The 72089-nt window shown below is 40.9% G+C and overlaps 2 protein-coding genes across 2 annotated transcripts; both read right to left on the bottom strand.

Moving 5' to 3' along the window:
• Nucleotides 1–17987: 17987 nt before the first annotated feature.
• On the bottom strand, nucleotides 17988–63308 carry LOC126199351 (protein C19orf12 homolog). Its single transcript, XM_049936212.1, has 3 exons — nucleotides 63189–63308; nucleotides 62913–63090; nucleotides 17988–18988 (listed from the first exon to the last, which is right to left on the bottom strand). The coding sequence occupies exons 2-3, from the start codon at nucleotides 63070–63072 to the stop codon at nucleotides 18747–18749; spliced, it is 402 nt and encodes a 133-aa protein (XP_049792169.1). The 5' UTR covers nucleotides 63073–63090; nucleotides 63189–63308; the 3' UTR covers nucleotides 17988–18746.
• Nucleotides 63309–64604: 1296 nt separating this feature from the next.
• On the bottom strand, nucleotides 64605–70388 carry LOC126199675 (uncharacterized). Its single transcript, XM_049936603.1, has 2 exons — nucleotides 69705–70388; nucleotides 64605–64697 (listed from the first exon to the last, which is right to left on the bottom strand). Exons 1-2 carry the CDS (start codon nucleotides 70386–70388, stop codon nucleotides 64605–64607), a joined length of 777 nt encoding a protein of 258 aa, XP_049792560.1.
• Nucleotides 70389–72089: the final 1701 nt, after the last annotated feature.

Raw genomic sequence — 72089 nt, 5'->3', positions numbered from 1 at the left:
TATGGTGTTCTGTACTACATCTACAACTGTGGTCCTCATTCACAGTAACACATGTGCTGGTGTGCACATAGTCCAGACAAATGGTGATTCTTGTAGCAGTCTTTTTGACAAGATTTCTATACTGATACCGAGTGATTCAAAAAGAAAGAACAGATTTCAGCTGTTTATTACAGGCAAATTCGAATTACAAAAGACAGAAGCACATTGCGCATGTCGCTGGATGGAGGAAAGTTCAAAGTTTTGACACAGCTGCATTGTTTTTTGAATGTAGCAACATGGGGACTACACTACAAGGGAATCATTTTATGTGTTGGAATTTGTGCAAAGTCAATCAATTTTTCAAATGGAACGTGTGTTCCGCTGAAGATCCAACAAGAAGCTGCCTCTACACAAGCAGATTTATGACTGGCATAAAAAATTCTGATGAAAATGTTGAGCATACCCAAAATGCAGTCACATGGAGCCCTCAGAAATCCACAAGATGGGCAGGCCAGGAACTTCAACTTCCAAAATAACTTTGTAGTGTATTCTGAAACTACACTTACATACGAAACCTTACGAGTTGCAATTACTGTAGTAATTGCATCCCGGCGACCATAACAGAAGGTATGCATTTTGCATTTCAGTTCTTCAGGATATGGCAGGGGATACTTTTCCCGAATGACTCATCTTTTTGGACGAATCGACGTTTCATCTATCGGGTAAAGCAAACCGTCATAATATAAGAATTTAGTGGTCACAAAATCATGGAATCGTCATCGAACATGAAAGAAATTCATTAAAAGTGAATGTGTTTTGTGCCATTTCTGTTCACAAAATTTATGCACCTTCCTTTTTTGCAGAGGAATGCCATACCTGGACTATGGACATGCTGCAAAACTGGTTCTTTCCTCAAGTTCATGGAGATTCCAATGATTTCATTTTTCTGCATTATGGTGCTTGCATCACTTTCACCTGGAAGTGCAGCGTTACCTCAAGATCACCATCGCACAATGTTGGACTGGCAGAGGTAGACAACAAGAACTTGTTCATTATTTTTGGTCTCACAGGCCACCAGACGATTTGTTTCTGTGGGGGTACATAAAAGACACAGTCTTTGCCTCACCTATGGCACCTACTCTTCAAGAACTGAGAAATTGAATTGTTAAACCTGTCAATTCAACAGTGACCTGCTGAGAAAGCTTTGAGAGTTCCTCAATCCAGTGACGTGCAATGTGTTTCTATCTTTCATAATTTGTCAGTAGTAAACAACCAAGGCACATTCTTTCTTTTTGAATCACCTTATGTGTTTTATAGGGTGCTGAATCCGAATTTTCAAAGTTAACTGATCATTAACTGCACTCAAGTTTTGCCAAAATCAACTGCATAATGTGAATTTTAATTGTTTCTCTGCTGACTACACTTTCACTTGGTTCAAACATGTCTAGGCTGAGTCCTACAGCTTTCACTTCATCACCTCTACCCTCGCCTCTATTCATTTTCTTAGCAATCACACGAGTCCACCAAAAAAATAATTAATTTCACAAATAGTTTATAATTATCTTTTTTTTTCTTATTCGTGTCCCTTGTCATTGTAAAGTCCTCTATCAATTCATCGGGTCCATCATTGTTGGTAGTATCTTGTCACTGTTGATACGACTTTTTTGGGGAGCTCTGAGTCTTCTTTCTTCAAGTGATTATAATTTCATTTATATATAAACTTCAAATACACATATCATTGTCCTTTCTTCTCTTGCAACTGACAAAACTTCCTTGTCAGTCAACAGATCCCAGCTGACGCTCACACTTGTAACATTACCCTCCCACACACCATTAAATTTCTCTGTCTCTGCAAAAGTTTCGAAAGCTTCAACAGGCATAAGATTTACAAAAGAAAAACTTCTTACTTATCTTTATTTTCTCTTGTTGTTGGCTGCAGTTGTTGCATCTAGGGGTACATTTTTTAGGCTGAAATTTTTAGTTTGTGGGTTCCAGTTGAACTGAATAATTGATGAAATTCATCCTGTTGCTATGACTTTCTTTTTATTTTATCCCATTCCTCTAAATCACACTGACTTTACAATCTCCACTTCAGAACACAAATTCACACTGTTATTGTCAAAAGTATAAAAATGTCTGTTTCCATCAGAGGCATGCCCACTACTCCTTGCATTCTGCGGTACTCACAATATTCCAAACAGTTTATTGTCCTTTGAATCAATACTGTACATGACATGCACATGGTGATGCACAAACATACATTTGATGTTGGACATCGTGATAATTTGCTGGCATGAAGTAACATGCCAAAAAGTTTACACAAACATGAGCTTACATACATATTTTCTGAGAAGTTATGGACACACAAATTACATACTTATATGAATATAATAGAGGGAAACATTCCACGTGGGAAAAATATATCTAAAAACAAAGATGATGTGACTTACCAAACGAAAGTGCTGGCAGGTCGATAGACACACAAACAAACACAAACGTACACACAAAATTCAAGCTTTCACAACCAATGGTTGCTTCGTCAGGAAAGAGGGAAGGAGAGGGGAAAATGAAAGGATGTGGGTTTTAAGGGAGAGGGTAAGTAGTCATTCCAATCCCGGGAGCGGAAAGACTTACCTTAGGGGGAAAAAAGGACAGGTATACACTCACACACACACACACACACACATATCCATCCACACATACACAGATACAAGCAGACATTTGTAAAGGCTTTATAAAAAATTCTGTAAAGTACAGAAGTTTCGACCAGTTTGACCACTTAAATAAAGAAAACGATTTTGAGGCAACTGTAATCGAAATTCTACAAGAAAATATAATCATAACATGTATCTATCGTTCTACAACAGGCAATGTATGTCTTCCTAAAAAACCTTGAAATACTCCTAAACAAACTTCACCAAAACAAAAAGGTACTAATTTTATGTGGTGATTTCAATGTTGATTTCCAGTCTACCGGGTGTTTTTAAGCCTTTACAAATGTCTGCTTGTGTCTGTGTATGTGCGGATGGATATGTGTGTGTGCGAGTGTATACCTGTCATTTTTTTCCCCCTAAGGTAAGTCTTTCCACTCCCGGGATTGGAATGACTCCTTACCCTCTCCATTAAAACCCACATCCTTTCATTTTCCCCTCTCCTTCCCTCTTTCCTGACGAAGCAACCATTGGTTGCGAAAGCTTGAATTTTGTGTGTACGTTTGTGTGTCTATCGACCTGCCAGCACTCGTTTGGTAAGTCACATCATCTTTGTTTTTAGATATAAATTACATACTCAGTTACACATTTGTATTTTAGTGCTATATTCCTCTAACACACATACACAACAGTACCTGGTTGGATATTCTTTCTGCACTTAATTTCCTTAGTAGCAGATGATACAGATCCAAGATTTTTGCACATACTTGCATTAATGTTTTACTGTTTACAAAATTCTTTGCTGCAATTTGTTTCATGTTTCTTTCCACCCATGTGGAGCAGAAATTCACTTGCACTGTAGAAACAAAGATCAAGTAGGAATGATTTTAATTTTTTATTAAATAGTCAGGGACTTACTGTTTTTTTATTTCTGATGGCAGGCTATTGTATATTTTAATGCCGTTGTTGAAGGGAGAGTTTTTAAAGGTGGAGGTGTACATTTCTTAAACATGGAGTTCCATTTTCTGTCTAGTACCACAGTCATGGACATTTAAATTTTTATTAAATTTTGTATTATTACTTTTTACAAATTTGCATAGTTCTGGTATATACAGGCTGCCAAGGGGTAGGATGAGCAACATTTGGAAGAGAGGTCTGCAGCTATCAGTCGGCTTTGCCTTGTTCATTATTCTTATAGCTTTCTTTTGGGCGAGGAGAATCATATGGGCTATGCGTAGAGTCTTCCAAGAACATAATACCATACTGCATTACAATGTGGAATTGTGCATAGTAGGCTGTGTGAACAGTTTCTGGGCTTGTGCAGTATGTAAGGATTTGTAGGGCATAGCACACTTGGTTTAGCTTACTATTAGTTTTATTAATGTGTGTTTGCCATTTGAGATTATCCTGAATCCATAGGCCTAGAAATCTTGTTTCTGTATGTGGGGATATCTGCGAACCGTGTAATTTCATATCAGGCATAATTTTATTTGATCTTAGGTGGAAGTTTAGGTAACTGGTTTTCTTTGTGTTAACTATGAACTTGTTTTTCTCAAACCAATCACCAAGTTCGTCTATATTTCCATTTATGGCTTCTTGGAGTTCATGTTCATTTTTGCTTGTTATGTGGTTACTGGTATCTGCGAAGAGTGTAGTGGTGCTGGCATTGATGTTTGATGGTAGGTCGTTTATGTACACAAGGAAGAGCACTGGTCCAAGTATTAAGCCTTGGGGCACACCTTGTGTGATATTGCAATAGTCATAGTATGTTTTGATATGTCCTTGGTTGTTATGTTTTATTGACACTTTTTGTTTCGTATTTGTCAGGTGAGCTGAACCAGTTTAGTGGGGTGTCTCTGATGCCATATGACTCCAGTTTGTTGAGAAGAATCTTGTGGTCTATGACATCCAATGCCTTGGACAGATCTAGGAAGATCCCAACTGCTTTTTGTTTTTTGTCTAGAGCATATAGGGTGTAGTGTAAATACTCATATATGGAAGTTTCTGTGGATTTGTTTTTTCTGGAACTGTGCTGGGCATCAGATAGCATCTGGTTCTTATCATGAAAGTTATTAGTCTTTAGTGAACTAGTTTCTCCAAAAGTTTACCAAACACAGGTTAACAGCGATATGGGTCTGTAATTTTCTCCATTGAGTTTTTCACCTTTCTTAAAGACTGGGATGACTTTAGCCACTTTCATGAATTTTGGAAATGTACCTGCCATCAACGATGAGTTGTACACATTTGAGAGTGGGAGAGCTATTTTGTTTATGCGGTTTTTTATGATTTAATGTGGGATGTCATCGATTGCAGATGAGAATTTATTCTTGAGGTACTTTGCACTTAGTACAATTTCTTCAGGAGTAGTTTCCCAGAAGAAAATAGATTCTACAGGAGTTGTTATTTTGTTTTGTCTGTTGGGTGTGGGTTTGTTGAAGCTTTGTAACAGATTTTTACAATATTTTCATAGTAATTGTTGAAGATATTTGCAATTTCCTGTGGATTAGTAACTGTGGTGTTGTTGTGGATCAGGATAGTGTTTTCATGGTTACGTGGCTGTTGATTTGTTTCGTTCCTTAAAATATTCCACATTGCCTTGGTTTTGTTTGAGGATGTTGCCACATAGTTGTCATTTGCTGTTTGCTTTGCTAGTACTATAACTTTTTTTAAGGATTTTGACATATTGCTTGATGTATCTTTCTTCAGATGGGGTGGGGATGGTGTCGTTACTTTTTAGATACTTCAACAGATCTCTCTTCCTTCTGCAGGATATCTTTATACCAGTTGTTATCCATGGCTTCTTATTGGGTTCTTTTGATGTGGTGCATTTGAGTTTAAGAGGAAAGGCAATACTGAAGTGATATAGAAACGTGTTTAGAAATGATTCCATTTTGTTGTGTGTATCATCTGCTTCATATACTTTGTTCCATGTTTCTGCAGCTAAGGAATCGTTTAAGATTTTCATGTTTTCATTGCTGTAGTTTCTTACTTTAGTTGTGTATTTGTTGTTGCAGTCTAAGGGGAGAACATTTGTAAGGTATAGGACTTGGCCACAGTGATCACTATAGCCTGTATCCAGAGGTTCGACTCTGTGGTAGGGACAGTTTACAAATATCTGGTCGAGTGTGGTTTTGGTGGTGTTTTGGGATTCAGACTGAATGAGTTAATGAGATTCAGTAGGGATCCTTTCACACACCCGGTAGACTGGAAATCAACATTGAAATCACCACATAAAATTAGTACCTTTTTGTTTTGGTGAAGTTTGTTTAGGAAGACACATACATTGCCTGTTGGAGAACGATAGATACATGTTATGATTATATTTGATTCTAGAATTTCGATTACAGCTGCCTCAAAATCGTTTTCTTTATTTAAGTGGTCACACTGGTCGAAACTTCTATACTTTACGGAATTTTTAATAAGTATGGCAGCACCTCTACCATTCTGGCTTTTCCTGCAGTAGTGGGAAGCTAATGTATAACCAGGTATGCCAGCTGAACTAATTGGGTCTGGTTTCAGCCAATGTTCTGTAATTCAAATGACATTTACATATTGCAGGTCTGTTGTGAATAGGAGTTCGATTTCTGCAAGCTTGTTTGTTATTGACTGCACATTTTGGTGGTATATGGAGAAGTTGTATGTATGTGGAACCGACGGCTCTTTTTTGTTGCCTTTGCGGAGGTAGGGGGCTTGGCCATAAAATTTTTCTAGATTTAACATCCTACCGTCATTGGCATAACCTGTATGGTTTACACTGGCTTTGTCTTTGGGTGCAAGGTTTTTTAGTTATGTTTTGTTCCTTAAATCTAAGAGGTATTATAGGACCGCTTTGCCCTTTCTTTTGCTCTACAGATTGTGATATTTGATTTGCAATTTCTCTTCTGCCAAGGTTGTTCAAATGGAACCCATGTTCTGTGTAATGTTCTCTGCAAAATTTGCAAGCTTCAATTACGATGACATTTGCAAATTTTGAACAGAGTTTATAGATTTGTGAGTTTGTGTTTGTTACATCTGTGTTTACACGCGACCTGTTTGGAATGTCGTGTCTAAATGGTACGTCAACAAGGAACACTTTCTTTGATGAAATTCACGGTAGTTTGTTTCTTAGTGTTTTTAGTAGATTCTGGCTGTTGTTGCAGGCGACGTCGTTTGTTCCTGCTGCAATTACAACAATGTCAGAGATGCATGTTTTTGGAGAGTTTTGATCAATGTTTTTTATGACAACACTTGCATTTGCTTGGGGATAGACGTAACCAAAACTTTGAATGTGGTCACCTTCATTTAGAAATTTCGATATATTGCGGGCTTGGCTGTCGCCCAAGATGACTGCCTTAAACTTTTTTTCACTCATTTTTTGTTTTTCACGGAATTTCGTAAACATTTCCACTTTGTTTTGGGGATCATCGGAGGGTAAACATGGATTTGAAAGTTGTGTTTGCGTCGTTTTCTGACGTATGATTGTCTTACCTGGTATTAGACCTGGTTGCTCTTTACCTTTTGAGCTGATGTTGCTACATAGGCTTACATCATTACTGGAGCGATTGATTGTAGCACTAAAATCACATTCCTTATTTCCAGTAAGTCTAACAAGCTTGTTATTTCTGGTATTCCCAACACACGAACACAATACACGAGTATTTTGTTGATCACTATCCACTGTAGCCATTTTCTTCTTTATTTCTTCATGTTCCGAGCATGCCGCAGTCAGTTCTTCCCTTAAAGCATCATTTTTCCCTTCCTGGGACGCCAACAGAACCTCGAGATTCCTCACTGTTATGTACTCGGCAGACAGTTTGTCCTTCAGTATTTTGAGTTTGTTCAAGAGATCCTTGTGTCCAGAGTGTATTGCAGCTAGTTCTTCTTTTAATGCGGTAATTTCCTTTTCTTGAAGGGTTGTGGAGACTTTTAAATTGTTTTCTGCTAAATGTTTGACACACGTACGGCATTGCCACTGGTCTCCATCGTTTATGAATTGCAGATTAATTTTGACGCACTTATCGTGACACCAACAAGTACATTCCATGCACAGAATGCATCTTGCTACCTTTTTCGAGCATATGTTGCATACGGAACGGTCACATAATAACAAAACCGGGAGACGATCTTTTTCACTACCCTTCCGTGGCGCCATTTTTGTTACAAAACAAAAGAGTTTACAAGCTTTCTTGACAACGGAAGAATCATCACCAAGTTATATTATTTTGTAAATGAATCATATACAAAATCATATGAAATTCTTATATAAAAACAAAGATGATGTGACTTACCAAATGAAAGTGCTGGCAGGTCGATAGACACACAAACAAACACAAACATACACACAAAATTCAAGCTTTCGCAACAAACTGTTGCCTCATCAGGAAAGAGGAAAGGAGAGGGAAAGACGAAAGGATGTGGGTTTTAAGGGAGAGGGTAAGGAGTCATTCCAATCCCGGGAGCGGAAAGACTTACCTTAGGGGGAAAAAAGGACAGGTATACACTCGCACACACACCATGTATCCATCCACACATATACAGACACAAGCAGACATATTTAAAGACAAAGAGTTTGGGCAGAGATGTCAGTCGAGGCGGAAGTGCAGAGGCAAAGATGTTGTTGAATGACAGGTAATGGGTTGAAGGTGTTGATCTACGTAGGCAGAGATGCGTTTTGTGGGGGCTTGGTAACCAGCTACAATGGGGTGGCCGGGTTGATTGGATTTGTGAATAGGAAGAAGGTAGAAGGTAGGGGTGCGGGGTGTCGGTGGGGTCAGGAGGTTGATGGAGTCAGGTGAAAGGTTTTGTAGGGGGCCTAAGGTTCTGAGGATTCCTTGAAGCTCCGCCTGGACATCAGGAATGGGATTACCTTGGCAAACTTTGTATGTGGTAATGTCTGAAGGCTGACGCAGTCCCTCAGCCACATACTCCCGACGATCAAGTACCACGGTCGTGGAACCCTTGTCTGCCGGAAGAATGACGATGGACCGGTCAGCCTTCAGATCACGGATAGCCTGGGCTTCAGCAGTGGTGATGTTGGGAGTAGGATTAAGGTTTTTTAAGAAGGTTTGAGAGGGAAGGCTGGAAGTCAGAAATTCCTGGAAGGTTTGGAGAGGGTGATTTTGTGGAAGAGGAGGTGGGTCCCGCTGTGACGGAGGACGGAACTGTTCCAGGCAGGGTTCAATTTGGATAGTGTCTTGGGGAGTTGGATCATTAGGGGTAGGATTAGGATCATTTTTCTTCCTGGCAAAGTGATACTTCCAGCAGAGAGTACGAGTGTAGGACAGTAAATCTTTGACGAGGGCTGTTTGGTTGAATCTGGGCGTGGGGCTGAAGGTGAGGCCTTTGGATAGGACAGAGGTTTCGGATTGGGAGAGAGGTTTGGAGGAAAGGTTAACTACTGAATTAGGGTGTTGTGGTACCAGATTGTGTTGATTGGAATTTTGAGGTTTTGGAGGGAGTGGAGCTGGAAGTGGGAGATTGAGTAGATGGGAGAGACTGGGTTTGTGTGCAATGAGAGGTGGTTGAGGTTTGCTGGAAAGGTTGTGAAGGGTGAGTGAGTTGCCATTCCCGATGTCCAGGTGGAGCTTCAAGGAATCCTTAGAACCTTAGGCCCCCTGCAAAACCTTTCACCTGACTCCATCAGCCTCCTGACCCCACCGACACCCCGCACCCCTACCTTCTTCCTAAAATCCACAAACCCAATCATCCCGGCCGCCCCATTGTACGAGGGCCATTCAGAAAGTAACCTCCAGTTGATTTAAAAAAATACACCAAATTAAATAAAAATATTTTAATATATACATCTTACAACTAAATCTTTGCACTATTTTTCTACATAGTCTCCATAGCGATTGAGTTACTTATCGTATCTCTTCACAAGCTTTGAAATTCCTTCTGCATAAAAATCACCCGCTTGTGCCTGGAGCCAGCCTGTGACCGCATCTTTGAGCTCTTCGTCGTCATCAAACCGCTGTGACCCGAGCCATTTCTTCAAATGCATGAAGAGGTGATAATCACTTGGCGCCAGGTCTGGGCTGTAAGGTGGATGGTTGATAACGTCCCACTTGAAGGACTCAAGAAGGGCCGTTGTTCTGCGAGCAGAGTGAGGACGGGCGTTATCGTGCAAAAAAACGATACCGGAAGTCAGCATACCACAGCGTTTGTTCTGTATAGCCCGTCGTAACTTTTTTATTGTTTCACAGTACACGTCTTGATTAATGGTCGTACCACGTTCCATGAATTCAACCAACAACACCCCTTTGGCATCCCAAAACACCGTTGCCATCAGTTTTCTGGCAGAAAAATCTTGCGAGGCTTTTCTTGGTTTGGTAGGCGAATTTGAATGTGCCCACATCTTTGATTGTTCTTTTGTCTCAGGGTTCACGTACTTAATCCAGGTTTCGTCACCGGTCACGATTCTGTTTAACAATGGTTCTCCTTCGTCCTCATAACGTGACAGAAAGTCTAATGCAGAGGCCATTCTTTGAGTTTTGTGGTGGTCGGTAAGAACTTTGGGCACCCATCGTGCACAGAACTTACGGTAACCCAATCTTGCTGTCACTATCTCGTACAAGAGAGTCTTAGAAACCAGTAGACAACTCCGACATTGAGAAACGTCGATTTTCACGAACTTTTGCATCAACTGTCTGAACGAGTTCGTCAGTCACCAATGATGGTCAACCACTCCTCTCTTCATCATGAACGTTTTCTCGTCCACTTTTAAATAAACGTACCCATTCACGGACAACTCCTTCACTCATAACTCTTGGTCCGTACACGGCACAAAGCTCACGATGAATAGCTGCTGCAGAATATCCTTTGGCTGTAAAAAACCTTATGACAGCACGCACTTCACATTTGGCGGGGTTTTCTATTGCAGCACACATTTCAAACTGCCACAAAAACTAAACTAGCGGAGGTACGACGTTCACTCGACCACGGCTTGATGCCGACTGACCTGTTGACTGCGTGAACGCACAGATGGCATCGCTACTCCCCCCACAACCCGCACTGTGACCAATCGGAGGTTACTTTCTGAACCGCCCTCGTAGCTGGTTACCAAGCCCCCACAGAACGTATCTCTGCCTACGTAGATCAACACCTTCAACCCATTACATGCAGTCTCCCATCCTTCATCAAAGACACCAACCACTTTCTCGAACGCCTCGAATCCTTACCCAATCTGTTACCCCCGGAAACCATCCTTGTAACCATTGATGCCACTTCCTTATACACAAATATTCCACACGTCCAGGGCCTCGCTGCGATGGAGCACTTCCTTTCACGCCGATCACCTGCCACCCTACCTAAAACCTCTTTCCTCATCACCTTAGCCAGCTTCATCCTGACCCACAACTTCTTCACTTTTGAAGGCCAGACATACCAACAATTAAAGGAAGCAGGGTCTGCTTGTGTCTGTATATGTGTGGATGGATATGTGTGTGTGTGCGAGTGTATACCCGTCCTTTTTTCCCCCTAAGGTAAGTCTTTCCGCTCCCGGGATTGGAATGACTCCTTACCCTCTCCCCTAAAACCCACATCCTTTCGTCTTTCCCTCTCCTTCCCTCTTTCCTGATGAGGCAACAGTTTGTTGCGAATGCTTGAATTTTGTGTGTGTGTTTGTGATTGTTTGTGTGTCTATCGATCTGCCAGCACTTTCGTTCGGTAAGTCACATCATCTTTGTTTTTAGATATATTTTTCCCACGTGGAATGTTTCCCTCTGTTTTTTATATACACTCCTGGAAATGGAAAAAAGAACACATTGACACCGGTGTGTCAGACCCACCATACTTGCTCCGGACACTGCGAGAGGGCTGTACAAGCAATGATCACACGCACGGCACAGCGGACACACCAGGAACCGCGGTGATGGCCGTCCAATGGCGCTAGCTGTGCAGCATTTGTGCACCGCCGCCGTCAGTGTCAGCCAGTTTGCCGTGGCATACGGAGCTCCATCGCAGTCTTTAACACTGGTAGCATGCCGCGACAGCGTGAACGTGAACCGTATGTGCAGTTGACGGACTTTGAGCGAGGGCGTATAGTGGGCATGCGGGAGGCCGGGTGGACGTACCGCCGAATTGCTCAACACGTGGGGCGTGAGGTCTCCACAGTACATCGATGTTGTCGCCAGTGGTCGGCGGAAGGTGCACGTGCCCGTCGACCTGGGACCGGACCGCAGCGACGCACGGATGCACGCCAAGACCGTAGGATCCTACGCAGTGCCGTAGGGGACCGCACCGCCACTTCCCAGCAAATTAGGGACACTGTTGCTCCTGGGGTATCGGCGAGGACCATTCGCAACCGTCTCCACGAAGCTGGGCTACGGTCCCGCACACCGTTAGGCCGTCTTCCGCTCACGCCCCAACATCGTGCAGCCCGCCTCCAGTGGTGTCGCGACAGGCGTGAATGGAGGGACGAATGGAGACGTGTCGTCTTCAGCGATGAGAGTCGCTTCTGCCTTGGTGCCAATGATGGTCGTATGCGTGTTTGGCGCCGTGCAGGTGAGCGCCACAATCAGGACTGCATACGACCGAGGCACACAGGGCCAACACCCGGCATCATGGTGTGGGGAGCGATCTCCTACACTGGCCGTACACCACTGGTGATCATCGAGGGGACACTGAATAGTGCACGGTACATCCAAACCGTCATCGAACCCATCGTTCTACCATTCCTAGACCGGCAAGGGAACTTGCTGTTCCAACAGGACAATGCACGTCCGCATGTATCCCGTGCCACCCAACGTGCTCTAGAAGGTGTAAGTCAACTACCCTGGCCAGCAAGATCTCCGGATCTGTCCCCCATTGAGCATGTTTGGGACTGGATGAAGCGTCGTCTCACGCGGTCTGCACGTCCAGCACGAACGCTGGTCCAACTGAGGCGCCAGGTGGAAATGGCATGGCAAGCCGTTCCACAGGACTACATCCAGCATCTCTACGATCGTCTCCATGGGAGAATAGCAGCCTGCATTGCTGTGAAAGGTGGATATACACTGTACTAGTGCCGACATTGTGCATGCTCTGTTGCCTGTGTCTATGTGCCTGTGGTTCTGTCAGTGTGATCATGTGATGTATCTGACCCCAGGAATGTGTCAATAAAGTTTCCCCTTCCTGGGACAATGAATTCACGGTGTTCTTATTTCAATTTCCAGGAGTGTATATATATAAAGAGCTGGCAGGTCGACAGACACACAAACAAAAACAAACATACACACGAAATTCAAGCTTTCGCAACAAACTGTTGCCTCATCAGGAAAGAGGAAAGGAGAGGGAAAGACGAAAGGATGTGGGTTTTAAGGGAGAGGGTAAGGAGTCATTCCAATCCCAGGAGCATATATATATATATATATATATATATAAACAAAGATGATGTGACTTACCAAATGAAGGTGCTGGCAGGTCGACAGACGCACAAACAAACACAAACATACACACAAAATTCAAGCTTTCGCAACAAACTGTTGCCTCATCAGGAAAGAGGGGAAGGAGAGGGAAAGACGAAAGAATGTGGGTTTTAAGGGAGAGGGTAAGGAGTCATTCCAATCCCAGGAGCGGAAAGCCTTACCTTAGGGGGAAAAAAGGACAGGTATACACTCGCACGCACACAGATATCCATCCACACATATACAGACACAAGCAGACATATTTAAAGACAGTATATCTAAAAACAAAGATGATGTGACTTACCGAACGAAAGCGCTGGCAGGTCAATAGACACACAAACAAACACAAACACACACACAAAATTCAAGCTTTCGCAACTAACTGTTGCCTCATCAGGAAAGAGGGGAAGGAGAGGGAAAGACGAAAGGATGTGGGTTTTAAGGGAGAGGGTAAGGAGTCATTCCAATCCCGGGAACAAAGATGATGTGACTTACCAAATGAAAGTGCTGGCAGGTCGACAGACGCACAAACAAACACAAACATACACACAAAATTCAAGCTTTCGCAACAAACTGTTGCCTCATCAGGAAAGAGGGAAGGAGAGGGAAAGACGAAAGGATGTGGGTTTTAAGGGAAAGGGTAAGGAGTCGTCCCAATCCTGGGAGCGGCAAGACTTACCTTAGGGGGAAAAAAGGACGGGTATTACTCGCACACACACACACACATATCCATCCACACATATACAAACACAAGCAGACATATTTAAAGACAAAGAGTTTGGGCAGAGATGTCAGTCGAGGCGGAAGTGCAGAGGCAAAGATGTTGTTGAATGACAGGTATGAGTGGCGGCAACTTGAAATTAGTGGAGATTGAGGCCTGGTGGGTAACGGGAAGCGAGGATATATTGAACAGCAAGTTCCCATCTCCGGAGTTCGGATAGGTTGGTGTTGGTGGTAAGTATCCAGATAACCCGGACGGTGTAACACTGTGCCAAGATGTGCTGGCCGTGCATCAAGGCATGTTTAGCCACAGGGTGATCCTCATTACCAACAAACACTGTCTGCCTGTGTCCTTTCACGCGAATGGACAGTTTGTTGCTGGTCATTCCCACATAGAATGCATCACAGTGTAGGCAGGTCAGTTGGTAAATCACGTGCGTGCTTTCACACGTGGCTCTGCCTTTGATCGTGTACCCCTTCCGGGTTACAGGACTGAAGTAGGTGGTGGTGGGAGGGTGCATGGGACAGGTTTTACACCGGGCGCGGTTACAAGGATAGGAGCCAGAGGGTAGGGAAAGTGGTTTGGGGATTTCATAGGGATGAACTAACAGGTTACGAAGGTTAGGTGGACGGCGGAAAGACACTCTTGGTGGAGTGGGGAGGATTTCATGAAGGATGGATCTCATTTCAGGGCAGGATTTGAGGAAGTCGTATCCCTGCTGGAGAGCCACATTCAGAGTCTGGTCCAGTCCCGGAAAGTATCCTGTCACAAGTGGGCACTTTTGTGGTTCTTCCGTGGGGGGTTCTGGGTTTGAGGGGATGAGGAAGTGGCTCTGGTTATCTGCTTCTGTACCAGGTCGGGAGGGTAGTTACGGGATGCAAAAGCTGTTGTCAGGTTGTTGGTGTAATGGTTCAGGGTTTCCGGACTGGAGCAGATTCGTTTGCCACGAAGACCTAAGCTGTAGGGAAGGGACCGTTTGATGTGGAATGGGTGGCAGCTGTCATAATGGAGGTACTGTTGCTTGTTGGTGGGTTTGATGTGGACAGACGTGTGAAGTTGGCCATTGGACAGATGGAGGTCAACGTCAAGGAAAGTCGCGTGGGATTTGGAGTAGGACCAGGTGAATCTGATGGAACCAAAGGAGTTGAGGTTGGTGAGGAAATTCTGGAGTTCTTCTTAACTGTGAGTCCAGATCATGAAGTTGTCATCAATAAATCTGTACCAAACTTTGGGTTGGCAGGCCTGGGTAACCAAGAAGGCTTCCTCTAGGCGACCCATGAATAGGTTGGCGTACGAGGGGGCCATCCTGGTACCCATGGCTGTTCCCTTTAATTGTTGGTATGTCTGGTCTTCAAAAGTGAAGAAGTTGTGGGTCAGGATGAAGCTGGCTAAGGTAATGAGGAAAGAGGTTTTAGGTAGGGTGGCAGGTGATCGGCGTGAAAGGAAGTGCTCCATCGCAGCGAGGCCCTGGACGTGCGGAATATTTGTGTGTAAGGAAGTGGCATCAATGGTTACAAGGATGGTTTTCGGGGGTAACAGATTGGGTAAGGATTCGAGGCGTTCGAGAAAGTGGTTGGTGTCTTTGATGAAGGATGGGAGACTGCATGTAATGGGTTGAAGGTGTTGATCTATGTAGGCAGAGATACGCTCTATGGGGGCTTGGTAACCAGCTACAATGGGGCGGCCGGGATGGTTGGATTTATTAATTTTGGGAAGAAGGTAGAAGGTAGGGGTGCGGGGTGTCGGTGGGGTCAGGAGATTGATGGAGTCAGGTGAAAGGTTTTGTAGGGGGCCTAAGGTTCTGAGGATTCCTTGAAGCTCCGCCTGGACATCAGGAATGGGATTACCTTGGTAAACTTTGTATGTGGTGTTGTCTGAAAGCTGACGCAGTCCCTCAGCCACATACTCCCGACGATCAAGTACCACGGTCGTGGAACCCTTGTCCACCGGAAGAATGACAATGGATCGGTCAGACGAAAGGATGTGGGTTTTAAGGGAGAGGGTAAGGAGTCATTCCAATCCCGGGAGCGGAAAGACTTACCTTGGGGGAAAAAAGGACGGGTATACACTCGCACACACACACCTATCCATCCACAAGCAGAATTGCTTGTGTCTGTATATGTGTGGATGGATAGGTGTGTGTGCACGAGTGTATACCCGTCCTTTTTTCCCCCAAGGTAAGTCTTTCCGCTCCCGGGATTGGAATGACTCCTTACCCTCTCCCGTAAAACCCACATCCTTTCGTCTTTCCCTCTCCTTCCCTCTTTCCTGATGAGGCAACAGTTTGTTGCGAAAGCTTGAATTTTGTGTGTATGTTTGTGTTTGTTTGTGCGTCTGTCGACCTGCCAGCACTTTCATTTGGTAAGTCACATCATCTTTGTTTTTAGATGTATTTTTCCTACGTGGAATGTTAACAAAGATGATGTGACTTACCAAATGAAAGTCCTGGCAGGTCGACAGACACACAAACAAACACAAAATTCAAGCTTTCGCAACAAACTGTTGCCTCATCAGGAAAGAGGGAAGGAGAGGGAAAGACGAAAGGATGTGGGTTTTAAGGGAGAGGGTAAGGAGTCATTCCAATCCCGGGAGCGGAAAGACTTACCTTATGGGGAAAAAAGGACGGGTATACACTTGCACACACACACACACACACACACACACACACACACACACACACACACATCCATCCACACATATACAGACACAAGCCAGGTGGATGGATGTGTGTGTGTGTGCGAGTGTATACCCGTCCTTTTTTCCCCCTAGGGTACGTCTTTCCGCTCCCGGGATTGGAATGACTCCTTACCCTCTCCCTTAAAACCCACATCCTTTCGTCTTTCCCTCTCCTTCCCTCTTTCCTGATGAGGCAACAGTTTGTAGCGAAAGCTTGAATTTTGTGTGATGTTTGTGTTTGTTTGTGTGTCTGTCGACCTGCCAGGACTTTCATTTGGTAAGTCACATCATAAAAGAATTGTTTCTAGAATTCTGTGATGTCTTAAACAGAAATAACTGATTTAGATAAGGTGAACTTACAACCAGATAGCTGCACTTGTCAAGGATATGATGGTGGTGTGTCTACGAGTAGCAAACACTCAGGTATTCAATCAAGAATCACTGAATGGTTCCCAAATGCTGAGTTTATACAGTGTTCAATACATAATTTAAATTTGCCACTGAATGGTTCCAGTTTTATGAGAAGATACAATGCATTTATATTTTCTTTAGCGCTTCTGCAGTTTGATGGCAACAAATAAATGAAACTGTTGCAACTGACAGATATGTTTTGATGGCTCGGAAGAAACTGTGCCAAGCTAGATAGTCTTCCAGATTTGATTCTTTGTTAGCAATCAAACAGAATTTCATACAAATTTTAAAGAGTAAAAGGAACACAGAGAGAGTAGCATCAAATTTAATAAAAAATATGGAAATTTTTTATTTTGTCATGAATCTCATATTTTAAAGTTTTGGAAAATATGAATCTACTGCATTTCCCTGATGCTATATGGAGAAAGTCTCTCAACTTATTCAAACTGCAAGAAGCAACATAGTCACCTTTAGAAACAATGTTTCCATAATGAAATAATTTCACAAAACTTTTCATCCCATTTCACTCCCTTATACAGCTAAATTTCCAAAAACTCTGAAATACATGTTTTTCTATTTGTAACTGGGAAGACAAATACCAGTTTTCATATATGTAGCTTTACAAATACTTCAGTAGTTTAAAAAAAAGTTTCACCCTCTATTTCAAACCCAAAGGGCTAAATTTTCAAAAATGCTGAAATGATTATTTCTTTATTTTTGACTGAGAAACCAAATACCAATTTTCATAGGCCTGGCTTCGAAATTGCCTCAATAGCAACATATTTTCAAAAAACATTTGATCCTCTTATTTCACCCCCTTAGGGGTGGACTTTTGAAAAATTGCTTCTTAAATGATGCCTACAACTTACAATCAACACCCTCTGTGGATTTCAGGTCTCTGTCTTTCGCTGTTTGGACTGGGCTTTTTGAATATTTTGATAAGTCCCCTCTGTTGTTGATGTGGAATAATTAACAACAATGTAATGAAGGATCACGTTCAACACTTACTGTAAATAGCAAAACAATGTTTTGCTTACCATTTGGATAAGAAACTTTCACTACAAATTAACGAAGAGGGCTCACAGAATAAAATTCTCTAATGTTAGAGTGCAGCAGAGATTTTAGAGACTGACAAACTAATTTCTGAATTTCATTAATTTATTTCCATGGTACTGGCAATATTAATCTTATATTGCAGCACTAGATGACATATTATATCAAATATAAAGACAAACTATCACACACTAACTCATTTTCCTAGCTAATGCTGAAAATAAATTTTATAGCAACCTCATTTGTCATACTTATTACAGTCCATATCACATTCTGATATGTGTAACACTGATCACACAAAAATTAAATTCTGTGAAAGTAATACATTTCTATATATGGTAAAGCTATGCAACACAGAATAATTCCTAAAAGATACATGAACACGATCAAATTACTGGGTTGTGCCTTTTGTAAAAATGCTGACACCACTATTTTATTGAAGTAAAGTAGACAATCACTGTATTCTCAAAATGTAAATTCCCATGGGTGATATGGCTAGATAAAAACATCATTTAGTGACTGTTTTAAATAAAAAATATAAATTATTTACACACAAAAATGACAATAACATTCTTCAGTTAAAATGTCCAGACTGGGAGGCCATGGTCGATGTATAAAATTTCCACCTAACGTTTCGTCTCCAACTGCGGGAGACATCTTCTGAGGTCGTGCGGCTACTGCCACTGAGGCTGCAGGTACTCTCGCATTTATAGAGCACATAGAGGGCACCACCATTCGTCACATGATGCCGATGTGACATGACCACGGCCTCTCAGCCCAGAAGTTTTAACTGAAGACAACACTGGCTGTGAAAGCCTACATTGTATGACAATAATATAGTTTGATTTTAAACAAAAAAATGATACTACTGAACATAGCTTGGACCAGTTACTTCTACATCTGTGTTCTCAGAAAATTTACTACCAACTGTAGAACAGTTTTTGACAGAGTTCTGTTACCGACAATCAATGTCGCAAGCATAACTGCATCTTCTACTCTAATGTCATTAATAACAGCCCGAACAGATCTAACCAATTCTTCCTTCTGGTGAACACTAAGGTCTTCCATTAATATTTGTGGGAGAGGCTTGAAGTTGTTACTCATAATATAGGCTGTGATTCCACCAAATGTGCTGCCTGGAAATAAAAATATACAGTTTAATTACATCCTTCCACAACATAAAGCAATGTTTAAAAACTGCAGCACGTGTTTTTATCAAGAAAACAGTTTAAATAACACTGTGCTATCAATATGACTGAATCTGTTACAGCAACCTGAAATCAACAGACTGTCCTTTCAAGTATTCACACAGCATAGCACATAGATCATGTTCAAAATGTAACAAATTTTTAGTCACAGAGGAGCTAGAAAACTGAACTTCTAATTTTTAAAATCAGTTCATCGACAACTAAAAGGAGAACAGTAACTATATAAATATCTTCTGACATTATAGAAAAATTCCAAAGTGCACATTACTATTGCATAACAAAGCATGCCTTTTGGTTGTAACAATGAGAAAAATACTGGAATGAACCGTAATTTCACCAAATGTACAACTTATTTATCTATAGTGATGTTGCAATCTAAGCCTGTCATTAGCCAGCAGCTATATTTTTGTGCTATCCTGTGTGTTTCTGTTGTATAATAAAACAAACTAACTTAATAGAATAAACCTATTTATTGAAAGGTTATGGTACTCATCTAGAGAATGTCCAGAACCGAATATAATGCAACCAACATTTTGTTTTTTACACACCATGACATTTGAAGGCAGACCGGGGACAATATGGCAGATACATGCAACAATTTATTTGGTTGTTGCTGTTGATATATGATAGACTGACGGGCTGTACCTAAGGCCAATCTTGGCCTCAGGTACAGCAGACCAGGACACTCTCATGACCTATGAGTGTCTCAGTTTAGTAGAAGCACTGAGTCATTGTACCTCACAGAGAGCACACACACACACTTATCTGTAAGGTTATATCATCCCAGCTGGTTAACCGTAGAGGTGCATGCTTCACCAATGGTGGGAAACTACCCATGCACTATCATGGATCTTTTTCTTTCTTTTTTAAATTCTGGAACTGGATGCCACTCTTGTCGCTATGAGCTTCAGTTACTGCAAGAGACAAGAGTTGTATACGCCACTGTCTGTGAATATGTAAAGACAGTTAAATGTGCTTTTGTGTTTTAGTTTTTACGTATTGTGTTTCTGAAATGGTGATGGAGAATCAGCTCACTGTTTGCCTAGGCAAGTGTGTAGAACTGCTAGAAGCCAGACAGAGACTGGCTAGTGTACCAGTACAACAGCCTTTAATTTGGCAAGATGAGTGATACAGGTCTGGCTTGTCTCTCAACTTATTGTGCAATACAAGCAGGTTGTTCTAAACTGTATTTTAAAGTTTTTGAAGTTTTGCTGACAAAGTAACACCCAACAAGCAGTAGCAGAACACTATTTGAAAGTTTTTTTTGTATAAAATGCAACTGAGGAATCAGCAAACAATGTATACACCGTAGCAATGCAAATTATCAAGATATCCTTCATGGGCTCCTTCAAACAAGTATCTATTACACATGTGACATGTGGAGTTTGTGTGGCTAAGAGAAATGCTATCCACAATACACCTGAAGTCTTTCAACTGCAACCATGGATGTTAAAATTTAGTAATCCATTTGGCATGCCAGAGCTCTGATAACCTTGTGCCCAGCCTGAGGTTTTGATTACTGAAGTCAGACCTCAGAATTAGCATTCCATTGACTAAATAAAATAGAAACTGATCACAACTACATTTTAACACACCATAGCACACCATACTCTTGATACATCCTGAAAGTTACACCTCTGTTGAAAATACTGAAACAGATTTTGTGACATTCTTGATCAGTCATTTCTATAACACCGGGAAGGCGTATTCTCACATAATGTTGAATGTTACTCATATAATTCATTTATCAGATGTATGTTTGTTAGTTCACCATAATGTTAAATCACACAAGGAGTATAGGTAGAAGAAATGTCGAGCTGTTGAAACACAAAAATGAACACATAATTTGTTAGCTATCAAATGAATTCTTCAACGAGCTAGAGTATGTAAACTTTGTGCCAAGTGTGAGGAAGAGTTGAGGAGGGGAAGCCACTGGCTCAGAGGGTGTCAGCAAGAGCATGGGATAGGTGGGAGAGGCAGTAGGTGCATGGGACAAATTAGCAACACAAGAGAGCTGGAAGCTGGTGAGTTCATACAGTGCACAATGACATGAGATGTGGGCTGAGAGGGGATGACAGGACAGAAGAGAGATTGTTGGCTAGAGGGTGTTGGTGCAGTGGGTTATTAGAAAGTTGTCACTGGGAGAATTACGAAATAAGAGTATTTCAAGGCTAAAACCCATCTGCCTGGATCAGAAAAGATGGTGCTGGGATGGATCCAGATGGCATGTGTTGTTAAGCAGGCACTGAATGCTAACATGTAGTGCTCAGCAGTGTGTTTTTGACAATGGAGGTGGACCTGCCTCTGGCGTTGTTGTTCTGGTGGTCTTCAGTCCAGAGATTAGTTTGATGCAGCTCCCAATGCTACTCTATCCCGGGCAAGCTTCTTCATCTCCTAGTAACTACTGCAACCTACATCCTTCTGAATCTGCTTACTGTATTCATCTCTTAGTCCCATTTACGATTTTTATCCTCCACACTGCCCTAAAATACTAAATTGGTGATGCTTGATGCCTCAGAACATGCTCTACCAACTGACCCCTTCTTCTGGTCAAGTTGTGCCACAAATTCCTCTTCTCCCCAATTCTATTCAGTACCTCTTCATTAGTTACATGATTTACCCATCCAATCTTCAGCATTCTTCTGTAGCACCACATTTCAAATGCTTCTATTCTCTTCTTGTCTAAACTACTTATCATCCATGTTTCACTTCCATACAGGGCTACACTCCATACAAATACTTTCATTAGGGACTTCCTGACCCTGAAATCTATACTCAATGTTAACGAATTTCTCTTCCTCAGAAATGCTATCCTTGCCATTGCCAATCTACATTTAAGATCCTCTCCACATCAATTGTCATCAGTTATTTTGCTCCACAAACACCAAAACTCATCTACTACTTTAAGTGTGTCATTTCCTAATCTAATTCCCTCAGCATCACCTAATTTAATTCTTTTACATTCCATTATCCTCATTTTGCTTTTTTTATGTTTATCTTATATCCTCCTTTCAAGACACTGCCCATTCCATTCAACTGCTCTTCCAGGTCCTTTGCTGTCTCTGACAGAATTGCAATGTTGTCGGCAAACCTCAAACTTTTTATTTCTTCTCAGTGGATTTTAATTCCTACTCCAAATTTTTCTTTTATTTAATTTACTTCTTGCTCAAAATACAGATTGAATAACGTCAGGGATAGGTTACAACCATGTCTCACTCCCCACCACTCCCAACCACTGCTTCCCTTTCACGCCTCTCGACTCTTTATAACTGCCATCTGGTTTCTGTAAAGATTGTAAATAGTCTTTTGCTCCCTGTATCTGACCCCTTCAGAATTTGAAAGAGAGTATTCCAGTCAACATTTTCAAAAGCTTTCTCCAAGTCTACAAATGCTATAAACATAGGTTTGCCTATCTTTAATCTACCTTCAAAGATATGTCATAGGATCAAGTATTGCCTCACGTGTTCCAACATTTCTACAGAATCCAAACTGATCTTCCCCAAGGTTGGCTTCTACCAGATTTCCTGTAAACAATTCGTGTTAGTATTTTGCAGCCATGACTTATTAAACCGATAGTTCAGTAACTTTCATAACTGCCAATGCCTGCCTTTTTTGGGATTGGAATTATTATATTCTTCTTGAAGTCTGAGGGTATTTCACCTATCTCATACATCTTACTCACCAGATGCTAGAGTTTTGTTGTGGCTGGCTCTCTCAAAGCTACCACTAGTTCTAATGGAATATTGTATACTCCTGGGGCCTTTTTTAAACTTAGGTCTTTCAGTGCTCTGTCATATCATATCTCCCATTTCATCTTCGTCTATGTCCTCTTCAAGTTCCATAATATTGCCCTCAAGTACATCGCCCTTACATAGAACTTCTACATACTGCTTCCATCTTTCTGCTTTTCCTTCTTTGCTTAGAACTGGTTTTATAACTGAGCTCTTTATATTCATACAAGTGGTTCTCTTTTCTCCAAAGGTCTCTTAAATTTTCTTGTAGGCAGTATTTGTCTTACCTCTAGTGAGATATGCTTCTACATCCTTACATTTGTCCTGCTTTGCCATTTTGCACTTCCTGTCGATCTCATTTTTGCGACTTTGTATTCCTTTTTGCCTGATTCATTTATCGCATTTTTATATTTTCCCCTTTCATCAATTAAATTCAATATCTTCTCTGTTACCCAAGGACTTCTACTAACCCTCATGTTTTTACCTAATTGATCTTCTGACGCCTTCACTATTTCATCTCTCAAAGCTACCCTTTCTTCTTTTATTGTATTTCTTTCCCCTGTTCTTGTCAATCATTCCCTAAAGCTCTCTCTAAAACTCTCTACAACCTCTGGTTCTTTCAGTTTATCCAGGTCCCATCTCCTTAATTCCTACCTCTTTGCAGTTTCTTCAGTTTTCATCTACAGTTAATAACCAATGAATTGTGGCCAGAGTCCACATCTGCCTCTGGAAATGTCTTACAGTTTAAAACCTGGTTTCTAAATTTCTGCCTTACCATTATATAATCTATATGAAACCTTCCAGTATCTGCATGTCTCTTCTACGTATACAACCTCCTTTCACAACTCTTAAACCACATGTTAGCTATGGTTAAGTTATGCTCTATGCAAAATTCTACCAGGCGGCTACCTCTTTCAATCCTTATGCCCATTCCATATTCACCTACTACTTTTCCTCCTCTTCCTTTCCCTATTATCGAATTCCAGTCCCCCATGACTATTAAATTTTTGTCTCCCTTCACTAACTGAATAATTCCTTTCATCTCATCTTACATTTCTTCAATCTCTTCGTCATCTGCTTTGCTAGTTGGCATATAAACTTGTACTGCTGTGGTAGGAGTGGCCTTGTGTCTATCTTGGCTACAATAATGCATTCACTATGCTGTTCGAAGTAGCTTACCCGCACTCCTATTTTTTTAATTCATTACTAAACCTACTCCTGCATTACCCCTATTTGGTTTTGTATTTATAATGCTGTATTCACCTGACCAGAGGTCTTGTTCCTCCTGCCACCGAACTTCACTAATTCCCACTATATCTAACTTTAACCTATCCATTTCCCTTTTTAAATTTTCTAACCTACCTGCCCGATTAAGGGATCTGACATTCCACGCTCCGATCCGTAGTACGCCAATTTTCTTTCTCCTGATAACAATGTCCTCCTGAGTAGTCCCCACCCAGAGATCCGAATGGGGGATTATTTTACCTCCGGAATATTTTACCCAAGAAGATGCCATCATCATTTAACCACTCAGTAAAGCTGCATGCATGTGATAATGATGGGATAAGGATGTGAAAGGACTAGGCTAGGATTTGCTACCTATGCCACTCCCACTTCCAAGTCCTTATCAGTGTGTTCACGTTACTCAGGAAGACATGCAATACTTGCCCAGTTCCCCCACTAAGCACATCCTACCTACGAACCTAAACACTACAACCACTGCCCACTGTGAGGTTGAATGCCACCTGGTAGTGATGCGGGCAAGTGCTACAGTAAGAGTAGTAGATAAGCGGGACAGAAACTAATTTGTAATCTTTCTAGCCATCATACAGGATGAAAATGGGGAAAATCCATTGAAATAACTGACTTTAAAAAAATAGGCAGATTGTTATGGCTGTAGCCAGCGAAGGAGCATCTTGGAAACAGTGAAGCTGGTTGGTTGGTTGCCTGCCACTACCATGAGAACCCTGGAAGGTACCAGTAGGCAACAAGGTTCACATCACAGCGTAGTACGCAAAGGTAGAATGCTTCCCGACTCTGTAAAGCAGGGTAGACAAATATCTGTGACAGATCAGATAATATATGTTCTCATGTGAGGCACATACATTTAATAGCACACAGTTGAGCATACACTGTTGAACACGGGGCTCCACAGCAGACAACACTATGTGTAAAACCATCAGTTACAATTACAGTGGGTGTGGGATCAGAGTGTCCATGTGGATCAATGGACATATGTCAGATGAATGCCACTTGTTGTTACATCAGTCCAGGTATGTCATCATTCAGTTGGACAACTGCTTAATACAAGGCCATGCCACAGGCACAGACCAATGAGAGCAGAATTCTGTTATGGGAGACATTCACCTAGGCTTCCATGAAACCTGCAATACTATTAGAAGGCAACAAGGCAGTTGTGAACTACATGATCATTATTGTGAAGCTCATGTTTGATATCTTCCTCATCTTCAATGGCATCGTCTTCCAGAAAGATCACTGTGTATGTCAAAAGGACAGAACCTTGCTACAGTGTTTTGAGGACTATGATAGCGAGCTCACATTGATGTCTTGATCACTTGCCTGATGTGATCATGGGATGCAGGTGCATGCCAGTTTGTACTCACTAATTACCAACCCATAATTTATGGAAATTGCATAATCTACACATAGATATCTGGTACTATATGCCTCCAGAAATCTGATGAGGAGCTGTCAAATCCATGCCACATAGAATTGCTGCTATACTGCTTTCCAAAGATGAACCAACACGCTATAAACCAGGTGATTATAATGTTTTTGTTCATCACAGTCTGTATTGCGTACTCTTGTTCATTATGCCACGATCATATCCTTGAGGATATCATCGCAATATCCCTAGATAACAAAAAGTATATCTTACCTAATTTGTTATAATTTATTACTTGTTTAAACAAAAATTCTTACTTCATACAGTTCGGAGACTTTTTTCGGGGAGGTGGGAGTATGCTGTGTTTTTTGGTGCTTTCTTCACAATATTTTTAGTGATTCACCTATGCTGCCAAGTATGGGCTGTTAGCCATTAGTTGCAGTTAACAGTTTTATCTCCCACATGAACCATGGACCTTGCCGTTGATGGGAGGAGGCTTGCTTGCCTCAGCGATACTGGTAGCCATACCGTAGGTGCAACCACAACGGAGGGGTATCTGTTGAGAGGCCAGACAAACAAGTGGTTCATGAAGAGGGGCAGCAGCCTTTTCAGTAGTTGCAGGGGCAACAGTCTGGATGATTGACTGATCTGGCCTTGTAACACTAACCAAAACGGCCTTGCTGTGCTGGTACTGCAAACAGCTGAAATCAAGGGGAAACTTCAGCCATAATTTTTCCCGAAGGCATGCAGCTTTACTGTATGATTAAATGATGATGGCGTCCTCTTGGGTAAAATATTCCGGAGGTAAAATAGTCCCCCATTCGGATCTCTGGGAGGGGACTATGCAAGAGGACATCGTTATCAGGAGAAAGAAAACTGATGTTCTACAAATGGAATGTCAGATCCCTTAATCCGGCAGGTAGGTTAGAAAATTTAAAAAGGGAAATGGATAGGTTAAAGTTAGATATAGTGGGAATTAGTGAAGTTCGGTGGCAGGAGGGACAAGTCTTCTGGTCAGGTGAATACAGGATTATAAATACAAAATCAAATAGGGGTAATGCAGGAGTAGGTTTAATAATGAATAAAAAAATAGGAGTCCAGGTAAGCTACTACAAACAGCATAGTGAACACATTATTGTGGACAAGATAGACACGAAGCCCACGCCTACTACAGTAGTTCAAGTTTATATGCCAACTAGCTCTGCAGATGACGAAGAAATTGATGAAAAGTATGATGAGATAAAAGGAATTTTTCAGGTAGTGAAGGGAGACGAAAATTTAATAGTCATGGGTGACTGGAATTCGATAGTAGGAAAAGGGAGAGAAGGAAACATAGTAGACGAATATGGATTGGGGCTAAGAAATGAAAGAGGAAGCCGCCTGGTAGAATTTTGCACAGAGCATAACTTAATCATACCTAACACTTGGTTCAAGAATCATGAAAGAAGGTTGTATACATGGAAGAAACCTGGAGATACTAGAAGGTATCAAACAGATTATATAATGGTAAGACAGAGATTTAGGAGCCAGATTTTAAATTGTAAAACATTTCCAGGGGCAGATGTGCACTGTGACCAGAATCTATTGGTTATGAACTGTAGATTACACCTGAAGAAACTGCAAAAAGGTGGGAATTTAAGGAGATGGGAGCTGGATAAACTGTCTAAACCAGAGGTTGTACAGAGTTTCAGGAAGAGCATAAGGGAACAATTGACAGGAATGGGGGAAAGAAATACAGTAGAAGAAGAATGGGTAGGTTTGAGGGAAGAAGTAGTGAAGGCAGCAGAGGATCGAGTAGGTAAAAAGACGAGGGCTAGTAGAAATCCTTCAGTAACAGAAGAAATATTGAATTTAATTGATGAAAGGAGAAAATATAGAAATGCAGTAAATGAATCAGTCACAAAGGAACACAAACGTCTTAAAAATGAGATCAACAGGAAGTGCAAAATAGCTAAGCAGGGATGGCTAGAGGACAAATGTAAGGATCTAGAGGCTTATTTCACTAAGGGTAAGATAGATACTGCCTACAGGAAAATTAAAGAGACCTTTAGAGAAAAGAGAACCACTTGTATGAATATCAAGAGCTCAGATGGAAACCCTGTTATAGGCAAAGAAGAGAAAGCAGAAAGGTGGAAGGAGTATACAGAGGGTCTATACAAGGGCGATGTACTTGAGGACAATATTATGGAAATGGAAGAGGATGTAGATGAAGATGAAATGGGAGATACAATACTGCATGTAAAAGTTTGACAGAGCACTGAAAGACCTGAGTCGAAACAAGGCCCCGGGAGTTAGAACTACTGACAGCCTTGGGAGAGCCAGTCCTGGCAAAACTTTACCATCCGGTGAGCAAGATGTATGAGACAGGTGAAATACCCTCAGACTTCAAGAAGAATATAATAATTCCAATCCCAAAGAAAGCAGGTGTTGACAGATGTGCAAATTACTGAACTATCAGTTTAATAAGTTACAGCTGCAAAATACTAACGCGAATTCTTTACAGACGAATGGAAAAACTGATATAAGTCGACCTCAGGGAAGATCAGTTTGGATTCCGTAGAAATGTTGGAACATGTGAGGCAATTGTGACCCTACGACTTATCTAAGAAGATAGATTAAGGAAAGGCAAACGAGATGGCAGTTATAAGAGTCGAGAGACATGAAAGGGAAGCAGTGGTTGGGAAGGGAGTGATACAGGTTGTAGCCTCTCCTTGATGTTATTCAATCTGTATATTGAACAAGCATAACGGAAACAAAAGAAAAATTAGCAGTAGGTATTAAAATCCATGGAGAAGAAATAAAAACTTTGAGGTTCGCTGATGACATTGTAATTCTGTCAGAGACAGCAAAGGACTTGGAAGAGCAGTTGAACGGAATGGACAGTGTCTTGAAAGGAGGATATAAGATGAACATCAACAAAAGCAAAACGAGGATAATGGAATATAGTCGAATTAGGTCGGGTGTTGCTGAGGGAATTAGATTAGGAAATGAGACACTTAAAGTAGTAAAGAAGTTTTGCTATTTGGGGAGCAAAATAACTGATGATGGTCGAAGTAGAGAGGATATCAAATGTATGAGACACTTAAAGTAGTAAAGAAGTTTTGCTATTTGGGGAGCAAAATAACTGATGATGGTCGAAGTAGAGAGGATATCAAATGTATATAAAATGTAGACTGGCAATGTCAAGGAAAGAGTGTCTGAAGAAGAGAAATCTGTTAACATCAAATATAGATTTAAGTGTCAGGAAGTCGTTTCTGAAAGTATTTGTATGGAGTGTAGCCATGTATGGAAGTGAAACATGAACGATAAATAGTTTGGACAAGAAGAGAATAGAAGCTTTCGAAATGTCGTGCTACAGAAGAATGCTGAAGATTAGATAGGTAGATCACATAACTAATGAGGAGGTATTGAATAGAATTGGGGAGAAGAGGAGTTTGTGGCACAACCTGACTAGAAGAAGGGATCAGTTGGTAGGACATGTTCTGAGGCATTAAGGGATCACCAATATAGTATTGGATGGCAGCGTGGAGGGTAAAAAACGTAGAGAGACACCATGACATGAATACACTAAGCAGATTCAGAAGGAAGTAGGTTGCAGTAGGTACTGGGAGATGAAGAAGCTTGCACAGAATAGAGCAGCATGGAGACCTGCATCAAACCAGTCTCTGGACTGGAGACCACAACAATAACATTTTTATTGTTCCCATTTCATTCTGAAGATTCTCTTCATCTCATTCAAACTTGTTTATTGGTTACACAAATGGATTTAAATGCATAGCCAAATGAAAATTCTCTATGGGAATAACGAATGAAAAAGTATTCCAACAGGAAACAATTAATTTATTTCTGAAAACAAATGAAACCAACATTAAGGAAAGCAGGGACATACAGAGATCAGAAAAAATCTTTATTGAAATGCACACACAACCCTGTGTCGAAGTTCAAAGTTAACTTTTGGACCACCTTTGTTTTATGTTAACAGCAACCAGAGAACATGACAGACATTAAAACTGTAAATATTCTATCACGAACTCTATAAGACTTCTGTTACTTTCCTGGAAGAGTAACTACCTAATCTGAGAACATACACTTTTATGTTATTTTAAATATTTACATTTACTGGTACATTGTTGTTAAATGTGTTGAAGAGTAGTGTACCTACTGAGATGCTCATGACTGACCATAGTTGTACTCGCAGACTGGAAAATTCCTTTGGTTTGCTCACTATACAAAAAGTTATAGTGATATGACAGATGGGGCATTTACCTTTTATCAGTTGTTCGAAAAGTATTCTCACATGGTTGCTTACCAAATTTGAAAAACAGATAAAAGACAGGGAAAAGACATATAATAATATTATATGTGACTGAAAAATGATAGGAGGTAACTCTGGAATTTAAATGTTAACTTCTTATCAGATACAAACTATAAAACAGATTTGTTGAATAGAGTCAATACATTTGGATTTATACCAACAGTCAGCTCTTCAGCTGGTATGTCTGCTGAAAGCAAAACGAGCAGCTAACAACGTCTTTGTAAGAGCATGTGACCTTAGCTGTAAGATAAACATTGGCTACAGTGACAAAAATGGTCAGACACTGTCAACAAAGCTCAAGAACGAGAGAAAATTGGGACCATAGTGTAAAACTAATGAACATGTTACATTCCATCCTGAATTTTCCATTGTTTGAAAACTAATGAACAGATAGATTGCAGTGATGAAATGAGGCTACAAGTTATGTTCAAAAAATCCCGGAACATTCGTAATTTCGCACCAATGGTGTGTTGGAGTGAAATGTGGTTGGCACCTCTCCACATGCCTGTGTTTAATGTGCAACTCCCGTAAGTTTCATTGTTGAATGTATGTTAGTTATTGTTCAGTGCTTCAGTGTTTAGTTGGATCATGTCATGCAATGATGATGCCACCAAGTTTGACCCACAGCTCATAAGTTAAGACCAGAAAGACCTTTGCCTCATAATCTGTGAAGAGCTTTGCTTTTGGACTGCAAGAATGAGATGTTCCTTTAGAGAATCATAACTGGTGACGAGATGAACGTCTATGGTTATGATGTTGAGACCAAAGTTCAATCTTCACACTGGGATGGGAAAGGGTCTCCAACACCAAAAAAAGCTCATCAGGACAGGTAAAAGATCAAAGTTATGCTGATAGTTTCCTTTGACTATGAAGGATTAGTTTACATAAATTCGTGCCAAATCGACAAACTATTAATCTATGGTACTACTGGGACATGTTGCAATGCTTGCGAGAAAATGTGAGAATGAAACATTGTGAAATGTGGTGAGACAATTCGTAGCTCTTTCACCATGATAACACACCTGCACATTCATCACCATTGGCGATTGACTACTGCACAAAAAAAGAAGTAACTGTGCTCCCACAAACCCCGTACTCTCCAAACTTGGGCCCTGCGGACTTTTTTTAATTTCCAATGTTGAAAGGATGAAATATTACAATGACAGATGAGATAAAAGAAAATTTGCAGATGGTGCTTTGTGTGATCCAGAAAGAGGCATACCAAGACTGCTTCTGGCAGTGGAAATGGCATTGGGAGCAGTGTGTCAATTGTGGATGAGAGTATTTCAAAGGAGACCACACACAATAAGTGAAAGGTATGCGTAGAAAAACTTTGTGCAGAAAGTTCTGGAATTTTTTGAATGGACCTCATATTTTATGCTATCATGGGAAACACGGAAAACAGTCTTCGGTGAAACTGCAATAAATATCATATTCGATGGCATGTTTATCTACGTTATATTGATATTCGCAATATTATGAAAATATGTCTTGTCATTCTGGCCAGAATGCAACTGCATGTAACAGAAGCAGCAATACAGAGTGGGGTGGAAAAGGAGAGATATCAGGATACAGGTGATGGGAGAGAAGTGAGCATTTGCTGGCGGAGCATGCAGGGTCTGACGGTGGCATGAAAAAGCTACCAGGCAAAGCATTGGGAGGCTGTGGAGGGGTGGGGGTGGTATTTTCTCCTTCTCTGCTCCTTTCCTTTCCCATTCCCCATTCGCCCTACCTCTCGACCCCAGTCACTCAACAGCATGCCTGGCAGCCATGTCCTGCCACTATCAGTCCCTTCATATTCTGCGAGGCAGCACTCACTCATCTCCCCCCCCCCCAACTCATACTCCCCTACCCCTTCCCCTCCCCTGCTCCAAACCAGATTGCTGCTTATGTATGACACAGTTGCATTCTGGCAGGAACAACTGAGATAGCGGTTTTGTGTGTGTGTGTGTGTGTGTGTGTGTGTGTGTGTGTGTGTGTGTAAGTGAGCTTGCTTGTGTGAATGTATGTGCGTTTCCTTTCTCATGAAGACTGTGGCCAAAAGCCCAATGCGTAACAATCATTTCATTGTGCCTGTCTGCAACTCAACATGTCCTCTTTATGTTCAGTGGTAATTATGCTTTTCATAATATTGTTGGTATTCCAGCCTGGGCTTTTCATTATTTTATTTTGATATTCCATTCCCAAAGTAAAAGCAGAGGATTAAGGTTGTTAAAAACATATGTGACACATGTCATTTTACAATACAGTGGAAAGGCAAAAAACAAGTTTGCACTCCTTCATTAAATACAATTAAAACATACCAGAACTTATGAACTAGGTACTGAGGCCTACAACACACTGTATAAAATAAAAAAGAAAGAGTACTGTAGTTTTATCAGAGGAACTAAAGCATAATTCATCAGGATGTCGATATATAAGGGAAAGAACTACTCAATAGGTTTATGGTCGTTCATTAATGAAGAGAGAGGAAAAGTAACAAATCGGGCGGAGGACATCTGCCCACTGATGAGTGGGAAAAGCAACGCAAACCCTCTAGAAGTAGCCAATACTTTTAACAGATATTATATTACTGTAGCAGATGAATTAATAAGTAAAAATAAAACAAATGCAGTAAGTAAATTGTTAAACCCCCCCACATACAAATCATACTATGGTTTTCATACCTACAACAGATGCAGAAGTGTCAAACCTAATAAAACAACTTAAAATTAAACATTCATCTGGCTTGGATGGTGTCACATCACATCTCATAAAGGAATGCAGAGAATGTATATTAAAACCATTGACACACATGCTGAATGCTGCGATAGAAGAAGGTATATTTCCAGATTCACTGAAAGTAAGTAAAGTGAAGCCAATATTTAAGAAAGGGAACAGGGATGAATTAGGAAATTACAGGCCAATATCATTGATCTCAACATTTGCTAAAATCTATGAAATGATAATAAAGAATAGAATTGTAAGTTTTATAACAAAGTACAGTATACTGCATTCATCACAACATGGTTTCAGAGAAGGGAAGTCAACAAAAACAGCATCAACAGATATAATTGAGCACATTCTTAATTTACTTGGCAGGCAACAAAAGACTTGTGGGATTTTTATGGACCTATCTAAGGCATTTGACTGAGTGAATCACTCAAAATTAATGATGAAATTATATCAGTATGGAATTAGAGGAAAATGCTATGACATACTTAAATCATACATTACAAATAGGAAACAATGCACAGAAATCAGACATACTAGTGGGGGGAAATATAACAAACTACAGATCAGAATTACAAACAGTTAAACACGGTGTGCCGCAAGGGTCTGTGCTTGGGCCAATACTATTTATACTCTACATAAATGACTTCCCTAGCTATATAAATCAGAAACTTATAATGTATGCTGATGACACAACAATAATTTGCACAGCTGACACAAAGGAGGAGCTTGAGAAGGAAGCACTCCTGACTATCAAAAATGCAAATAAATATTTAACACAAAACAACCTGTTTATGAATCAGTCTAAAACAATGAATGTAGTATTTCACACCAAGCATAGTGAAAATTATAATATAAATGTTAATATAAATGGAAAGACTATTAAAGAAGTAACCAGCACAAATTTTCTAGGAACTATAATAGACAAACATTTGGCATGGGGGGAGCACATAGATGCACTGTGTAAAAAGATAGACAAACAGATCTTCATCATGTATAAAACAGCTAAGACTGTGGATGATAAAGTCCTCAGATCAATTTATTATGGACTTGTCTTCCCACATTTGTCTTATTCAGTTCATATATGGGGAAGTGCACAAGCTGGCTACCTAAAAAGAATGTTCACAATTCAGAAAAGGGCAGTGAGATGCATTGCAAAAATAGCACCAAGACAGACCTGTAGGCAAGCTTTTGTACACTATAATATTATGACAGTATATTCACTGTACATATACCAAAGCATAATGGCGGTAAAGTCAAGTGATAAACACCTCCTAAATAAAGATGTACACAAACACGGTACAAGAGGAAATGAAAATTACTACATGATAAACAGAAATCTAAAACTCTCTATGACTGCCCCAGAAGAAGCAGGCAAAAGGTTTTTTAATAAACTCCCCAAAATCATTAAAAACGGAACAGACCTAAAATGTTTTGAAAATCATTTGAAACTATATCTCACAGAGAAATGTATATACAGTTTGAGTGAATACTAAGATGGTGTTTAAATATGTCATATCATTACTGAAATGTACCTTTAAAAATTATCATTTCTGTATGTTGTTTGGATTTGTGTGTACATATAATGTGAAAAATGTAATACCTTTGTATGATTATGGACTATTTCTGTTTAATTATTTGTTTCATTTATATATAATGAAATCAAGTTTGATGTTAATAGCGTATTGTATGACACACCCAATACTCTCAGCTGGATTTTCAGCTGGAGTCCACGGGCAAAGAATAAATAAATAAATAAATAAATAAAGGTAAGAAAATATAATTGTATCAAACGAGCATTTATTTAAGCTAACACTTACAAGAAGGCAGAATGGTGAGCCAGTGCTTACCTGCACGAAGTGAAATTCCAAGTATTTATGAAAGAAACCTCTTAAAAAATTGGGTTTATGTAAGCATTCAGAATTGTTAGCTCCTTCCTTATGGAGTAGGGAAATGTTATAAAGGAGAGGGACTTGTCACTTCGACCTAACAGTTACCTAGACCCACTTCTTGCGAGAATACGGGGGAGACAAAAATCTCCCATCATCCTTACAAGAGGATTCCCCTTCACCCTCAAGCCTAAATGGCATGCTTCTCCTATCCAACCTTCCCCAAACAACCCCACTTTTGTCTCTACGGAAGACACTAATAGTTCCAAAACAGTTTTTCCCCAACTTTTAAATATGTGTCTGTTACTAGTACCTGGCATTTTACCTCCTGAAGCTAAGAACTGACCAAACATTCCATATCCTTGTAGAATATTGATAATTGCCCTGGAATAGGGTGAGATTCATATTATGAGGTGGTATTGATCACTACATGGTTCTCTATTGTGTAATTAATTTCCAGCTAATATGGCATGGGTGTTTGATTTCTTCATGCTGGCACTAACTTTAATGTACTTAAAGTGGAACTCATGTCACTGAACAAATCTATCACGACTCCGTGTGGTGTGATAACATAACAAAAACTGTTTATATCTATTGTTCTTTGAACTTAGTGTTTTACACTTCTTTTTGGTTATCTCTGTAGTCCATATCATTATCCACAATGTGATAATTTTTTAGGTATAAACTCAAGTATTTAATGGAGTGTGTCTGACTACAATATAGCACAATACAAATACTGCAAGGCATGATACATAGGAATAAATCTGAAAGATGATCTTCGAAAATCAGTTGTGACCAATGTGGTACAAATTACCCTCAAAAGATATGCAGAGGTGAGCACATTCAAAAGCTTTGAGTAGTAAATGGCCACAAAGGCCATCCTTGCTGCAAAAAATCATGTTGTGTTGCTGAGGTTTTATACAGTTGCATTTCACATGGTTGGACTTATATGGAAACATTTATGGACTGGTTTGAGAATCTTCTCTAGCATATTCCAGGCATCTGGGAGGCATTATTTACTGAGGTAATTTACTATTTCATTCAGTCAAGAAGGTCTCAGGCTCTATAGTGTACATGATATAAAATGTATTTGTATGCCACTAAAATAAATAAATAAATAAATAAAAATTAAAAAAAACTCTGACATTTTCTTGAGACCTATGAGAGATGTTTACAGTGAAGAGATTGAGGGAGAGGAGGTGTTATCCTGAGTTGGTTGGATGATTTGGAGTGAAAGGGACTAAACTGCAAGGTCATCAGTCCCTTCCATTAAATGGAAAAACAGGAGTGGTTGTTAAAGGAAGGAGGCAAAAAACAAATCCTGGAAAGCATGAGTATTTTTTTTAAAAAAAGACAGAGATAAAAGCCCAGAAAAATATTGCTCAGACCAAGTCTTTAAAAAATCATCCAAGATAAGGCATTAAAATCAAAAATTGAAAAGAATAAAGAGGATAAAAAGGAGGAAAGGGTAGATGCCAGGCTGGGACACCAAGCGAGGCCTGCAAAGTGAACTGGGGAGAGGGTGGTGGGGGAGGGGGGGGGGCAGGAGGGTTGTGCTCCACCAATCTCTCAGCTGGGAAATGAGGTCAAAAACTTACCTTACACTGATAAATAGAAACCATCTTCACTGGCAAAACATAACATCAAGTCAGCTGCTTGGCATCGTCTGCTAGCACAGAGATAGTGTGTCAGGAAGATTAAGATGCCACCTCAAAACAACTAAATTAGGGCAGTCTATGAGTAAGTGGGCCACCATCAGGTGGGCTCTGCATCAGTAATGAGAGGGATCCGTATGTCAGATAATGTGGCTATGGGTCAGCCAAGTGTGGCCAGTGTGGAGGTGACAGACGATGATGGATTCCCTGGTGAGAAACATGCAGGGAAGACTGCCACATAGTACTGGTCTCCTTAATTGTCCTCAGTTTGTTTGGGGAGATCATAGCAAACTATTCTGAGTTCTAGGCTTCCAGCAATCTATGGCATATAAATGACCACATGCCTGCTTCTGGGGCCCCCATTTCCAGAATCAGCATCCTGGTGGCCAGCTTGGCCAATTGGTCAGATCGTTCATTTCCTGCAATCCCAACTTGACCAGGGATCCAAATGAAAACAACTGGCCATCCAGGAGGCCAGAGACAAGATCTTGGATAGCCATAAACAGTGGGTGAGGAGAGTAGCGCTGGTCTATAGCCTGGAAAGCTACTACAGATTAGGAAACACTTGCCAGTGCAAGAATGAACATTGCTAAGGGATGATTTAATGGAGATCAATTCTGGGATACAACTGCAAGTGCAAGAATGAACATGGCTAAGGGATGGTTTAATGGCCATCAATTCAGCAGGGAAGACACTGCAGCCATTTGACAGGGAGTGGAGTTTGCTGCACAGTGCATGTGCGTATGCAAAGGCCGTTTGTCCATCGATTGTCGAGCCAACGGTGATACCACTTCCGAATGCGAATCCATCTCAAGGACAGCCAAGAGCAGATGGCGAAAAATTGAGGGGCGTCAGTGGAATCTTTTGGACCCAAGGAGACTTGGCGACAAATCTGAGGTCAGGGTACAAGCCATGCGGGCTGATACAATGTCTCCCTGACCAGAGTGACAGTGGAGGAAGTTGCAGTTCTGAACAGAGACAATGGAGGTGTGCAGCAATTGTAAACCCAGTTCTGGATTGCTGTGGCGGGAGAGGGAACTCCCTTCAAGGGAAAAGGATACAATAGCTGGGATGTGCTGAGAAGCTACGAACATGTCTAGTGTGATTCGACAGCTATTGTTGGCACATGATAGGTAATGGAGGGACTTCAACCTTGACTTGTATGCTGTTCACATGGCTAGTGTGGAAGGCTCCTGTCACAAGTTGGACTCCACAATGATGAATGGTGTCCAGTATCCGCAATGGTTACGGTCATGCTGAACCATATGCAACACTCCCATAGTCAAGATTGGACTGAATCAGAGCTTTGTAGAGTTGAAAAGGATAGAGCAAAATGCACCCCAGCTAGTGTTACTTAGGCAGCAAAGTGTATTGAGGTATCGCCAGCACTTTCACTTAAGTTGGCGAAGTTAGGGAAGCTACATCAACCGGGAATCGAAAACAAGTCCCAAAAAACGGTATATCTCAACTACAAGAAGTAAATGACTGTCTAGGTAATATTCTGGGAGCGGGTTGGCAGTATGATGGCAACAGAAGTGCATGACATGAGTCTTGGTGGCTGAAAACCGAAAGCTATGGGTGAGAGCCCATGATGGTGCCTTTCAGATGGTGCCCTCTAGGCGATGCTCAGCAACACCTATACTAGAGGGGCAATAATAAAAGTAAAATTTGTCGGCATATAAGGAGGGCAATATCGAAGACCCCACAGCTGCCTCTAGAACACTGATGGCCACTAGAAAGAGATGGACACTCCGTACAGTGCCCTGCAGGACCCTGTTCTCTTTCATATGGTGGGTGTCGGGGGGGGGGGGGGGGTAATTACTGAGGGAAGTACCCACTTGAACCCGGAATGTACCGTTTGACAAGAAATGCTTGACAAAAATAGGGAGTGGGCCCCAGAGACCCCATTCACATAACACAGTAAGGGTGACACCATGTTGTCTCATAAGCCTTCTACAGGTCAAAAAAAGACAGCAATGAGGTGCTGATGATGTGCAAAGGCTGTCTGGATGGTGGACTGGAGGTGAACCAAATTATCAACAGTGGATAAGCCCTTGAGAAAACTGCCCTGAGATGTAGTTAAAAGACCCCGAGATTCAAGGATCCAATCCAGCCACTTGCTCACCATGCATTCAATCAACTTACAGAGAACATCAGTAAGGTTAAATGGGTGACAACTGCCCATCTCTAGGGGGTTCTTACCCGGTTTCAGTACTGGAACTATTGTGCTTTCTCACTGTTGAGATGGGAACTCACTCTCATTTCAGATCTGATTAAAGAGGACAAGAATATAATACTAACAGTCCACTGAGAGATGATTCAGCATCTGGTTGTGGACACGGTGTGGTCCTGGGGCCGTATCGGGGCAATGGGCTAGGACACTGGAGTGTTTCCATTCACTGAATGGAGCATTACATGGCTACAGGTGGCAGAAGTTAAGTGCATTCACTCCACCTGCTGTTCTATGAGCTAGAAGGCAGGTGGTAGTTCTCAGACACAGACAAGCAAGCATAATACTCAGTAAAACATTCGGCGACAGCATCTGGATCAATATAAACAGCACCATCCTCGGAAATACTTGGTACACCTGCAGGGGACTGCAAGCCATAGAGTAGTCTGACCTTTGCCCATACTTGTGATGGTGGAAACTTACTGCTCCCAGGATTTTTGCTTTTGTCATTTTACTAGGTAGCTGGTGCAGGCATGGAGCCATTTAAAAGCAATGAAGTGCTGCAGCAAAGGATCCTGGAAAGGCTGCTACTATGGCCACAGCGATCTCTGGGGTCCTCAGGATACTGTCTTCCAACAGAAGGATGCCAGGGAAGAGGGGATGGCTTGGTTGACTGCCAAAAGAATGGTTGCTATTGTATGCTGAACAGCGGCAGCAATACTGCCATGCAATAAGGAGCTAAGGACAACAGTAGAGGTGAACCCATCCTACTCAACATTACGGAGAACCAATCTGAGTGGGCATCCAGGGGAGCACCCCTGATGGAGTGACAGAAAGATCGGGAAGTGGTCAGTACCACACCGGTCATCATGGATTCTCCGGTGGACAGATCAGATGACCAGAAATGCAAAAGGAAATATCAGTGACTGAATACGTTGTGTGTACCACAAGGAAGTGTATGGAGGCACCAGAGTTCAAGAGGGAAAGATCGAGCTGTGTCAGTGAAGTTTTGATTTCTTTACCACAACCAGTGATCACTGTTCCACCCTACAAAGGGTTATAATTATTGAAGTTGCCCAAGACTAGGAAAGGTTTGGGGAGCTGAAGGATTAACGTAGAAAGTACATCCTGGGACACGACATTATTGGGAGAACAATAAACATTACTGGTGGTAAATCCCTGATGTGCCCTTAACTGAACAGTCACAGCCTCCGAAGGTGTATCAAGAGGCACAAGGGATGTATGAGTCCAGCACATAAGTGCAAATTCCATCTGATTGCCCTCTCATAGTCAGTATGATTCTTAAAATAACTTCAGTAGCCACAAAGGGTAGGGGTCCGAGTTCCTTGAAACATCATTTCCTGGATGGCAATACAGAATGCAAAGTAAGTGCTTAAAAGCTGCCACTGTTCAGTCAGGTGGTGGAAAAATCTGTTACAGTTCCACTGTAGGATCAGACTGTCTGAATACTGTGGGGGTACAAATTGATCGCTCGGGGCCATCAGGATCTCCATCTTGGGCACAGAAGGAGTATATGCAGAGTCTGGTGGTGTGGGTGCCACTGGACTTTCCTTCATCTTAGAGGACTTCCTTTTGTCCTCCTTGTCCTTCTTCTCCTTAGAAGAAGAGGACTGGGAAGGTTTCCCTGAACTGGTTTCATGGACAGAGGAAGAACGACAAGTCAGATGGCCTGCACCCTGTGATTCCTTCAGCCACTCGCTGGTGTCTGGCTGTGGACAAGCAGGAACCATGGAAGTGAGAGTCCCTAGGGCTCTCTTCCAAGCTAGAGAAGCCAGAGGAGGATGAAGCACCTCTAACTGGGGTATGGGGATCGGTGTCCCTGGCAGATGAGAAGCCAATTCTCCTGAAATGGGTGCAGCGGAAGCATCAGAAGGGTCCACTAACACCTTGGGGATGGGGGGGAGGGGGGGGGGGCAGGTATTAGTGGGCAGCTCTGAGGACCCTCTGTAAGAGGCACAACAGAGGAAAGCACCATCAACACAGAAGGCGATGACATTGCAGCTGTAGTGTAAGATTGTGTCATTTGTAAGGGATTAAGAGGCTCATACTTTTTTCTCACCTCTCGATATTTGAGCTTGTCCAGGGTCTTATACTCCTAAATTCTCTTCTCACACTTAAAAATGGAGCAGGAAAGGTGGAGCTCACCACAGTTTACAAAGATTGGGGGAGGAGCACAAGGCATGTTCGCATGCAACAGACATCCACAATCCCTGAAGACAGGGGTAGCAGTGCAACGAGAAGACAAATGTCCAAACTTCACACACCTGAAGCATCTCATTGGAGGAGGAACACACACCAATAGACTATCACCTTGACCTTCTCAGGCACCATATCGATATTGAAAGCTCTGTTTTCCATTGGTCACCTATGGACATGACAGATGAAGAGTACACCCCGTCAGTCTAAGCTGACCTGCAGCTCATCGTCAGACTGCAGGGAAAGATGATGCCCTGGACCACATTGAGACTCGTGTGGAGTGACAGTCATGGGAATGCCATCCAACTTTTCACAGGAGAGCAGTGCCTGTGTCTTTGCAGGAGATGATGTTTTAATCAGTAGGGAACTGGTCTTCACCTCAGACATGGCTGCTACTCCCCCATATTTGCCTTCAATGAGTTCAACAAAAGAATATTTAAGTCTCTTCATGTGCGAACTATCAACCATGGTGTCACGCATTCTGCATGGGGGCTCCCCTCATGGGTGCCATCCAGCCACAGCAACGGCTCCCTGGCCAGTAATCCATTGCTGGGAGTCCCTGTGATCCAGTCATGATGGGCACATACTCCATGGCATACATGTGGAGAGTGCAGCACAGGCACCAACAGTGTGCTCTGTGCATGGTCAGGGGGTTATCATCGTGCAGATATTTGATGACACCCCCCCCCCCTCCGCTACATGATGGCTACCGTGCTGAGTTTTGGGTATACTATGACAACAGGGAGGAAGAGTGAGAGGGTAGAAGGGCATAGAGGTGGAGCATACACTGCAGTGGGCAACCTTTCCAGCATGATACACACTTCTGTAAAATTTGGAAAAGATGGTAGGTCAAACCCAATAATGGGGACCATATAATCATTAATGGAAGGTGAAGATAGCACCAGGAGTGAAAGAGGAAATCAGGACCAAAATCATTAATCAGGTCCAACCAAGGTCTACACTGAAAGGAAGAAACTGGAGCGGAAGAAACTGGAGTGGAAGAAACTGGCATCTCAATAAAGCCGATTAAGAACATTTTATATATTCTAACAATACCTTCTATTAAAGGACATGATTAGTATACATTTGCAAGATAACCGATGTTAAGGAACTTAACATTTGCAGCTGTACACATTTCAGTTTTTCTCATTCTTAATTTTGATGCTGTTTCTTCAATATAATTGAAATTAAAAAATCTAGAGTGATTTATTGTTCCACTTAATCATACCTCAATGTTTCACTCATCATCTCAAAAATGGCTGAACCAAAATTCATGATAAGTTGAGGAAGCATTTCTGGTTGCTACCTTATAGATTATATGACAAAAAATAGCTGAATCAGCCTCATACTTGTTTTGAGATGCGAGTGATCACTTATGTTTTCTTTTTTTCCGATCCCCTGATACGAAGGAAAAGTATTGCAACACATTTTTCCGAAGCCTTTCATTTGTGCTCTCCCTACATTAAATTTTGACTGGTCATAACCGAGTCTACTTAGTGCTCGGACACAGAAGTCTTAAAAATCATCACTTTCAGCACATTCCACACTATATTTCAAACTCAAAAAGTAGGATGAAAGCTCTTTTGCCTGTAATCATTATCAAAAAAATATTTTGCACATACTGAAATTTAACAAGTATTTTAGCAACAAAGCAAAAACAAATATTAGTAAGAACTGGATGGTATTCCTGGTTGTATGTCATGGAACTACCACAGAACAATAGTGACAGCTCATCGATTGCAACTTTCTCAAGTACCTTTAAAAAAACAGCTAGGCCTCAAGGAAGTCCTCTGACCAAAAAAAGGTAAATATTGATACTGTAAACCACTATCACCCACTATACAACCAAGTGTTTTTTCTAAAGTAGTTTAAAGAGTTAAGCTTTAAGTGCAGTGTTTCTTTTAAAAAAGTGAACCTACAGCAAATCCTAGTCTACCTCAACATAAATGTACATCAAGCAGAGTGATGTTTCAAACCAAGTGAGGGAATATGGTATAGTTGTAGGTAAACAACTAGAATTCTCTCAGATACAGATTAACTCAAACTTAGCTTCTACACAGATACAAGTCCGGAGGCTAACTGCCGTTAGCGTCCAACATCCTGCCCCAAAGCCCTCTCCTCAAAGATAGCCCACTTAGGCACAGAACAAATATCGATATTTATGGCGCACTACACCACATAGACCCCCCCCCCCTCCCCCGCACAGTATGGAGTACGTCCCTGTGAATGGGGGGGGGGGGGGGGGGGGGGGTGAGAAGTTAGGAAGGTAACGCACAGTTCTTCTGCATCAGGCGGAAGCGGTCGACTGGTCCGAGTCTACTTAGTGCTCGGACACAGAAGTCTTAAAAATCATCACTTTCAGCACATTCCACACTATATTTCAAACTCAAAAAGTAGGATGAAAGCTCTTTTGCCTGTAATCATTATCAAAAAAATATTTTGCACATACTGAAATTTAACAAGTATTTTAGCAACAAAGCAAAAACAAATATTAGTAAGAACTGGATGGTATTCCTGGTTGTATGTCATGGAACTACCACAGAACAATAGTGACAGCTCATCGATTGCAACTTTCTCAAGTACCTTTAAAAAAACAGCTAGGCCTCAAGGAAGTCCTCTGACCAAAAAAAGGTAAATATTGATACTGTAAACCACTATCACCCACTATACAACCAAGTGTTTTTTCTAAAGTAGTTTAAAGAGTTAAGCTTTAAGTGCAGTGTTTCTTTTAAAAAAGTGAACCTACAGCAAATCCTAGTCTACCTCAACATAAATGTACATCAAGCAGAGTGATGTTTCAAACCAAGTGAGGGAATATGGTATAGTTGTAGGTAAACAACTAGAATTCTCTCAGATACAGATTAACTCAAACTTAGCTTCTACACAGATACAAGTCCGGAGGCTAACTGCCGTTAGCGTCCAACATCCTGCCCCAAAGCCCTCTCCTCAAAGATAGCCCACTTAGGCACAGAACAAATATCGATATTTATGGCGCACTACACCACATAGACCCCCCCCCCTCCCCCGCACAGTATGGAGTACGTCCCTGTGAATGGGGGGGGGGGGTGAGAAGTTAGGAAGGTAACGCACAGTTCTTCTGCATCAGGCGGAAGCGGTCGACTGGTCCGAGTCTACTTAGTGCTCGGACACAGAAGTCTTAAAAATCATCACTTTCAGCACATTCCACACTATATTTCAAACTCAAAAAGTAGGATGAAAGCTCTTTTGCCTGTAATCATTATCAAAAAAATATTTTGCACATACTGAAATTTAACAAGTATTTTAGCAACAAAGCAAAAACAAATATTAGTAAGAACTGGATGGTATTCCTGGTTGTATGTCATGGAACTACCACAGAACAATAGTGACAGCTCATCGATTGCAACTTTCTCAAGTACCTTTAAAAAAACAGCTAGGCCTCAAGGAAGTCCTCTGACCAAAAAAAGGTAAATATTGATACTGTAAACCACTATCACCCACTATACAACCAAGTGTTTTTTCTAAAGTAGTTTAAAGAGTTAAGCTTTAAGTGCAGTGTTTCTTTTAAAAAAGTGAACCTACAGCAAATCCTAGTCTACCTCAACATAAATGTACATCAAGCAGAGTGATGTTTCAAACCAAGTGAGGGAATATGGTATAGTTGTAGGTAAACAACTAGAATTCTCTCAGATACAGATTAACTCAAACTTAGCTTCTACACAGATACAAGTCCGGAGGCTAACTGCCGTTAGCGTCCAACATCCTGCCCCAAAGCCCTCTCCTCAAAGATAGCCCACTTAGGCACAGAACAAATATCGATATTTATGGCGCACTACACCACATAGACCCCCCCCCTCCCCCGCACAGTATGGAGTACGTCCCTGTGAATGGGGGGAGGGGGGTGAGAAGTTAGGAAGGTAACGCACAGTTCTTCTGCATCAGGCGGAAGCGGTCGACTGGTAGGAGACCGGGGGGTGAAACCCGGTACGTCGACGGTGAAGTCGGCAAGCGACGCCGGCGGCTGAAGACGACGTCCCGTCCTGGAGTGGAGGTGTAGCACTTCGTCAGCCGGCAGACGGAGAATCACCTTGCCAGAAGGCCTAACAAAGGCACGCAAATTGCCACACGCAGCACTTCTGCTCAATTTAAAGCGGCGCACCACACGAGATTCTGCACTTCCTCCCTCAGTATTGTCACACGCGAGTACCACACACACCGTATCGCCATCTACGACAACAGATAATTTATGTATACCATCAGGGTGCACATGTGTTGTGAATTCTTGGATGGCACCTGTACGAGCAATGGTAGGGAGGCAGGGAGGTGTAGCAAAGCCATGGCAGGGGGAAGCATCTGCTAGGAGGGTGGTGGCAGGTGCCCTGGACTGCGCAGGAGACAACCTCGGGTGATCAGCTGACAGACGAGGAAGCGTGACCGAAGGCAACGAGGAGCCAGCGTGGATTGAACGGCGTGAAAGAGAGCTGTCACACGAAGATGGTAACACAATGGTAGAATCCGAGTGGTTGGCAGTTCCACTGCGAGGGCTGTGAGGAGTGAAGCCCCGAAAAGATTGGCCACTCGAATTGGATGAATGCGGAGAAGGAGCAGTGCTCGGCAGAGAAGCACGCTGTGGAGAATCAATACCCGAATGCATGTTGTGGGAAGATGGATGGCCGCTCGAAGCAGGAGTGGGAGAAATAGGGGCAGAATCAGGGAGGTTCACCTGAGGCTCAATGAAAGCTGGTTTCACTCGGTTTAGTGAGACCGTGGTTACAGAGTCTTTTATGAGGAGATCCATGTTATTCTCAGAGCGTTTGACGACCTTGTACGGACCTGTGTAGGGCGACTGAAGCTGGGCTTTGACTGAGTCGTCTCTGAGAAACACGTACTCACAAGAGTCTAGCGTGCGTGGTACGTACGCACGCAGAGGTGTATGAGCAGCCGGAGGTGGCGGCTGAATTTTGCTGCAGTGCAAGCGCACCCACTCGAAAAGTGAAGGGAGTTCAGAGGGCCGTGAAAGTGGGGTCAGAGTGACTAATTCTTCAGGCAAAACCAGAGGTTGGCCATACACAAACTCGGCTACGGAACCCTTGAGGTCTTCCTTGAAAGTCGCACGAAGGCCAAGAAGCATGAAGGGCAGTGCCTCTGTCCATAGTGAGTCATGGCAACGCAGGGCAGACTTTAAGGTGTGATGCCGTCGCTCGACAAGCCCATTGCTTTGGGGGTGGTATGCAGAAGTATGAATTTCGACAATACCACACATTTTACATAAGTCAGAGAAAACTGAAGACTCGAATTGTCGCCCCTGGTCAGTGGTGAGGTAAACAGGTGAGCCAAATCTAGATCCACGAATCTAAGAATGCTCGACTTACTGTCTCGGAGGTAATGTTCGGAATAGGCAAAGCCTCAGCCCACCGAGTCATCCTGTCAATAGCTGTAAACAAGTAACGGAAACCCTCGGAGGGGGGCAAAGGGCCTACGAGGTCGACAGGAACATGGTGAAACCGGCCTGGCGGTTGGGCAAAACAGCCAAGGGGTGGAGGGAAGTGTGCCTGGAAACTTTGTTCTGTTGACACACCATGCATACCCTTGCCCAAGACTGACAATCACGGCGCATGTCTCTCCAGACAAACCGTTCAGTTACCAGACGGGTGGAAGCTTTGACACTGGGGTGTGCTAATGTGTGTAGTTTGTCAAAGACCTGGCGTTGAAGGGGCTTAGGAATGAATGGCCGCAACGTACCAGTCGATTCATCACACCACACTAAGTCAGATATGCCAGGGAAAGTAGAGTGTACCGGTTGGAGAGAGGAGCTGTGGTCTGAAATTAACTGCATGGTATCAGGGTCTGCCGATTGCAACCGAGGTAGGTCCGTTAAGTCAATTAAGGTTGTGACAGCACCAACACGCGAGAGAAAATCAGCGACCACATTGTCCGCTCCTCGGATGTAGCGAACGTCATTTGTAAATTGCAAGATGTAATTGATGTGACGAAAGCGTCGTGGGGGCGGATCAGCCGCAGGATTTTTTATGGCAGGAACCAACAGCTTGTGGTCAGTGAGCACATAGAAATCTCGTCCCTCAACATCAGTTCTGAAGTGTCTTATGGCCTCGTAAACTGCAAGTAATTCTCTGTCGAATGCTGAGTATTTCTTCTGCGCGTTGTTTAGCTTTTTTGAGAAAAACTGCAGGGGGGTCGTAACACTGTTGTATGTCTGACTCAGTACTGCGCCAATAGCATTGTCACTAGCGTCAGTAGTGATAAACATTGTGGCGTCCGCCCGTGGGTGAGCAATAGTGACAGCGGAGGCCAACAGCTGTTTGAGTTCATTAAATGCCTTGTCCATGTCTGGTGTCCATGGTACCTGGCGGGTGCCAGAAGTTTGTGGGCCAGCGAGAGCATCTGTGAGAGGAGCCTGCACCGCAGAAGCAGCTGGCAAATGTTTCCGGTAATAATTAACTGTTCCGATGAACCTGCGTAATTCCCTATAGGTCTGAGGGAGTAGCATCTCGAGAACAGGCTTCAACTTGTCCTGTGGTGGTGTCAGACCGTCCGATGACACAACATAACTTAGGAATGTGACGGATGACTGGTGCAATTGAGTCTTTTTATTGTTCAGTTCAATACCAGCGGCTGCTAAAATATCTGTCACGACTTGAATACGCTCCTCACTCTGTTCTAAAGTAGAAGCAAAAACCAATATGTCATCCATGTATACGAAACAAAAGTCTAGATGAGATAAAGTTTGATTGATGAAACGCTGCCACGTTTGGGGGACATTTTTCAACCCAAACGGCATAAATTTGTATTGGAACAGCCCGAAGGGAGTGGTTATGGCAGTCTTTTCAATGTCCTCCGGAGCCATAGGAATCTGATGAAATGCGTGCTTACAGTCCAAAACAGAGAAGTACTTTGCACCTGCGAGCGCATGATTGAAGTCTGCGATGTGTGGGACCGGATATTTATCAATGATGGTGCGGGCATTTAAACGCCTATAGAGTCCGACCATACGCCAAGTACCTTCTTTCTTTTGGTCAAACAGGATAGGACTAGCCCAGCAACTGGAAGAAGGTTCAATTATTCCCTTTTGTAACAGATCGTCCAATTGTTCTTTTGCAATTTTCATAAATTCCGGCTTGAGGCGGCGTGGACGTTGCGATATGGGCGGCCCATCGGTTAGACGTAACCGATGAACTGTGCCGTTAGTGACTACTGCAATATGTGGTGCGGCACGATAGTCAGATGTCCGTGAAGCGGAGCAGGCAGTGGCGGATGGGCCAAACTGTGGCGCTGAGGGCACGGAAGTACAGGTGTGCCACCCGCTCGTAGGCTGCGTAAAGGCCGCACACGTGTTAACATGGGCGAGGTTGGTACACTGGTTCTTGGTAGCGGGCCGTGCCGCTACGAGCGCTGTAGGCACGAGTGGGCGTGGCCGGACAGCAGATGGCTGTAGTTCATTGCCACGAGCTTGGCAAGTTAATTGTCCATTCGGAACGCAAGCAGCATGAGCACTCGGGCATACCCTATCATTACAAAAGGGGGTGCTGACACAGTTTACAGAGTTCACAACATTGTCGTTAACGTGCGCGGGCATGGGAACACCAGATTGGCATAGACTGACCTTGACTGTAGCCGATGAGTCGTCTGCTTGTAGTGCCGCGAGGCGTTGTTGTGTGGAGGCCAACTCGTGGTGTATGTCGCGGAGATGCAGCAGCATTTCCATACGTTCCATCCGCAACTTAGAAGACTTGGCGCACTCCACTAGCCACTTGTTTGTCCAAGATTGCAGCTCCAAGGATAGGTTTACACACTTCTTGGCACAGCACATATGTTTGGTGTTAGCCGAACTGTCACTCGGCGAAGCGAAAGGAATATGTTTGTTAAGGGAGGGGTAAAACACAGTATTTCGCACAAAATCTAGTGACAACTGATACTGCTTGAGGAAATCAATTCCGAGAATAGGTTCTTCAATTGTTGACACTAGAAACGTCCACTCCAGCTTGCACTCGGGCGAAAGTTTCACTGTATACAAAGTGCAACCCGAACAATGTAGGGTAGACAAGTTCACTGCACGAAGTACTGTTTTGTGTGGTTGCACTTTATTGATTGCTAGGCGAACCGGCAGCAAAGAGACGTCTGCACCAGTGTCTACCAGAAAACATACACCTGATCGTAAATCGCGAACATAGACTCGACCACACTTACTGTTATTGTCCGAAACAGAGTGCAACGTGGGATGGTGCCCGTTGTTTACATCGCAGCCTACATCGTAGCCTACCTGCGGTTGGAGTTTGGGTAAGAACACGGTGACTGGCATTTGCGAGCTTGCTCCCCGAAACTCGCGTGGAAGAAACAGTAAGGTTGGGCGGGCCTGTGCTCCTGTGGGTAGTTGCTAGGTGACGGAGTATGTGCCCCAGAGTCTTCCACAGAGGCCGATGCACTGTCGTTGCAAGGAGTTGAAGGTGCAGGCAGGGCGGCTAGTTTAAAAAACTTGTTATCAGCAGCACCAGACAAGGGCGTGGCGTCAGAAAGCGTCTTAGTGCGGTCACGTCCAGAATGCAGTGCACGGAGCTCACGTTGCCTGGCGGAGTATGCTCTGTCGGCGGCGCGTAAACGTTCATTTACTGGCCTATCTTCATACGCAGAGATTGCTGTCTGGACAGGCAAAGGCAGCTTTTCAGTTCAGATTTCTGCGAGCGTGTCATCAGGCATAACTTGCTCATCGACGAGAAGACAGATGCACCGCCACAGCTGGGACGGAGACCTGTCGCCGAGACGCTCTTCGTAGATGAGCTGTCGCACATTTTCTCTCCTGATTTTAGAGACGCGCTCCAGTATCGTCTGTTTCGCCACAGCATACTTCCCTGCTAGGGGGGGGTGCTTTGACCAGATCATAAATTAAATCGACACGGTCGTGAAGATGGTTCATGAGGCAGGCGAAGCGTGCGTCGTCGTCCAAAGCACAGATATTGAATGTTTGCTCAACCAGGTTAAACCAGAACTCCGGGTGAGCGGGTTTGAAGTCTGGTAATTTCGGCAGATTCGGCACTGCAGTCACTGCGGAGGTACGCCTATTACTTCGGATGGAAGTAGAGCATGCAGAAGATTGCGAGTCCGGATTATTGGCGTCCCGTAATGCAGGAATCGCGAAATTCACTTGACACTGGGGGGGGGGCAGCTGAGAAGCGACGGACGCTCGAACGGTGTGAGGATCGTAGTCAAAATGTGCATTCTCATTGACGTGGTAGCTCGGAGAGAAGCCACAAGTGCTTAAGTACGCCGGTGAATGTCCGTTATGCACACAGTATTCACTCGACCGTGAGTGGTGGGGCTGGTTGTAGATGTCGGAGTAATTACTGTTCAGCACAGAATTGTTGACCTGATTAGAAGCAACACAAGGATCCCACACACGTCCACTAGGATGCACACTCGGTGTGATATTTGCTGTTTGGCGAGCATTGAACACCTGTTGACTAGCCGGCGCGGAAGGATACACACGTGGCGGGAACTGATTCGAGTTTGAATTTACTACTGGATTTTCCAAAGTAGCAAAACCTCGCTCGACGCCATGAACTGTATTGAATTGTGTGTTCAACACAGGAGTAGGAATGTTCCGACCAACACTCTGTGGAGAACACGTGGGAAGGTCCAGGCTAACAAAGCCAGAGTCCACGACCGTTGGCGGTTGGAAGAAACTGGCGGCACTCGATGAATTCCACTGCATGTTCTGGCTGAAGGATTCCGAAGATTCTTGCGGCATGTCCACTACGATGGCAGGAGTGCTGGAGAGATGTTGCTGGAATCCGGGCGGCGGTGAATGCTGAAAGGCCATTGTCTGGAGCTGAACAAAGGCCCTCGCGATCGCGGAGAAACCCGACGCGGTAGGCACGTAAATAACCTTCAGGCGGTAACTCGGACGCGTATTATACAAAAACGGGGTCACCAGTGAGGGAATATGGTATAGTTGTAGGTAAACAACTAGAATTCTCTCAGATACAGATTAACTCAAACTTAGCTTCTACACAGATACAAGTCCGGAGGCTAACTGCTGTTAGCGTCCAACATCCTGCCCCAAAGCCCTCTCCTCAAAGATAGCCCACTTGCGCACAGAACAAATATCGATATTTATGGCGCTCTACACCACACAAGATATAACTCTGTCCTAGATCTGCCAAAACCATGTGACATAACTGACCATGGTATTTGCATTCTTGAACTAGCCTAAAAAGGCACCAATCATAAAAAAAAAAACACTGACTACATTTGCTGTACTGCAGAGCTGTCAAGCAGCCTCTACTGTTTCAACTCTTGACAACATATTAATATTGTTAGTTGATGAGACTATAAAGTCTTGGGATGTGGCTACAAAGCAAATTAAAAATAAACTCATGTGCAAGCTTGTGAATCCAGTTTTCAGAACTTGCTAATTCCTAAATATACTAAGACTGAGTACTAGAATGTCAAGAGTGTTTCAAGCTTATTCTACATTTACTTCCATTCCTTCACTAATTAATTAGTAATGGATTGCTCTTGTGATGAAAGTCAGTTACCTGTAAAAATAGTCATTGGGACACAGGGAAAAAAATGTTAGAGTTATTTCAATTAACAAGGTCTGTGGGGCTAACCAAAAAGAAAGAACCATCAATGACTGAAATGAGTAACATTTTTATGGTTATAAGAAGTCTAGATCATATGTCATTCACTTAATGTGTCAATATATTTATGATGCTATCCCAGTTTCAAATTATGATCTTCTAAACAGCAGTTTAGTTAAATTTCTCTCTCTCTCTCTCACCCCCTTCACTACATTAAGGCTTAGTGAAAGTTTGTCATTTCTCCTTCTAGAACTGCATTTATGAATTTACAGTTGTTTCTGAAATGAGACTGATGTTGAAGACAAGTTTCATGATGAAGTAAATACACTGACTGAGTCTTGTCAGAATGCTCAAGCATTTAAACAGCTGTCTACAGAAGTTTCAAGACTGGGCAAAACATAGTATCCTTATTACTAATTTCTATGCAGCAGACCCTTTCTTCTATACAAATGAGTGACAAAAAATTATGAATGCAAATAGGAAAAGTGAGTCAGTTGTTTTACATTTTCATCTCAAAAATCTGATATTATCTGTAATGTATACGTTGCAATGCTCAGACGTTTAAGATGATCTGTACCATGCGATATCTAGTTTAAGATAATACAAATTGCTGAATGTCAATAATTTAGCAAATAGCAAAAGCACTGAGTCATCACAATGCACATTTATTATAAATATAAACATACAAGATTTTGGAGTATCTTATTTCATTTGTTGATTTACCCTCACGCATTATTGTTAACGATGTGGTCAGGTCTTGTGCAGTACATGAATTGCGTTTTATCTAAGTTCAGTGACAATCAGTTTGAAGAGAACCCATTATTGTGGAACTCCCAACACAATGAATATCCATAGCTACAGAACTATAAACATCTGTCGAGAAGATTTACAGTCTTGTCAGCATCACACCTCCAAGAATTCTCTGGGAAGACACTGCTCATCAAGAACAACTGAAGGTTGAAAACACTGAATCACCCCCTATTTGGCCATCAGTTACAGCTTAGGCTGAAATTGAAAACAAGTTTCTTCCAGACATCAAAGCCTTTGGAAGTGCCATTTATTTTTTATTTATTTCATTAACAGTACAGAGTAACCCCCCACCTTGTAATGTAAGGTGGGTCAGATGCATCTGAATCTAACAGCAAAGACTTCTCATTGTAACAATCTTATTGGTATGCAGTTGTTAATGTTTAAAAAATATATATATATAAAGAACATAATATATAAAGACTTCTCTGAGGTTACAGCAAATTGAATGCATAACAACTGTTACAATGATTCCATATAATTTGTTAGTACCTAGTTGATCAGAATATAATTTATATAATGCAAATGTAAAATAAAAATAAAAAAAGAAATGTAATACAATGAGTGTGGTGAAAATAATTTGCAGTATGCAGAGGGAAGTGATATGCTGTATCTGGATATGTAACATAGTCTAAGTAGCATGTTGTTTGATAATGGACTATTTCTACCTACCATATACAATGAGTGTGGTGAAAATAATTTGCAGTATGTAGAGGGAAGTGATATGCTGTATCTGGATATGTAACATAGCCTAAGTAGCATGTTGTTTGATAATGGACTATTTCTACCTACCATATTTCTGATGAGAAGGTCTCGGTACAACCTTGTGCTATTCTCATCTGAAATGGTTTGTGCTAATATATGTGTACACAGATTAAATACTGATTGAGCACTTCATACATGAATTTTAGCTTTACATGAGAAATACACTTATGTTTGCAATTTGTTAGTAGAAACAGAATATATTGCTACTTGACTGCATTATTCCTTAAATAACTTAATACATTACTGATATATAAAATTCATTGATTGTAGCTTTGAACAGAGAAGAGAATATACTTTTGTCTGCACACAGTAAGATGAGCAATACATTACTGCTTGCATGCAGTATACTTTAAACACAATACACTATGTCATTGTGGAGGAGGAGGAGGAGACGCAGAATACAAGTTCTTCGAGCCTTCTCCTCCCAAGTGACATTACCTTATTACTACAGTCTTAGTATGTGGTGCCAGTGTTTATTTGTTTTATGATTGTTGTGTTGTTCATGACTGTGTTGTGGCATGCAGTGTCATACATTGGTGGTTTTGGTCCCTTACATGTTGATCCCTTCTGAGTCATGTTCACTGTGTTCCTTCCTCGGTTTCGGAAGCTGTGTACTTGCTTGTCCCCTCCCATGTAGTTTGTTGTGTTGTTTGTGCTTGTCTACACCTCCTTCCATATGGATTCTGGCACTTGTATTCTTCATGCAGTGTGTTCGATACAATATCGGCTACGCTATTTATTGTGTTCCAGTCATCGGGATTACGTATTATTCTGCTGATACCATTGTCTTCTGTATAGGTCTCACTTGTGCTAGCATGTTGCATAGCAATGTGACATGTTCTGGTGTCCCAGTTTCTCCACATATGCATACTTCATCGTTAGTCAGCCCTATACAGTTTAAATGTACCGGATATGGCCTGTGGCCTGTCAGGAAAAGGACCATCCCCTGACTTGGGTCGACATGTTTCAGTTGTAGTCTTTCATGTGAATCAAGAAAGAAAGAGTGCACTCAGCGACCCTTGCCAGATGCATCCCACTCTCTCTGCCATGTTTGAATCCGTCATTGTTTCATTTGCGTTTTCTTCATGATGTCGGTTTCCATAATTTCGGTGACTTTATTGAGCCTGTCTCTCTTAAGCCAGTAAAGTTATGTCTATAGGGCAGGTCCCCATCACAACGCACAGTGCCTCTAGTGACATGGTGTTGAACGCTCCAATCATCCTCAGGAGAACACTACATTGACCTTGTCTTGCAACTGTCTTGTTAGTCTGTATATTCAGTCTGTGAGCCCACTCACGTGTGGCAAAGCATGCAATGGATTCAAATATCACAATGTGGTAGGCCCTTATCGCCTTAATAGGTAATTTGTACTGAGTTGTGTTTAGTCTTGTTAGTTTGAGCATAATTTTGGAGGCTTTGTCAATCGTCAATTTTATATGATTGTTGAAAGTCTGTTTTTTGTCAAAGCTGCAGTCTGAGATAACATGTGGCTTGCTTCCTCTGTATGCTTGTTTTGTCTAATTTTAGAATTGGATTCATCTGTAGTGTCCCTCTGAGCAGTAAATATACAGTTTTGTTGGGAGCTATTTTTAATTAATATTCTTTGGACCAACTGTTAATTTTCTGAAGCAGGTGCGTACCTTTTGACTTTAGTGCTGCTCAGGAGTTGGCTGACACCACTACGAGTAGGTCATCTGCGTAAGCCGCCACACCTCTTACCCTGTCGTCACTGTCCAGGGTGTTCAGCAAGGGCTCAATTGCGATATTCCAGAATATTGGACATCCCTTTGTTATTCTTTTGACAACCTTCCGTGTACCAGCCCTCCACTCCACCACTCTGCCTCTGCAGTAGTTGAGGAGGCTATTGTAGAGGGAAGCTGATAGCCTCATTTCTCTTAACCTGGCGAAGAGGGACTGCCACCACAAGTTGTCAAAAGCCCTGGCTATGTCAATTAGTATGGTGACCACATATTTGTCGCTAATGCTATTTGTTACTGTCAGTACTCGGTTGACAGCGTCTTCTATTGATCTACCTTCCCTGACGCCAAACTGATGGGGCGTTAGGCCGAGGAGGTGCCTGTGTGGTTGTGAACGGTCACACAAGAGCCTTTCCTGTACCTTGCCGAGAGTGTTTAAGAGACAGATCGGTCGGTACATTCTGGGATCTGTTGGCTCTTTGTCTTGTGATTTCCTGATTATTACTACATTATCTGTTTTCCAGAGGTTTGGAATTCTGCCTGTTAGTAGTGCCTTGTAGAACATGTTAGTAAGAAAAGGTGTGATTTGTGTTACTGTTTGTTTTAATGTTTCTGAAAGTATATTGTCTGGGTCGAGTGCTTCTCAGTTTTTAAGCTTGCTGATTGCCGTTACAACTTCATCTTGTAAGAATGGCATGGTTACACTGTCACTGATTTATGGTTGCCTCATGCTCTCTCTTAGGTCAGCATGGTCTCGCTCATCTTGTGTGGGGTCGTCGTCCGGGAGGAGCCTGTTCAGAAGATATTCTGCTGTGCTTCTCCATCCTCTGGTCATTGCGCCGTCAGCTTGTTTTAGTGTTGACAGAACTGTCAGTGTCTTAACTTGTTCCGTTCCTATCTTGAATGGTTGTCCCCAGATGTTGTTCTGTAGCTGGGTTTTTACAAAGTTGGTCCAGTAGACTTGCCTTGTTGTCTTTAGTTTTTTTGGTATTTCCATTTAGTGTCACGATACAGATCAAGTCTTAGCTGTCTTTCAGGAGCTGTCTTTGCTTGTCGGTAGTACTTTCTTTTGTCCCGTGAATCCTTCCTTAGTCTTGCCAGTTCTGTTGACCACGGTTGTTTCTGTCCCCAACCAGTTTTTGCTAGTGGTATAGCTGCTTCCTGTGCTATTTGTAGGAAATCTGTCAGTACATGTGTTTTGTAATCTATACTGCCTTGAACAGTGTGTAATGATGGTGCCTCAACAATATCTCGACCTCTCTGCCAGTCGGCTCTTCCTATGGGTAAGTGCAGCTGTTCGTGGTCCATGTTATGTGTATTGATATATCTGTCTGTGGTTATGACCACTGCGTTGTGGTCACTGTGTGTGGCTCTATCTAATACCCTCCATGTATTGTAACAATACAAGAGAAGGACAGTTGCTACTCACCATATAGCGGAGATGCTGAGCCGCGATAGGCACAATAAAAAGATTCACACCATCATCGATTTCGGCCATTAAGGCCTTTGTCAGCAGTACACACTCATACACACGCACTTAATGGCTGACGCTACAGATCACTTTATTAATAATTATAGTACAGGGTTACACCACCAGTTAGAGTTACATTTTCATTTTCAGCAAGTGGACCAAGTCCTTTCATCCATACATGTATTTTTTCATCATTACTAACTTTACAACATGAGCGGGTATACAATGTAAAAAGCATATTGCTATATACATAACTAGGTCTAGATTGAGACTTAGCATCTATTCCACAATGCCAGGTTTTGTAAGCTATGACATCTCGATCGGCGAATGATTCCAATCCAGGTAGAGAGGCATTCTCACATCGGACGATGGCTAGAGTGAACCAACCACTTCCAGTATTCCCTGTGCCAGCATCAAGACTAAAATTCACTCGACATCCTCGGACAAAGGCCTTAATGGCCGAAAGCTATGATGTTGTGAATCTTTTTATTGTGCCTATCGCGGCTCAGCATCTCCGCTATATGGTGAGTAGCAACTTTCCTTCTCTCGTATTGTTACATTCCATCCTGGATTTTCCATTGTTTGACCCTCCACGTATTGACTAGTGGAAGAGATTTTGCGTTCCCTAGAGAAAGGTCTATGTTACTTACACCACCAGCGTCTCCGAGGTAGGTAGGTGGCTGACCCTCCCTATTCAGTACGAAGAGGTTGCATTCATTTACCACGTCAAGCACTAGTTGCCCTCTGTCGTTAGTTCTATCTGAGTTCCACAGGGGGCATTTTGCGTTGATATCAGTTACAATGAGCAGCCTTTTTCTTTCTTTCCCTTTGGAAGTACCTTCAGATAAGGCATGACTTCCATAGCAGTAGTCTAAGCATAAAAACTGGAGTTATATGAATATTTTCTGGTTTGTTACAACAAGGAATGGTGTGTGTGGAGGTCCCTTAACAGATAAGAAATGTTGCTGACACAGCTAAGTCATCACTTACATCATGGGCATTCGTATCAAGGACAGCAAGTTTGAACACAACCACGAATAACCTTGCTCCAATGCCCTACGAATGCCCACAAGGGTCCATCTGATGTTTTCCCAACAGTAACGTGTGGTGTGATAAACTACATAAATGACATTGATATTCATGATCAGCTGTTTTCATTTATGTTTTATTATTCTGGAGAGCTGTGTTGAAATGCTGATAAATAGTAGTTTCGTAATTTTGTATACATGTAGCTCATCTTGGGATTCTAAACTCTTAATACATGCCACACAATAAAAACTAAATAATATAAAATAAATCTGGAGAAATGCTACCTAAATGTAGACGTCAATTCCTTGGTTTTCCTAATTTAATTAATTTTTTGCAGTCTATGTATATATGATTGTTATGTAATCACATATATATATACTTTGACATGGGGGGGGGGGGGAGAAGCAACACTGAAACTCTGCACAACATGTGTAGGGCTATAGCTATAAATAGAGAGATGCTGAATGAAATGCATTTGGCTGTCAAGAGAACAATGCACGATGCCCTCAATGATTACTGTAGCAGAATATCATCTAGCGATCTTTTACAGAACCCAAAGAAATTTTGGTCGTATGTAAAAGCTGACTGAGGCACCAAAGTTGGTGTCCAGTCCCTAGCAAATGAGACATAAACTGAAATAGTGGCTAGCAAAGCAAAAGCTGAAATGCTTAACTCTTGTGTTCAAATGTTCCTTTACAAAGAAACACCCAGTAAAATTGCCCCAATTTAATCTTTCTACTACCGAAAACACGAATGAAATAAGTATTAGTGGCAGTGGTGTTGAGAAACAGCTGAAATCATTACAATTGAACACAGCTCCAGGCCTCGATGGAATCCCTGTCAGATTGTATACCGACTATTGAAACAGCCCCTCTTCTAACTATAATCTATCTTAGATCCCACAAACAAAAACCATGACCAGTTCTTGGGAAAAAAAGCACAGGTCACACCCATCTACAAGGAGGGTGGTAGAGTGATCCACAAAACTACGATCTAGTATCCACTGACACCATTTGTTGTAGAATCTTAGAGCATATTCTGAGCTCAAACATTATCAGGTATCTCGAACAGAATGTCGACCAGCATCGATTTCAAAACATCAGTCTTGAGCAACCCAACTCTCATTTTTCTCACATGACATACTGATGGCTTTGGATCAAGGCAATCAGGTAGATGCAATATTCCTCGACTTCTGAAAAGTGTTTGACTCAGTACCACATTTATGCTTATTGTCAAACATATGATCATATTGGGTACCAAGTGAAATATGTGACTGGACTGAGCACCCTTCAGTAGGAAGGACAGAGAATGTTTTCTTGGATGGAGAGTCATCATCAGATATAGAGGTTGTGCCCAAGGGAAGTGTATTGGGACCGATGCTGTTCATGTTGTATATTAACTGTTGGGACCCTTGTTGTTAATGTTGTATATTAATGACCTAGAAGACAATATTAATAGCAAAGTCAGGCTTTTTGAAGATGATGCAGTTCTCTATAATGAAGCACTATATGAAAGAACCTGGACAAATATTCAGTCAGATCTTGATAAGATTTCAATGTGGGCAGAGATTGTTAACTTGTTTGCTCTTCAAAAAAAAAAAAAAAAAAAAAAAAAAAAATTGCATCGTATGACTAAAATGTCAATGAGTCATTGTTGGAATCAGCCACCTCATACAAATATCTGGGTGAAATACTTTGTAGGGATATAAAATGGATTGATCACACAGGTTCAGTTGTGGGTAAATCAGGTGGCAGGCACAGGTTCAGTTGTGGGTAAAGCAGGTGGCAGGCTCTGGTTTATCAGTAGAATACTGGTCTACAAAGGAGATTCTTTACAAATCACTTGTGTGACTGGTTCTAAAATATTGCTCAAGCGTGAGGAACGCGTACCAGATAGGACTAACAGGGGATATTGAACATATACAGAGTAGGGCAGCACAAATGGTCACATGTTTGATTAATATGTAGGAGAGAGTCACAAATATACTAAAGGAACTGAAGTAGTAGACTCTTGAAGATATACATAAACTATACAGAAAAAGTCTATTAACAAAGTTTCAGGAACCGGCCCTCTACTGATCACTCACATGTGGATTATGAGGCTAAGATTAGAATAATTACTGCATGCACAGAGGCACTCAATCAATCATTCTCCCTGCGCTCCACACATGAATGGAATGGGAAGAGAGCCTAATAACTGGTACACTGGGATGTACCCTCTGTTGTGCACCTCGCAGTGGTTTGCAGAGTGTAGATGTAGATGCAGGACAAAAAAAAATGACAAACGGTTAATTTTTTCCAGTATGCTATGAGGCGTATAAAAATAACGTCACCACCTTACCTGTATGTCACTTATGATGGACCATTGCTTGTATTCAGTGAAATAATTATTGAACCACTAAACACACAATTTGCATAAAACGCTCCTAAGCTTAAATTCGACTTGTTCTTCCATCTGATTTACTAATCAAATGTGTACTGAAACATAACTCGGAATAAATTTGGAAGCTTCCTGTGTGCTGCAAGTAAAGAATATGAAAATTAATATTACGGTAACCTTATTTAGATTCAGTTTTGTGCCATAGACCAAAAAATGTATTGATTCTCATGGGTGTGGAACATTTCAGATAAATATGAATAGTTTTGGCCATAACTTAAGTGACAGTTTTCTATTTGTTTTTATATGCACACCCTTGTGAAATAATGGAAAGAACTTTCATCTAGTGAAATAAATAATATATCCATGTTCCTCAGTCCAGTAAGCCCAACAGAGCTCCTAAATACCATTAATTCACTGAAGAGTAAATATTCAACTGGTATTGATGATATTCCAGATTATATTATAAAAATAACAGCAAGGCAAATACTTTCACCTTTATTCGACATATGCAATTCATCCTTATCGTGTGGTGTCTTCCCTCAGCAACTGAAAATGGCAAAAGTAATACCCCTATATAAAAAAGGTGATCATCAATGTATGGGTAACTATAGGCCAGTGTTTCTATTGTCAGGGTTTTCGAAAATTATTGACAAGAATATTATTATTTCTGGATCTCAACATGGCTTCAGAACACAGAGGTCAATTGAAACTGCTACTTTCAATCTGAAACCCACAGGAAGTAGCTAATATGTTTAATAACTATTTTATAAATGTAACAGAGAAACTACTACAACAGACTTCTAACAGAAAACAGCATACAGAAACAGGGAAAAAAGTCTCAAGCAGATCAATGTTTCTGTACCCAACAAATGTAGAAGAAGTACAGGTAATAATAAAAAGTCTCAAAATGAAACACTCTGCAGGTGTACATGATATACCTTATTTCATTATAAAGAAGTGTGGGGACTTGATTACTGAGCCCTTAAGCCACCTATGTAACCTATCTTTTGCTACAGGAACTTTTCCTTCATGTTTGAAAACAGCAAAACTAAAGCCATTATACAAGAAAGGAAACAAAGATGATATTTCCAACTACAGACCACTGGCACTTCTGTCTGTTTTCTCAAAAATATTAGAAAGGCTTTTCAATAAGAGGTAAATGGCATTCTGTCAGAATCTCAACATGGATTTAGAGCAAACCGCTCAACCGAATCTGCAGTTCACTCCTTTCTATTAGAGGCACTGATAGCATTAGACAGCAAAAAACGTACCATGGGCATATTTTCAGATTTGTCAAAGGCATTTGGCACCATAAATCATTGCAAATTGCTATACAAGCTAGAAAATCTTGACATTAGGGGAACAGCTAACAACTGGCTCAGCTCTTATCTTAAGAACAGGGAACAATATGTGGAAATAGATCAAGAAAGGGACAATGTCATTAGGAAATATAATTCCAAGCCACTGACTGTTAAATATGGAGTGCCACAAGGATCAGTAATGGGCCCTGTGCTGTTCTTACTCTATGTAAATGAACTAAACATAAGCAATGACAGCAGTAAAATATTTCAATTTGCTGATGATACGAGTGTTCTAATTACAGGAAACTCAGAAGAAACTCTTGTAAAAAACATAAAAGAAGCCACTGACAGACTAACATGTTACTTTGATGACAATGACTTAATAATAAACACTGAAAAAACTGTAGCTATGGATATACACACAGCACAAACAAAAAATCTGAACTCACCCAATCTATACCTATATGGACAGACAATTGCCAAAACAGCCTGTACCAAATTTTTTGGACTTCGTCTACAAGACAACTTGAAATGGAAAGCGCATATTGAGCAAATGAACAAATAATTAAGTACTTCTTGTTTTGTGATGCGTACATGAAAAAATTGTACCAGCTACAAACCCTTCAGTGTATATATTATGAAGTTGTACACTCTCACCTCCGGTATGGGATTATGTTCTGGGGAAATTCTGGAGATGCCATCAAAACATTCAAAATTAAAAAAAAAAAATTATAAGAATAATGGAAGGGATAGATAATTGCAAATCATGTAGACCATTGTTTCAAAAAAGGATGATCCTGACACTTCCTTGTATATATATACTTGAAAATATAATGTATTTAAAGCAAAACTTACATACAAAAAGACCACTCATCACTCAAAATCACACAATACACAGCTATGATACAAGACAAAAATTGGATGTACATGTTCAAAGTGCCAACACAAAGTTATTTCAAAACAGCCTTATCCATCCTAGTATCAAACTATACAATGCCTTATCAGATACCATTAAACACATACAAAACATTGGTCACTTCAAATCTAAACTGAAGTCGTACTTCGTTAATCGCTGCTTTTACACAATAAATGAATACCTACAAAACTAAATTTTTGTGTGTTTACCCAATGTAGTCTCATTCAGAAGAACATTTGTATTTTATCTCTCTGTACATAGTGTAACAACATTTATTTAAGTATTCATCATTAATTGATATATTAATGTGTGTTATTGTGTACAAAGATATATCATATGTAAAACTATTTACATTAACAAAAAAAATCCAAATATCTCTTGCACATTGTGCAGCTGTAGATGAAAATGGATCAATAAATCAAACAGAACAAAATCTTAAATGCAATGGACAACCATAGAAATATCTCAGGTTTATTCTTGGACCTAACAAAACTTTTGATGTGATTGATCACTCTATACTCCTGAGGAAACTTGAATGGTATGGTGTAAGAGGTGTGCCAAATCTCTTTTTTTTTTTTTCCTACATTAATGATTTCCCATCACACGTTAGGGATTCTGAACCTGTACTGTTTGCAGATGACACCAGTCTTTTGATTGAAGGGAATAAAGAAGAAAATCTTACTGCATCTGCAAAAGATATTACAAAAGGAGTGTCTGAATGGTTTACCAGAAACAGGCTAATAGTTAATCCCCAAAAAATGGTACTCATGAATTTCCACACTGATCAAAATAAAAATCCGGCACAACCTGTGATATGTATAGATAACCAATTTCTTGGGATTCATATCCAGGAAAATCTTAAATGGAGCACTCATCACAGCCCTAAATTCAAAACTAGCAAAAATGAGCTATGCAGTAAGAATTCTCTGCAACAGTACTAGCAGTTAGGGCTGTATACTTTGCTCGTGTACATTCAATACTGAAGTACGGTATCATTTTCTGGGGAAATGTACATCAGACCAGAACAGTTTTCAGGAAACAGGCAATTATAAGAATAATGAAATAAGTGAACAGCAGAAAATCATGCAAACCTTTCTTTAAAGATCTAAAGATCCTACCCCTTCCCTGCATTTATATACTGGAAGTAGTCACGCACGTCAAAAAAAAAAAAAGCATACTGAGAAAAGATAACCTTTTCCCTCAAAACAAAAGTGTCCATGATTACAGTACCAGGTCAGACAGTGGCATACATGTTAATCATTGTAATATCACATTATGCCAAAAACATGCAGGAAGAAAACCTTACAGCAGATTACCAAGACATATATATATATATATATATATATATATATATATATATATATATATATATATATATATATATATCAAAAATTTGTAATTGTTAACTGTATAGATCCAATTTGTCATAAAAATTTATAAAATGTATGTTTAACATTTGAAAAACCAATAGCTAAAAAGTTTTTCTGTCCAATATCCTGTGTACAATATATGTACTGAAAAAGAGATTTATATGGGCAAATAAATAAATAAAAATAATGCGCCAAAAATCCACAAAAATAAATATGTCCACCACTCACCAATCGCCATGCCGAAACGTCCAGCCAGGAGGCCTCCACAAATAGTTGTTAAACAAGCAATAACACCTCCCATAACCGATTTCCTGACTGCAACTTTCACGTTTTCGTGTTCCGCCACAATGGCAAGGGCATCCATTATTTCTCGAGTACTGAGAGGCATTTTCTTAAATATGGCAGACTATGAACAAGAATTAATATTCCTTTAAAGAAATTCATTGCAACTCTCACAAAATTTACTGCACATCATTTTTTTAAACAGAATATACATCAGCCTACCTCGTAAATATTTTTTTAAAAAAATCAAGGCAACAATGGTAGTACTGTAACGATATCGCCCTTTACTTGTCTTGACTTCAAAATCAGTCCTGAACTCCACTGCGCAAACTTCCAGTTTTTCCCCGGTGCAGAGATCATATTATGCTGTAGGCTGTAGCGGCCAATCACATGATTACACAGCTATTCAGCGGTTAGCATATGAAATATTTCCATGTATGTGACATAAACTGAGGAAATACCTACACTGATTAATCTTATTTTTTACCAACGGAAATATTTTTTGTGTTTTGTATCCTCGTCTAGCCTTAAAAACGCAAGTGCCTTTATTTGTATATCGTCACTACAGGTATTGTGGCTGCACACCAGTGACCTCTATGGCGTCTGAAGTGTATGGTAAAACGTTGGTGCGTGTCTGCTAAATCGTCCTGAAACGAGCGTGATCCGCTGATATGTGACCGCAATGTGAAAGAAATGTGGCTGTTATCGCACGTACACTGTAGCGGAGAAATGGAAATGTATTTATAAATTACGTAGAAGTAAATAAATCGTACGGATTCTCAGCTTATCGAATTTTACCTATTTCTTGACCATGCTGTGATTGATCTGATTATTCTGTCGAGGACCAAATAGGTAGCATAAAATGTTATACATTAAATAATAAATGCAGTAATTCCGTAACACATTCCATAAATCATCATGTATAACCGTTGAGAGAAGCTAAACATTGCCATTGCTTACGAGAAATAGCATTTGTTGTCGAGTACGCAGCTCATACTGGGGAAAAAAACAAACTGTTAAGAATAGTGTCGTGCTAAGGCTATAAATTTTCATTTCCTGGGATACGTAAGATTCAAGTGAAGTTATAATGAAATATTGGTTTACCAAGAGCTGTTACTTGTGTTAAAAAATAGGTATGTTTTCTAAATTATGCCTCACAGGAAGTTAATGCCTTTTTCCGTGTTCTCAGTAAATTGTTAAAACAACTTTCAGAAGAAGCAGGCTTTGTTGTACATTTAAGGGGTACTTGTTTGGCTACACATAGGACAGCTGATCTTGTATATTAATAATAGTTTCTATGATCATACAAATAAATTTTGATCATGCAAAAGCGGCCTGAAAGGATCATGAAATAAACCTCCAAGGGCAACATAAAATTCTTTAAAAAACTACTTCCTGTGTTCATTATACCACAGTTAAATTAGTAAGAATACTTGTGTGTTGTGCCATGCAGTGTCGTCACAAAAACTATACATGATTTAAGAAGAATGGGTAAATAACTTGACTGCATAAGAAACAAGGCAGTTTGCTATGGGGTGCATAGCTCACTCAGCAAGAAAGTAGAGTAAATGACAGGCTGTGTTACAAAGAGTGTTGTCTTAAACCTTTCACATTATTTCCACTTTCCTTGCAATTTAACTATGCACACTTCACAGCCAAATGAAATATTTCATTTTGTATATGAATCCAGTTCATGTGGACTTTCTTCTCATATGGCTGTGACTTCAGTTTCTGGAAATTTTACTAAAAATTTACAAACAACAGAACACTATGAAGCGTTCTATAAAGCATTCTTGTAACCATTCTTACTGTGAGAGCATATAAAAATTTGTTCTGCATCCCTCCAGTATCACAGTACATCTACATTTTGCACCACATAATGCAGAGTAACTGTAGATTTCATTCAGATGTTCAAATGATGAGAGATGTAAGGTATTTATTTATTTATTTATTTTATCCATCTTTCAGCATTAATATGCAATCGATGTCGTCAGAAGAGTTACAGCTATTTGTACATTATGTTTTACATACCAAAATATTGCATAGTAAAAATATAGCAATGTTGTAAACTATTAGCTTACAACAGCCTCTATACCTAGATCCATACGTAACAGTAAGCCATAATTTATCAGCATTAACATGCAATCAATGTTGTCAGAAGTATTATAGCTATTTGTACATTATGTTTCATATAACAAAAATATTACATGGAAAAAAAGACAGTGTTGTACCCTATTAGCTTATAGCTAGCTGCCTCTACATCCATAACTATACATAACAGTAAGCCTAAGTTTATCAATAAATTAGATCATCTTTACAACTATTCTGAAATTCTTCTACACTGTAGAAAGTATTTTTCTTCATCCACACTTTGGTTTTAGTTTTGAAAATATCCATTGAAACCAATTGAGCCTGTACGGGTAAAGTGTTGAATAATTTTATGCCTATGTATTCATAGCTAGATTGGGTTTTCTTAAGCCTGGTTGTGGGTATATCAATCATATTTGTTTGTCGAGTATTGTGTTGATGAACTGATTTCCTTATAGTGTAGTGGTTTAAGTTTTCTTTTATGTTTAATAGGCAACAATATATATAAAGAGATGGAACTGTGAGAATTTTTAAGTCTATAAAATAAGGTCTACATGAGGTCTTGTTGTCAGTGATTCCGTAAAGATGTCTAATTGCTTTCTTCTGCCAAGTGAAAATTTTTTTGGCTCCTGGAGAGTTACCCCATAAAAGAATGCCATATTGTAGATGGCAATGAAAGAAGGCATAGTATGACTGAAGCAATAAATCTTGTGTAACACATGTGTGTAGTTTGGCTAGTAGGTAGATAACTCGTGATAGCTTTCGACATACATAACCTGTATGTGTGTCCCGAGTTAATTTTGAGTCAATGTATATTCCTACTAGTTTAACAGATGATAAATCCATGTTACTGTTTGATAAACTGAAGATTATCTTGACAGTCTTTTCATGGTTCATAGATAAGTCATTAGCTTTAAACCAGATATTAGATATTTTGAGACACTCTTCACTTTCCTCCTTCAATATGTTTATATCCTTTCCAGAATTAACTAATGTTGTGTCATCAGCATAGAGGATAGATTTACAGGGTAAGTTATTTGGAAAGTCATTTACAAACAATATAAATAGTAGAGGGCCAAGCACTGAGCCCTGAGGAACACCTCGTTTTATACTTAAAGTCTGTGACTGTTGGTCATTATGCTTTACTATTTGTTTTCTATTGCTGAGGTATGATTCAATTAGTGAGAGTTCCAAGTGTTTGATTCCATAGCAACACAGTTTATCTAATAATAATTTGTGGTTAACTGAGTCGAAAGCCTTACTCAGGTCAATTAGAATGGCTTCAGCAGATAATTCTGACTCAAATGCACTTAGTACAAAAGAGATAAGGTTTTCAACTGCTTTGACTGTTGATAAGTTTGACCTGAATCCATACTGAGAATCATTTAATATATTATTGTCTGATAGGTGTATGCATATTTGCTGCAGTATACAATGTTCTATTATTTTTGAGAGAATAGGCACAAGTGAAATTGGTCTATAATTATTGATACAGGACTTGTCACCCTTTTTGTATAATGGTATGACAACTGTTTTTTTGAGACATTCTGGAAAGTGTCCACTCGAGAGCATCCAGTTTATCAGTATGCAAAGAGGATATGTTATGAGATCTACAACTTTTTTAATTACATAGTTTGACAGGCCATACACATCTTCAGATCTAGAGTATCCTAATTTAGAGGTTGCTTTAATTATATCAGTTACTTGTACTTCTCTCCATTTACAAGCTGACACTATGTTTGTAATGTTTTGTTGAAAATTTCTGCCAGATATGGGATGAGAAATAGGTGTATGTGTTGAATTGGAATTCTGGTTGCTGTGGGTTGGAAGGCTAAGATTGGCAGAGTTGACAAAAAAGTGATTGAAATCATCAGCAGTGACGTTAGCAGCATTTGTGTTGTCTTTGTAGTTTATATCCATACCTAGCTCTGCTTTTATTACTTTCCATGCAGCCTTACAATTATTGTGTGATTTTTTAATGAAATCACCATTTGCCTTACACTTGGCTATTTTAATTTCAGATCTATATTTTCTTTTCAGGTTTTTGTAAGTTTCTTTGTCTACTGCACCCTTTTTGACCTTATCGTGACAAGTAATTACCAATAGTCTCAGTTTTTGTAATTGGGGTGAAAACCACTTCTGTAAAGTTGAGTGGCTAGGTTTCCTAACTTTTTTGTTTTTTTGTTTTTTAACCAGTGGACAGCATGTGTGGATGATTTCAGAAATGATTTTGAGGAATGTGCTGAAGGCTTCATCAACATTTCTGGAGGAATGCATAACAGTATTCCAATCTATAGACTTAAGTTCTTCTCTATACTTGCTAATCTTTGTATCTGTAGATAGTCTGACACACTGAGTTTGTTCCTCGTCTTCTTTTGGTTTTTTAGTAATTAGTTTCACCCATATACCTCTATGGTCTGACAGGTAATCGACATTAAATAAGCCTAGCTCAAAATCACATTTGTATACATTTGTTATTAGATTGTCAAGACAGGAGGAGTGCCTTGTAGGACTTTCGTTAGCACAAAAGAGATTATAGGATCTTAACATGTTTACTAAATTAACATTTCTGGCTGTCAATTTCCTAATGTCTATGTTTAGATCCCCAAAGATTAAAATTTTGTATTTAGTACGAGGGTCGGTCAAAAAGTAATGCCTCCCATTTTTTTTCTACTTAAAGAAATTAAGTTAAGTGAAAAATTTGAATTTGGCGCCATTCCTCAAACCTTCTTCTGCAATCCACTGCAGTAGTAACTTTCTGTGTCAACAGGTGGCAGCACAGCAGAAGTTTGTAAGATGGCCGACATCGATGTTCGTTTGAGACAGCGTTGTGTGATTGAATTCTTGAATGCAGAAGGTGAAACGCCCATACGCATTCATGAAAGACTGAAGAAGGTGTATGGTGTTGTGACAGTGGATGTCAGCACTGTTAGACGATGGGTTCGTCGTTGTAAGGAAGCTGAAGGGCAAACACCGTTGACTGACGAAAAGCGGAGCGGCAGGCCGGTGAGTGCAGTGACTCCACACAACATTCAGCAAGTTGATGACATCATTCGTGGTGACCGTCGGGTGACTGCAGATGAAGTGTGTCGCATTATTTCTCTTAGTAAAGGCAGTGTGATCACGATTATTAAACAATTGGGGTACTCAAAAGTTTGTGCACGGTGGGTTCCAAGAATGTTAACCGATCAGAATAAAGAGGCAAGGAAAACAATAGCCTCCCAACACTTGCAGCGCTTCCGTTTGGAGGGAGATGAGTTTCTGAAAAAAATTGTGACCGGGGACGAAACATGGGTGCATTTTTTTGAACCCGAATCAAAGAGGCAGTCAATGGAGTGGCGTCACACAAGCTCGCCGAGGAAGAAAAAATTCAAAACTGTGCGATCGGCAGGGAAAGTTATGGCAACAGTTTTCTGGGATACAGAGGGTGTGATTCTGGTTGATTTTTTGGAGCAGGGATGCACAATAAATTCTGTTCAATACGTCACAACCCTCAAAAAACTTAAAGCACGTCTTCAGCGAGTTCGCCCAACAAAATCAATGGCAGATGTTCTTCTTTTGCATGACAATGCAAGACCACACACCAGTCGTCACACCTCTGACGAGATTGTCAAAATTGGATGGGAAGTTTTGCCTCATCCCCCATACAGCCCTGACCTGGCACCATCAGACTTCCATCTGTTCGGGCCACTAAAAGAAGCTCATCTTGGGATTCATTTTGAAGATGAGGAGGCCGTCAAAACATCCGTGCGTCAATGGCTTAGGAAGCAGAGCTGTGATTTTTACCGTGCTGGGATACATGCCCTTGTTCAAAGATGGACCAAAACTGTAGAGATGGGCGGAGATTACATTGAAAAATGACAAAATGATCCTCAATGTTGTGGTTTTCAACCTATGTAATTGCATTTAAATTTCCTGACAATTAAACGTAGAAAAAAAAATAGGAGGCATTACTTTTTGACTGACCCTCGTATATTTTTGTATACTGATCACAAGTTTTTCTAAACGTTCTATAAATTGTTCTACATTACTTTCAGGAGTGTGATATAAAGACACAGTTATGAGCTGCATACTAGGTATAATAAAAGCAGCTGCTTCAAAAACACCTTTAATGCATAGGTCACTAACTTCAAGAACAGAAAACTTTAAGTCTAGATCATTGCTAATATATATGGATGAACCCCCATAGGATTCACTGGGTCTGCAGAAGTATGTAGCTAATCTGAAACCTGATGGTACATACAGTTTTATATCCTCTTCCTTTAACCAATGTTCGTTTATACATAAAATCATTCTTTTGTTACTTTTTAATAGTATACCAAGCTCATCAGCTTTATTTTTCAGAGACCTGACATTTAAGTGCAGAAATAAGATAGAGTTACTGTCACAGGAGGGGAGGAGTATAGTATTAGGGGGCAATGGAGAACATTTAATTGTTTTTTCAGCCCTGGAATCTATGTTAGGTGGCGGTTGGACTTCCTTGGGATAAACCATAAAAAAATCTTCATTTCTCTTTGGTAATTTTTTGGGTCTGTTTGAAACACGGTTGGAAGTTTGTTTCACTTTACTGTCTACAAGTTTTATAGGAACATGTTTTCCCAAATCATTTGGTATCACTTCATCATGAGACAAAGATGATACTTTACTTACTGTGACTGGTCTATTCTTTTCTGCTACTCTTGAAGGTGATGGAGGAGGAGCTGGTGATGTTTCTGCTGTTGGTGAAGTTGGTTTAGTTGCTGCTGGTGGAGGAGTTGTTTCTGCTATTACTGGTAAAGGAGTTGGTTCTGCTACTGCTGGTGTGGGAGATGGTGCTGCTGCTATAGGAACTGGTTCTACTGCTGGAGGAGTTGCTTCTGCTGTTGCTGATGGTGTTTCTTCCGCTATTGCTGGTGAAGTAGTTTGTGCTGCTACTGCTGGTGAGAGAGATGGTGTTACTGCTGTAGGAGCTGGTTCTAATGCTGGAGGAGTTACTTCTGCTGTTACTGAACGTGGTTCTTCTGACGCTGCTGTTGATTCTACTTCTGTTAGTATTGCTTCTTTAGGTACTTCTGTTGCATTTTCTGTTACTGTATCTGATTCTGCATTAGTCACTCCTAGAGATACTTTCTGTGATGATGATACAGGTACCACTGATGATGTTGTTGGTAAGTATTGCAGTCTCTGAATAATTTCCATTAGCTTTAATGTAACAAGTTGCTTTCCAAGGCCATTTAAGTGCAGCCCGTGAGTAGTGTGGAATCTGCGTCCAATGGTATTAATATTAACAACAGAAACATTTCTATATTGTTTGCATATACTGGAAAAAAGTTCATTGGCGGCACTAATTTCCATTGTGCTACACAGTTTTGATTAAGAAATTGTCTCCAGAGAACACTTGTTTTACTAATCCTAATGCATCTGGTATCCTGTAAATAACGATAAGATAGTCTGATACATTACAGTCTGACAAGATGACCAAATTTAGAAAGACTACAGTAACAGCTATGTTACATTAACTGTGATTAGGAAGACAGGCTACTGTTTGCCTTACAGATAACAGTGAAAGAAAATAATTTCTGCTGCCATCTGTAAATTACGTAGCAGTCTGACTTCCTATTGAGATAAAGCCATATGTTATTTAAACTTGTTGTTGATGCTGTGATACATACAGGTTCTGAATTTTGAAAATTCCAGTAACACTTCAAATTAAAGTAAATGAGACATTGGTAACAAATGCATGTAGTGTTGCAAACTTCTTAAATAGGTACGGTACTTTGTATCTGTTACTGACAGCTTGAAGTTATCAGGTTCAGTTAACAGTGCAATTGGACATCTGAGACCACTCCCTACAAATAATTTCAGTAAAATGGAAATGACACTCACTTCTCCCTAATTAGCAGCATCCATCATAAAATCCTTAAAGTATTCTAGTGAAGTTTTTCAAAGTGTGTTCATGTGAGTTGAGTTGTACCTCAAAGTATTTGTGTAATCAATCTCTTATCAGTGGAACATTTCTAGACTGGCTAAAATATGCCTAAGTTAAGCCTCTGTACAAGAAGAGCATTTAAAGAAATACTATCAAATTATTGATCATTTTCACTTTTGGTGTCTTCAAAAATATTTGAAAAGGTTGTGTCTAAGCATCTTCTTAAGCATCCGACTGCAAACAATATATCATCCAAGTCACAGTTTGGGTTCCTTATGCTTACTGATATAGAGACGGGTATTTGCACATACAGTGGCAATAATTCATAAGAAAACAAGTCAGAGGCTACTGGCATTCTCTGTGACCTGTCAAAAGTCCTTGACTACGAATCACAGCTTTCTCTCAAGAGAATTAGAATATTGTGATGTCACTGGCTGTGCTGCAAAATGGTTAGAGTCTGACCTAACTAAAAGGAAACAAGGGTGTCATTGCAAATACATGCAGAGTAAGCAAACAGTCTTCATCTGATTGGGAAGTAATTACATGTGGTGCTCCTCAAGGTTCCATCTTGAATCTGTTGTTTATTTCTGTCTACAGTAATGACCTCTCGTCTGTTAAATTGCCAGATGCTAAGTTTGTTTTGTTGGCACATGACACAAACACTGCAACAAATAGCAAGTCAAGTACAGATTTAGAAATTGCTACTAATCAAATTTTAACTGACGTTAATAAATGGTTTAGAAGTAATTTACTGTCATTAAACTTTGGAAAGCCCCACTATATGCAGATAAGAACCTGTAAGAAATTTGTTTCCAGGATGTGTATAATGTACGAAGACATGCAGATAGAAGCAGTTGACAGTGTTAAATTTCTCGGGTTACAACTCAGTAATAAATTCAGTTAGGAAGGGTGTGTACCACAAAATTGCTGAAGCACCTAAACAAGTTTGTATTTGCAATGGGAATGATCAGTAATTAAAACTTCTTAGGGAGAAGTATTTCTACTATTGGACCACGGCCTCTTAGCACGGAAGTTTTAATTACTAAAGACGCCGGCTGTGAAAGCCTACACGCTATGAATGGGAATGATGTCAGATGTAGGAGATAGAAAAAAACTTACTTACTTCA

Source organism: Schistocerca nitens, chromosome 8, assembly GCF_023898315.1.
Source record: "Schistocerca nitens isolate TAMUIC-IGC-003100 chromosome 8, iqSchNite1.1, whole genome shotgun sequence".
NCBI lineage: Eukaryota > Metazoa > Arthropoda > Insecta > Orthoptera > Acrididae > Schistocerca > Schistocerca nitens.
This window is presented reverse-complemented; position numbering and strand designations above follow the sequence as displayed.

Coding starts and splice junctions, on each gene's coding strand:
- LOC126199351 (XM_049936212.1), bottom strand. CDS start 63,072: ATGCCTCTCAGTACTCGAGAAATAATGGATGCCCTTGCCATTGTGGCG. Junction 18,989..62,912: donor ACGTTTCGGCATGGCGATTG/GTGAGTGGTGGA, acceptor TTTTATTTCCAG/GCAGCACATTTGGTGGAATC.
- LOC126199675 (XM_049936603.1), bottom strand. CDS start 70,388: ATGGAAATTAGTGCCGCCAATGAACTTTTTTCCAGTATATGCAAACAA. Junction 64,698..69,704: donor AAAAGAATAGACCAGTCACA/GTAAGTAAAGTA, acceptor TAAAATTTCCAG/AAACTGAAGTCACAGCCATA.